General features: G+C 36.8%; 5 protein-coding genes, 1 long non-coding RNA gene and 1 pseudogene across 22 annotated transcripts; 2 read left to right on the top strand and 5 right to left on the bottom strand.

Moving 5' to 3' along the window:
• Positions 1-1,133: 1,133 nt before the first annotated feature.
• LOC113078599 (lysine-specific demethylase 2A-like) lies at positions 1,134-17,349 on the bottom strand (the record flags this gene model as incomplete). Its single annotated transcript, XM_026250920.1, has 9 exons — positions 16,507-17,349; positions 3,480-3,618; positions 3,320-3,398; positions 3,141-3,187; positions 2,874-3,052; positions 2,379-2,485; positions 2,067-2,160; positions 1,493-1,646; positions 1,134-1,291 (listed from the first exon to the last, which is right to left on the bottom strand). Coding segments are annotated over exons 1-9 (993 nt in total), but the record flags the coding sequence as incomplete, so codon positions are not given.
• A 1,358-nt stretch (positions 17,350-18,707) lies between these two features.
• LOC113078600 (syntaxin-3-like) lies at positions 18,708-23,567 on the bottom strand. 2 transcript variants are annotated; one of them, XM_026250922.1, is made up of 11 exons: positions 23,388-23,567; positions 22,598-22,672; positions 22,229-22,328; positions 22,049-22,123; positions 21,878-21,948; positions 21,683-21,791; positions 21,499-21,572; positions 19,505-19,639; positions 19,285-19,395; positions 18,881-18,966; positions 18,708-18,808 (listed from the first exon to the last, which is right to left on the bottom strand). In XM_026250922.1, the coding sequence occupies exons 1-10, from the start codon at positions 23,415-23,417 to the stop codon at positions 18,889-18,891; spliced, it is 858 nt and encodes a 285-aa protein (XP_026106707.1). In that variant the 5' UTR covers positions 23,418-23,567; the 3' UTR covers positions 18,708-18,808; positions 18,881-18,888. The 2 variants fall into 2 exon arrangements, with proteins under 2 accessions (XP_026106707.1, XP_026106706.1); XM_026250921.1 differs by lacking the exons at positions 18,708-18,808; positions 18,881-18,966 and having other exon boundaries at positions 18,986-19,395.
• Positions 23,568-24,092: 525 nt separating this feature from the next.
• On the bottom strand, positions 24,093-28,285 carry LOC113078601 (NADH dehydrogenase [ubiquinone] iron-sulfur protein 8, mitochondrial-like). The gene is made up of 7 exons (XM_026250923.1): positions 28,202-28,285; positions 27,385-27,441; positions 27,177-27,242; positions 27,008-27,097; positions 26,751-26,923; positions 26,142-26,270; positions 24,093-24,926 (listed from the first exon to the last, which is right to left on the bottom strand). Exons 2-7 carry the CDS (start codon positions 27,425-27,427, stop codon positions 24,795-24,797), a joined length of 633 nt encoding a protein of 210 aa, XP_026106708.1. The 5' UTR covers positions 27,428-27,441; positions 28,202-28,285; the 3' UTR covers positions 24,093-24,794.
• Positions 28,286-30,957: 2,672 nt separating this feature from the next.
• On the top strand, positions 30,958-34,633 carry LOC113078610 (C-C chemokine receptor type 8-like; annotated as a pseudogene).
• A 639-nt stretch (positions 34,634-35,272) lies between these two features.
• Positions 35,273-36,421, bottom strand: LOC113078608 (transmembrane protein 187-like). Its single transcript, XM_026250928.1, has one exon. The coding sequence runs from the start codon at positions 36,314-36,316 to the stop codon at positions 35,546-35,548; it is 771 nt and encodes a 256-aa protein (XP_026106713.1). The 5' UTR covers positions 36,317-36,421; the 3' UTR covers positions 35,273-35,545.
• A 1,527-nt stretch (positions 36,422-37,948) lies between these two features.
• LOC113078609 (uncharacterized) lies at positions 37,949-45,145 on the top strand. The gene is made up of 5 exons (XM_026250931.1): positions 37,949-38,187; positions 38,624-39,631; positions 39,791-39,876; positions 43,218-43,731; positions 43,868-45,145. Exons 1-5 carry the CDS (start codon positions 38,167-38,169, stop codon positions 43,970-43,972), a joined length of 1,734 nt encoding a protein of 577 aa, XP_026106716.1. The 5' UTR covers positions 37,949-38,166; the 3' UTR covers positions 43,973-45,145.
• A 12,257-nt stretch (positions 45,146-57,402) lies between these two features.
• LOC113078604 (uncharacterized) lies at positions 57,403-64,209 on the bottom strand. Of its 16 annotated transcripts, XR_003281561.1 has the most exons (8): positions 64,095-64,203; positions 63,654-63,752; positions 63,344-63,400; positions 62,237-62,260; positions 61,849-61,872; positions 61,161-61,337; positions 58,856-60,891; positions 57,403-57,759 (listed from the first exon to the last, which is right to left on the bottom strand). It is a non-coding gene; the product is annotated as an uncharacterized LOC113078604 (long non-coding RNA). The 16 variants fall into 16 exon arrangements; XR_003281567.1 differs by having other exon boundaries at positions 58,856-60,227; positions 60,645-60,891; positions 61,161-61,872; positions 63,344-63,752; positions 64,095-64,209; XR_003281562.1 differs by having other exon boundaries at positions 58,856-60,227; positions 60,748-60,891; positions 61,161-61,872; positions 63,344-63,752; positions 64,095-64,209.
• Positions 64,210-72,089: the final 7,880 nt, after the last annotated feature.

Here is a 72,089-nt window from a genome sequence, read left to right as displayed (position 1 = left end):
ATTATTTACTGGGAAAAAGCTTTATAGCTTATGCTGTGAAATTGTAAACAATCCTTCGAAAAAAAGTGCCAATGGCATGAAACCTGAATGGAACTCACAATTTAAAGTAAAATCCATCAGAAGGGTTGTCCAGAAAAAAAAAAAATGGGACACACACAAAAAACCTGCTGTGTGAAAAAGAGCAGTGAAAAGAAGTGCATTTACCTCTCTCATTCAGTCATAATTAGGCTGCAAGTCTGAATTATGAAACTGGTAAACGACAAACTGATCACATAACATTTTTGTAAAGCTTTAAATGTTAACTGTTTAAAAGCAATGTTATCAGCTTTTTGAGACTAAACATTTGCAAACAACCTTGTACTGGAGAATCTGCACAAATAAAATTCTTATGGGCCGTTCACATATCGCACCTAAAAACGCGTGGAAAACAGCTAGTCGCGCCGCTTTCTCCTTCTTTCCAAAGCGCTCGGGCAGAAGCGCCCCCTGAGGCGTCTGCTTTGCTAAAGCAACCATGACGTGCTCTCTCCATGACGTGCCCTCTCCATGAAGACCCGGAAATTTCAGCAAAGGATAAATGGATGCGGTGTGGACGCGTCTGGAAAAACGGGCGCATCGCACCGCGTGCGTGTTGCGAATGCCTCGCTTCCATTATGAGAGTGCATACTGCGCGCCTACATAGGAAATAACGAACTTGAGCACGCAAAAGACACGATATGTGAACGGCCCCTTAAACAGTTCAGTAGTGCAGAGTTTACAGGTTACTCTTCATTTTAAAGGCTCAAAGTAAAGTACTCCCACTTCCCGCTGAATGCTGCAGAGACGCTGTTCGGGAAGCACGTGACATAAAACGAGGCCAGCTATTGGCTATTCGCTACTTCACCTGCTGTACTGGCTGAGTAAAACCTCCGGTGGCTCATTACTGCCACACTTTGGTCACCGCAGATTTGAAATATGCACGAAATGAGCCGCTTATGGCAAATACAAATTTATTTAGCGACGAATCGATTTACTAAATTAGTTGACAACTATTTTAATAATCGATGTTTAATCGATTAAATCGATTCGTTGTTTCAGCTCTACTCATATCAGACAATTATTCTTGGCAAACGATATATTGGTCAGGCTCTAGTTACGTTATACAAGAAAATGGTGGTTGCAGAAAATGCTGGACTTACCCGTGTCCTGTCCTCAATGCTGGAGATGTGCAGTTGCATGTGGATGTTGAAACTATGTAGAAAGTTCCCACCAAACACAAGTGTGTCTACTGGAGTATACACTGCATGGATCCAACCTAATATAAAAATAAAAAAAATAAAGTAATAATTAAAAAAGGTTTTAATAAGGATCATTTGAAACAAGCCATTTAAGAAAGTTCAAACTTATTCAAAACTAAAACCATTGAAAACGCATGGTAATCTAAGCCATACTAAATAAATATGCACAATATAACAGTCAAGTATTTATGTATACAAATGTGCCTGCATGTGCTCACCTGATGGAATAATGAATGTGTAACCCTGCTTGAGCTCAATCCTCTGGCAATCAGTGGCCTTGTCACCAAGGAAGATGTCGCCTTGTTTCCCTGACAAGACCCAGTTCTCATAAAGCTCCAGGTTTTGTGGCGTGGGTGGGATTAACCAAAACACCTGTAGCAGACACATCCAAATCAGGCACACCTAAGCCAAAAACCCTTTCTGGGTGTTTTGACAGCAAACTAGTTATACTAAAGACACATGGCATTATCAGTGAGTTCATGTCTATGCTAAATACGAGTAAGCATGATTTTATTATGTATACTACTGCTCAAAGGACTGGTGTTCAAAGAATTTTAAGAAATTATCAACACATTGATCAAAGGTGTCAAATACTTCCAAGTCTTGGGTGCTGTAAATTCAGCCTTGCCATCAAGAAATGACATTCTAAACATACCCAAATAGAAAACAGTATTTTACATCGTAATATATTTCACAATATTACTGTATTTATTTTATAAAATAAACAGCCTTGGTAAGCTTAAGACACTCTAAACTTTTGAACAGTAGTGTATCTATACAGTGTTCTCTGACCTTGCAGCCCCACAGTATGTGGTACCACACAGATGTGCCTCCAAAGTCTATGTGGAAATCTGTGTAACAGCCCTGCACACTCATTAGGCAGTACCTGGAAACAGAACAGGCCAATATAAAATAGGAGAAAATTACAGTTTTGTTGAATAACAAGAATGAACAAAGAGGGCTGTGTGAGAAATGGGACATGAACATAAAGCAGCAGACTTACTTCCCGTTGAACAAATCCTTTGTTTTACAGCCTTCAAGATGTAAAATAAGACCAAGCTTTCATTAATGCAAACTATATTTAAGGATCTAATATATGCTCACTTCTGCACTTTGGGGTATTGCATCTCCGTGATAGTGTTTGTAGAATCTCTTTGTCTTTCTTTTAAGTGTCGTGGCCACATGTTGTCCACCCAGTCAATCATGTCCACCTGTAATGACATGGAAAAAAATTCAATCACAGAGTGATCTAAATAGAAGTATTTTTTTGGTGTGTTTTAAAGGGATAGTTTGATCAAAAATGAAAGTTCTGTCATTAATTACTCCCCTCATGTTGTTCCAAACCTGTAAGACCTACATTGACTGACACAGAAGTAATCTCGTAGCTTCATAAAATTGAAGTTGAACCATCGATTTCACATGGATTATTTGACAACCTTTCTGGGCCTTTATTGTATCAATTGTATTTCTGTCTATGCAGGGTCAGAAAGCTGTCAGATTTCATCAAAAATATCTTAAATCGTGTTCCGAATATGAATGAAGGTCTTAAAGGTCTTTAATTTCTGGGTGAACTATCCCTTTAAGCATTAAGGTACCTACCGTGGCAGGTCTTTTGACAAGGCTCTCTAGTTTAGTGTGGCTAAATTCAAGGCTGATAACATTATAAAGTTTCTCTCTCTGAGAGGGAGGAGTCTCATAGTAGCGTCTCCATTGCGCCATTGACATCTCCGTCCCCTTCTGAGTAGCCACATCCATCACGTCAATCATACGCCGACTTCCTGTAAACAGAAAGACGACATACTGAAGCACCACTGATGCTAGTCAACATGAAATTCATCATAATATCCGACAGCAAAAAACACTTACCTACAAACAACTTCACATCATTTACACTGAAGTCTGGATCTGGCATTCTAAAAAGGAAATATTTCAATATTAGATTAAATTTAAATGTTAAACTTTCTAAACATTCTGAAATGTGTAAAGAAAAAAAAATTATATATATATATATATATATATATATATAAAAAAGGACAATCTCTTACTTCATGCCAAGTCCATCAGGTCTCTCAAAAATGATGGGGTCCCGGAGTCCACATCTCTGAATGTACTCATATGTGAGGTCTAAAAAAAACAAGTAGTGTTAAAATGACACTCTACATTAAGATCATTGAGGAGTTCCATAATGAGCTGCATCTCTCTCACCTTTGCCCTCCATGCGTTTGATTCTGTCCGAGTTGAAGCGGCTGTTGTGAAGCTTCTCCTCCAGATCGAAAGTCCTCTTTCCATCGATTTCGTCGTCGGAAATGCCATCGTCTTGGTAACGCCGCCGTGTGCCAGACCGCTGTAGGATGAGAGGGTGAGAGAATGAGACCATGAAAAACAGATGCCAAAGCAAGACTATTTTTCTGCATACACTCCTCATCGTCTCCTTAATGCTGAACAAATGTTTGTATAACTACCACAGCTTCAACTTGTTGGGTTATTTGAACATACACCTACACTCTCACACATACAGTAAAAACTCCCCCATCATGATCACTAGCCCACACATACCAACTATTAATAAGACATCCAAATCCAGCTAATGTACAAGGATTCACTGTTAAGAGCCTTGGAGAAGAACTGCTCATAGGGTTCCAGCAGAAAACTACTAATGGTGATATTCTTTTTTCAGTTTAACATCAAAACACAGAGGAGTTGCTGGTAATGATGATGGTATGATAAGACAAATGTATATGAGAAATGTTATATTTTATATAATGACAAGAAGTGATACTTTCAAAAATGCCACTGCAGTATAGATGATTAATGATGACTTCTGCAACACATACAGTACTGTTCTGTTTCCTTTCTTTTTGAAGTGTGACGAGCTCTTGGTGCATGTTTTTTTGTTTTTGTCTTGTCGCGCCGGGACACACGGCATCACCGTATGGGGCGTAACATTTCCGTCACACGCTTGAGGAATTCAGCCAATCACAATGCACTGGATAGCTGGCCAATCAGAGCACACCTCACTTTTCAGAACGATGAGCTTTATTTAAAAAAAAATCTACGCATTTCAGAAAAGCAGGGCATAGAGGAGAAACAATAAATGTACATTAAATAATAACATTAAATAATAACGTGTTTTTTTTTTTTTAGCTTAAACTACATAAACTCATTGCATTAAAACAAATACACAAAATGATATTTTTAGCAACGTCATATGACCCCTTTAATAGCTAATAGTTAAGATGTAGTCCTATTGTGATTTTTTTCTAAAATACATATTTATCAGAGCTAAATGTTTGATCATGCACTGGAATTTTTTTTTTTTTACACAACCGTGTAATTGTTGCACAATAGCTTACACAGCACAAGCCTGATTTTGTGAGCTGCATGTGAGGGTCCCACTCTTGTTTGCAGTGAGTATGTAGGAGGGTCCCACTCTTGTTTGTAGTGAGTATGTAGTCCATGTATGGTACAGGAGCAGCACAGCCTGTACTTTTACACAGGAGTCTGCTACTGATCTGTGGCCGTTTACCACAAACAACATTTATCTTTTTTTTTAATTCAAACATTGTAACTTAAAATGCTTTTTCAACATTGTGATTCTTTTTTACACAATACAGTAATACAACTGTTCAATCGTTTAAAGCTAAAGCAAAACATTTAACCTACTTTTCTTACATAAATCTCAAACATTCTAAATTAAAACTTACCAAAGACAACCAAACAACAAAAACAACAAAGACAAAAGTCAGCTCTACTTTCTTTTCTTTTGCACCTAAATCTTTATTACAAGCAAAAGGGAAGTCGTGGCCTAATGGTTAGAGGGTTGGACTCCCAATCGAAGGGTTGTGGGTTCTAGTCTCGGGCCGGACGGAATTGTGGGTGGGGGGAGTGCATGTACAGTTCTCTCTCCATCTTCAATACCACGACTTAGGTGCCCTTGAGCAAGGCACCGAACCCCCAACTGCTCCCCGACAGCCGCAGCATAAATGGCTGCCCACTGCTCCGGATGTGTGCTCACAGTGTGTGTGTGTGTGTGTGTTCACTGCTCTGTGTGTGTGCATTTCGGATGGGTTAAATGCAGAGCACAAATTCTGAGTAGGGGTCACCATACTTGGCTGAATGTCACTTCACTTTCACCAAACAGTCGTGGCCTAGTGGTTAGAGTGTGTGACTCCTAACCCTAGGGTTGTGGGTTCGAAACTCAGGCTAGCAATACCACGACTTAAGTGCCCTTAAGCACCGAACCCCCAGCTGCTCCCCGGGTGCCGCAGCATAAATGGCTGCCCACTGCTCGGGGTGTGTGTTCACAGTGTGTGTGTGTGTGTGTTCACTGCTCTGTGTGTGTGCACTTTGAGTATGAATTTTGAGTATGGGTCACCATACTTGGCTGAATGTCACATCACTTTGGTCACTAAAAGGGCCATTTTCCTTTAAACCTAACGCTTTAAGCTGGGCTACAGTACATTTTCTTTTATGACTGCCATATTCACAAGTATTTTCCAAATGAAGTGCAAGTTTCTCATGTGTAAAATTACTGATAATAAGGCGAATAAAAGCAGCCTTTCAAATTAAATTTTTTACACCAACAATATACTTTAGGAGTAGCCTACTACTTGTGCTGTTGTGTAGGCCAGCTTCAAATCGCATATTTGGCACACTGCCTTTGTCTTGTCCTCACTCAATTTAAAGTGCTCCCACACAGCTGAGGTCTTCTTTGTCATCTTTGTCTTCTCTTCCAGATGAACTGGATCATGACGTTCACTCATGTGCAATTCATATTCAAGAGCAAATGGGAACAGTTTTGCGGGGGATGCCAGGTGTTCGAAAAAAAAGAAAGAAAAGAATATTTGAATCTCATTTTAAAATCCAATCCCAACACACCGAACGAATGTTCAAATATTCTGGTCCAGCCCAATTAACTGTATGGACAGAATTTCTGCTACCAAAAAAAAAAAATTAATTCATTCCTATGCTTACCAATCTTGTTTGCAATGTTAATGATTCTGAGATGCAGCTCACTGAGAGCAGGTCAGTAACACACACACACACACACACAACAAAAAGACCCTCCTCTGCTCGCCCTTGCCTCTGCCCCCAATGTCTCCATGGAGACGTGGAACAGCCAATCACATGCTTCCTTAAAGCACTGCTGTTTCACCCTCTCAATGACAGAGCCAAAAAAAAAAAGAAAAAAAAGAAATGAATTGGGTATGACTGTGCAGTATCATAGAGAATTTACAACAAACCCATTAAAAAGATAACTGATCAAACTGTGCACACCTCTATGAGCATGCACACAAAAACCTTCACATTACCAGACAATAGCCCAAACACACCAAACGAATATTGGTCTCATAACTCTTTATTCAACAACTTAGAATTGCACTAGTTTAAAATGTGTTTCAGGACCTGTGTTCTGTTCCAATACATTAACTGTGTTTTGCCCAGTTGTTTCTGAATGCAAGAACATGCCTTTGTGTGTGCGTCGATCTAAAGCGATTGCGGTCACAAACTCAGTCACCATGTACACCATGTTCCTATTCTTAACCAATCAGACAACAAAGAAGCACCCAAAACGCAACTGTAAACACAATATTAAAAAGAGATATTTTTGAAGATACATTTATTATGAACTTAATCAGCATTTACATAGCTAAGTATTTAGGGGCTTGTGCCCATCCCTAGCTAACAACGCTGCAGTTTTTTTTTTTTACCTCCTCTGGGCCTGTGCGCAATCCCTGCATCTGATACGGCATCATTGCATCTTTCCAACTCTTTCACAAAAGGTGAAAGAGTTGGAAATTTGACACCAATAATGTAGCACAGTATGCGAACACAGGAGGGGGATGAATTAGGATGGAGTATTTATAAAAAAAAAAAAAAAAAAAAAAAAAAAAAAAAAAAAAAGGACAATACAACTGATGGCAGAATGAAAACCTTCCATGCACTCGTTATTCCCTAGCATTTGACAACCATCTCTCTCAGGGAGGCCCTAGACTGCAGTGCGCTAAGAGGAAGCCCTTGTGGAGGGCAATAAGACACTACACACCTCGCACCTTCAGTGTCACATCTTCATCCCTCTGCTGGTTTTTCCTTTTCCTGCCTCTGCGTCTCATCAACAACATTCCCCCGTCGACAAGTGTAAGGATATCCTGCCCGTTCTCCATCCCTGCATTTCTTTCAAAATGAGAAAATCTGCCGACTGTTCTCCTCTGTCATCCTTTCGCCTCTGCAGTGCCCCCTCCCACACCCCGTTTCCGCATGTCTGATCACATGGTCTGCTAAACCAATCTAATCATTCAGCCCCAGCCTCTACAAAAACAGTCTGCACACAACAATCTATCCAATCTTCCTTACTTTCAATCACTGTCCTGTTCTTCAGAAGACAATTGTTACAATCCAACAAACATTATGATTTCAAACCACCCTAACATCACGGATGAAAAATTCTTATCTATAGACAGCAAAACAAATCTTTTTAGGGCTGCAAAAGGATTAATTGCAAATAAATCACATTCAAAATGAAGGTTTATATTTATACTATATGTGGAGGGCAATTACAAGTTAAACAAAATGCACATTCAGTATTCGGGAGTGCTTTAAGTATCGAAAGTCATAGTTATGGGGTTTTCTTTTTTCTCAGCATTATTGCCATTTGATTATTACTGATGAGATCATAGACCCTGGAAGCTATAACAGACTGCATTCACACTAATGCACAGATCCATTTCCACTTATCAGATGTTTTGTCCTGTTCTGAAAACTGATTGTGTTTACATCAATTTCGTATCATAAAAATCATAAAAGCAGCTGCGAGCTTCAGGACAAACAAACTGAAGGCACACATGAAAGTCTGTCAGTACATGAGTTTAGAAATGAAAGCATTTCTAAAAGACTAAGATAACAGCAAAAGGAAGCACTGTCAGGCAATGCACACGTGTCTCACAGCGCATATTCTGTGCAATGAAGCATGCGGGAAAAAACCAAGCTCGGATTTAAAAATATGGAAAGCGCATTTTTAAAGGTGCAGTGTGTAAATTTTAGTGCCATCTAGCGGTGCAGTCCCCCACTCACCCCTACCCTTAGAGAAGCTATGGTGGCAAACAAAGGTAAAGATGTTGTCAGTAAAGACAGCAGAGAGCAATGAGATTTATTTGCAAAGGTAATTATAGGCAAGTAATTATATTTACTTAATTATTCAATGAATCTGTTATTCAGAATATTAATGTAGAAGTAGTGACGCTGTGGGATTTAGTTAAGAAAAATACGCTTGAACTTTTCAGTTTCGATGCTATTTTATTGAGAAATCACAGAACAGTGTTGACTACATTTCCTCGCTGAATGATTCTGTCCACGCGTGATCTGCGCATGAGCTACTGTCTGTAGTCTATGTGTGTGTGCATTACAGTGCAGCAGCGCATTCGATTAGAACGGTGATTAACTTACCTGTACAATAAGCTGTTTAGAATGTGCATTCTCCCATTTAATTTTGAGCATCCAGTAATAATAATAAAAAATAAATAAAAATCACACATGACTTGTGGAGCTTTCGGAGTATACATTTATCATCTACTGTTAGGAAACGGAGCATAAATGTGCAAGTCCTTCAAATATTTATTATCCTGTTGAGCCCTCTATAGGACCAGCAACTAGTCAACATCAAGCTTAAAGCATCATAGCAGAGCATTGAAGTTGACTAGTCGATTAGTCTGTGCTACCTCTAGCAGATAGATAGAAATCGCTCAAAGGTAATAAAATAACGGTTCATTAAGTAAGGTATTTTCTGATGCAGAATAGGCCACAATCGCATCATGATGCAACGATTAATTTCGACACCCCTACTGTGTATATTTATTATGTATATATAAATACACATTAAAAATATATATATTTATTATTATACAAATAAATATTTTGCATAAAATCTTAAATGTTTCCTTAATTTGGAGGAGGAACATTCAGAAGTTGTTGTATGTTCAATGACACATACAACCTTCCTTTCTCTCAAAAGAACTGCACTTTTCCAGAGTGAGCAAAGGGGCTGGCAAAATCCCTCTGGACCCTTCACATCAAGCACACTCCCTCTTTGAACAGTTACAGTTCAACGACGCTACAGAGCTCTGAGAACCAGAATGAGCAGACACAGAAGCAGTTTCAGGAATCCATGTCTTGAACACTTGACAATAACTCTGGAACACACAACACTATTTATACACCTAGTTATTTATCCAACACACACACGCCTCATCTACACTTAGTCTACACATAATATACCTGCACATACAATTGTAAATTGGTATATTGTTATTCCTTTTTTACTTGCTCTATTTTTTATTTTATTTTATTTTTTATCTGTGTTTTTGTTCTGTTGCTGTCATTCTGATGCACTGCAGAAGCTTCGGTCATGAAAAAATTCCTTGTTTGTAAACATGCCTGGCAATAAAGCCAATTCGGATTCTAATATTCACATTTTTTGTAAACTGCATTTGACAGTCTTTACACGTTTGACTTGTAAACGCAGTCTGCACTTCCAACTACATCACGTGACTTTTTTGGTGGCAACCGTGGCCTAAAGGTTAGTGAGTTGGACTTGTAACCCAAGGTCGCAGGCTTGAGTCTCAGGATGTGTGACTGTCTGCGAGCCCTTCTGATGCCAAAAAAGTTGTAATGCAGACGCTGCATGGACGTGAACTGCCAAAGTATACTTTGGCCTTTATTCCTCATCTATTATCGTGTAGAGGCTTTGAAGCTGCATGGTAACTGTAATTTTGACCTTCAACCGTTTGGTAGCCGTTGAGTTCACTCTAAGGAGAATAATCCTGGAATGCTTTCCATCAAAAATCTTTAAAGGTGTCATATGATGCAATTTCAAATTTTCCTTACTCTTTGGAGTGTTACAAGCTGTTCGTGCATAGGGGAAATTCCCTAGTTACAAAGACAAAAGTCTCAAACCCAAACAGACATTAAATCATCAAAGTTAAGACTTGAATACGCCCTCCAAAAATGCATCACCACCGCCATGTGTGACAGTGTGTTTAGTTGTGAAAGTGAAGCTACTTTGTTTGGCTATCCAAAAGAGGACACAACAACAAAAACAAAAAAAGTAAATCAGTGGTTAAGTTGTATTTACAATGTTCCAGAACATTTAAATCCAAATATTCAGATGTGTGCAGCGCATTTTATGGAGGACTGTTTCCTTAACCTGGAAAAGTAGCCTACAATGCCATCTACACACAAAGGCTGTATCTATAAAGTGGGGCAGTTCCAACTTTGCAAGAACAGTCTGGCGCTTCTGACTCACAGCCTGCAAGAACATTATTTTTTTTTAATAGGCTAATTAATAGGGATGCACGATCATGATTTTTCATGGCCAATTCTGATAGATTTTTATTACAAGCAAACTGGCCGATTCCAATACCGATTACTTTTCTCTTTTTTATCTTTACGCAACAATCAAGAAAGAAGGAAAGTGTACATAAACAAGATGTTTATTTTGTATTCAATAGGTCAAACTGGCTTTTGGCTATTAAAAACAACAGTCACCATCTGAAATTAACAGCAGTAACTGCACAGTAAGTAACCTACATTCAACACAAACATAGATGGTACAGACATCAGCATTTAGCTTTTTTTTTTAATTGGGTTGAAAATACATAGAACTGGCCTTAAATTAAAAGATTAACTGTAATCATGTGAAATTAAAAGGCAACAACTTCATAGTTCTACAGTCCAAACAACACAATCAACACACATTCAATAAGAGGTTTCTTAATCAGCATTCAGTATTTGTTTAAGTTTTTAAATTTGGTTTTAAATTTAAAAAAGGGTCTAAAAGTATGTTATATAAATACATTATTCCAAAATTTTAAAATCAAATAATGTTGGTGTGAATAAAACAAAGATGCAAAGTGTTTAATTCATGCAATTAAAAAAAATTGGGTAATGATTCACATCTATATTTTTTTACTTGAGCCAATGAAAAATAAATAACCAAGTAAAAAAAAATATATAGATGTGAATCATTACCCTAAATTTTTTTAATTGGATGAATGAAACTTTTTTCAGTGTGCTACAGCAGGTGATTTTTAAATCAAATTAAGTCAATGTAATTTTAAGGTAAGATAAAAAAAATCATCCTAATGCAGAACTGACATTTACTTGCTTTTCAAACGTGTATGCAAGTTCTAAAAAAAAAAAAAAAAAATTCTGTTTTGTTTAGTCCGTTTCGTTTCTCATCCAACATGTGAGAAGTTGAGCTGAACATCTCTTCACTGTCTACGTGTGTGCAGGGCGTGGAGAGGTAAGCTCAAGCAGCTTCAGTGAGCGCAGGAAAGGGGCTCTCTTATTTGTGGGCTAGTACAACAACGGCTGTTTGCTCCCTGCTATCTGTGCCTCAGACGTGTATCTCTGCACTCCCAGTGCTGAACGGCTGCCCATGTCCTGTGCACAGATTTCGAAATACTTCCACACAATTGACATAGCGAATGATAACAATGTAGTCTGTGCACATGGGCGCACTTCCGGAAAAACCAGCCGATTGGCGATCGTGTATTTAAAGCCAAAACCATCCGGTTCCGATTTATGGCCGGTCAACCGGTGCATCCCTACTATTTAAAGAATTTGCCACTGACGATTCAAACTAGAGTTTTGAGCAGTGTAGAGTAGCACTTTTGTTTGTAATTTCTCCAATGACAAATGCAGACATGGTTTTATGTTTACGCGGCGCGATACAAAAAAAAAAAAAAAAAAAAAAACACACACACAGTACAAGTCATTATAATCAGTAATTATGTCTCGACTGGATGCAACAAATGCCTAGTTTCTAATGGATTTTATTGGTATTGTCTCGTCGTGCCGGCAGCGGCCAGGACACAGCATCACAGTATGGCAAGGGGCATAACATTTTCGTCACACGCATTCTTGCTTTTCAGAATGATGAGCTTTGTAAAAATTTACGCATTTCGTAAAGATGGGGCAAAAAGGAGCAACAATAATGGATATTATGTGGAAAATAATGTGTTTTTGGAGACTTAATCCACATAAACGCATTGCATTACACCAAATACACAATTTTCTTTTTAGAAACGTCATATGAACCATTTAATTTATTTTCGACTGAAGAATGTAAACATATTGGATGACATGGGGGTGAGTAAATTATCAGGAAATTTTCATTCGGAAGTGAACTAATTCTTAAATGTGTGTGTATTTATATATAGGCTCCATAATAAATATACACAATACATACACATATAGTATGTAATCCCTTCAAAATAATAGGTTAATCACAATAGTTTTGCATCCCTCGATCTTCTAACTACCTGCTACTAATTCTCTAAAAGCAACTTTAAACATCAGAGCCACTCTTAAAACAATCACACATGAATTATTTTACTGCATGCACAAGTAAACTTGTCAGCAATTAATATTCAGCATTTTTTTTTTTACACATCAAGTTGTCAATTAATAATGTTTTTTTGGGATTTAAGAGTGAAAAAAAAATGCAAGTGTTTTAAAATGCAACTTGACAAGACTCATATGTAATTATAGTATTATTTAAGCACATGTATAAATATTACATTTGACTAAATATGAATTTAACATTATGATTAGAGCCCGACCGATATATCGGCCGGCCGATATTATCGGCCGATATGAGCTAATTGCATTTAAATCGGCATCGGCGTTTATAACGGCCGATGAAACATGAGAAACAGTCTCATATTCTTCACTCATGTTATGAGTGTTGCATAGTTTGCCCACCAGAGGGCGGTCTGCAGCTCCAGAGTTGCAACAGCGCCAGAAATCCACAAAGAAGAAAGCGATCAGCCAAGCCACCCAGGTGAGTCTGTCGTTCGTCATGTGAAATGATTGTAGATTTAGTTCATACACTGTATATAAAAACGGTGTGGTAGTTCTAGTTAACGGTCCTATCATTATCACTTCTAAATATTCTGTAACATCACTTACAGCCGCTAATGCATTGCTATATTAGATTAGCCACAAAGCTAATACCATGTTTATCAGTGGAAGAGCGCGAACGTTAATAAGAGGTCGAACTATAAAGTTAGCGTTTAGTGCTTATTCTATTGCGGTGTGTTTCCCACATAATGACCGCGTAATGGGCCTTTCACACAGGACGCGGTATGCACAGCGCTTGGCCGCTGGGTTTAGCGTTGCCCTTCAGATACAACGCGATTTGCCCTGCTCTGCGCTATGCCGTAGGCGGAGTTTTAAAAACTTTTAGCGGGAGCTCTTTCATAGTCTGTTGTTCCTCTTTTCGGTCAGCAGCAAACATGTATCTGTCCCGTTGTAAGAAGCGAGCGATAGCGCTAGTCCTGCTGACGAGAATTAAGAGAGAAGCAAGGAAGAAGAGGCTACCCTCAGGCCCAGGGAACAATTTGGTGAATTCAGGCTGGTTACGTTACTCTAACGCTAATATAGCTTCCTTTTTAGCAGGCCCCTTAAATGCTTGCTATTAACTTGTTTGAAGGTGGTTCTTCTCAAAATTGACAGCGGTGTGTTCATGGCACTAACGTTAACCATTTTGATTCAGACTGCACGAAGAGAAGAGGAGAAGATATACGGGTCCGTTGTGAATGTGTCTGTGAGAGCAAATACAGTGTAGTTACAGTAACTACAGTAGGTGCGTCAGAAATGATTAAATCAGAGGGGACATGTAAATAAATGTGAGCTGAACAAGCGCTTTTTTCTTTTCTTTTTTTTTCTTACATATTGTTTCAAAGCAGCTTTACAGACATAACAGGAAAATGTTGAAATAATATTGTTAAATATAAGGAGGTTAATACCTATTGCTTGACAAATAAAAAAATATATATATATTTCTCATTTTTGCCTATGTAGGAGATCCCTGTTTATTATTATTATAATTCTAATGATGACATGAGTAATGATACATGGTGATATTATTAATACACATGCTTATTCTTTCTATGTCTCTCTTTCTGCCCTACAGATGGCTGAAAAAGGTGAATGATGTAGCAGCAAAAGTGTGGGACTACTTCTGCAAATACTTTAACTTTAACTTTAGTATTATAATTTATTTACAGTACACACACAGACTGTTAAAATCAGCTTCAACTGGAAGAAAGTAAAAGTGTTAAATGTTTAAAATCAGACTGTTTTTTGATCGTTAAAAAATATATACTTTTGATGTGCAATTGTTTAGTGATTGAGACCGTAATCTAAGGCTTTTTTTACATAAATCCCTTCTGGAAAATGGTTTATACAGCCCACATACATAGAACAGGCAGATATTTTGCCATTGAATGTTATGTAAGTGCAGCTTATAGGAAATGGGTCTAATATCCAGTTTATTTTCAAAATCAAAATATCGGCTTATAAATCGGCTCTTTTCGAGTTAATATCGGCATCGGCCCCCAAAAATCCATATCGGTCGGGCTCTAATTATGATATTGGTGGCTTTTTGACAGTCTCATATGTGAGGTAAATGCTGTTGATTGCGCTTTCCACTGGGTTAAAGGGGGGGTGAAATGCTATTTCATGCATACTGAGTTTTTTGACACTGTTAAAGAGTTGGATTCCCATGCTAAACATGGACAAAGTTTAAAAAATTAAGTTGTACGTTTGAAGGAGTATTTCTTTTCCAAAAATACTCCTTCCGGTTTGTCACAAGTTTCGGAAAGTTTTTTTTGAGTATGGCTCTGTGTGACGTTAGATGGAGCGGAATTTCCTTATATGGGTGCTAAGGGCGCGTCTGCCGGAAGAGCGCGCGCTCCCGTATAGCAGAGCAATGAGAGCACAACAGACTTCACTGATCAGAGCGAGAGCGTCGCGAAATGTCACAAAAGGAGTGTTTTTGGTTGCCAGGGCAAGACAACCCTGCAAAGATTACCAAAGAAAAAACAGCATTAAGGGACCAGTGGATGGAGTTTATTTTTACAGAGCATCAACGGAGTTGTGCAAGTGTTTGTGTTTGTTCCCTGCATTTCGAAGATGCTTGTTTTACAAACAAGGCCCAGTTTGACGACGGATTTGCGTATCATTTATTTCTTAAGGATGATGCAATCCCAACGAAAAAGGGTCACGATCGTGTGTTGGAACCGCAGGCGGGGAGTAAAACTGCTTAAAATATCTCTGCCTCCTTGTTAGTGCGTCCGCCTCCCATCGGAGACCCGGGTTCGAGCCCCGCTCGGAGCGAGTCGTTGCTGCTGCTGCTCTCGTTCAGTTTCAGCCTCGGGATCTGATTCTGGATCATAAATAAACAGCTGAATCTGACTGTTAGCCATGGTTTATTTTGGATGATGGTTTTTTCCTCAAGGTAATGTCAGAACCGTTAAATATGTTTTTCAACGGCTCTGGGTAATGTCACAGCTTCCAAACGCTCTCAACGCAAAAGCCTACTGGCGCTCGTGATTCTTTAGCTCCGCCCACACATCACACCTCCAGTCGGCCGTGTTTTTCCAGGAAAAATCGGTACAGACTATCTTTCTCTTATGAATATAATAAAACTAAAGACTTTTTGGAGTTATGAAGGATGCAGTACTACTCTATAGGTACTCAAGATTAACAGGATATTGAGTGAAAACGAGCATTTCACCCCCCCTTTAATGTTGAGGTTAATACAAAAATATATGGATGTTCATAGAGCAAACCTAACAGTTTAGATCAAGAAAATACGACCATTTTAAAAATCACAGAAAAAAAAACAAAACATTAAACCATTTTTAAAAAATCATTTGGTGGTTTGGCTGATAGATGGTTGCAAGACAAAGTTATTCGCGTCAACCAGTTTCTCTCTCTCTCACCACCGTTTATTGCAAGAACGCTTAGTGGAATTATGTGACAATGGAGATGTTTCTTGACCATAAAATTGTCACGGCAGGTGGTTTCTGGCACTTGCTGGTCACGTGGTTCTTCTGCGAGTCAGCCAAATAAAAATATATATAATTGAATATTTAGCTTTACTGTAGCCAGCCTCTCAACGAGAGTGCCAGACTTGCCATAGTTTTTAAGAAACCTTTAACTGACATAGACATCTGTTGAAAATATTAAACCTGAGCGCAAACCGATACAGAATAAATAAAACGTTAAAGTAATTTTAGTGACGCCTTGCAGATTATTTTTCCCACTCAAATGACAGCGTAGTGAACACTGCCAACATTTCAACAGCTAAAGCTAAATATAATGTAAAAATGCAATATATAGTACACTGCATTTATTTTTTCTCAAGTGTCCACTGTGCTGCACTTACCAGTCTCTTGCTGTAACGCGGCTTGAGATCGTCCATTGTCAGGATGAAGAGTCGCGCGCAGCCCGCCTGTGCAAGCGGCGAGCCAAGAAACGCGCTTCTGTCAGTTTATCGCGTTAGAAACAACCGCCCCAACTGTGTTGGTCTCTTTATAACGGTGTCCGTTTAATCAAAGTAACGCTACGTTACATGAAAACTTGCTGCATATTAAAAAAGATCACCGTTTTCAAATAGTTACGAACTCGTCAGCAGGTTCGTTCGCACATAAGCGTGTTTAACGATTTCAACGTGCTTTTAAATACTACAAAACTATTGTATAATAATCTCACACTAACATGAAAAAAACAGCAGGTTATTAAACCCACAATGAAAGCTATGTTGTCGAGCTAAGCGCTGCTGAGGATAACGTTCGTGAACGAGCACCAGCTAACTAGACCAGAAACACGGTCGTCGTAAAAATATTAAAAATTACAAAGCTATATGGGATATTACTGATACATACGGCTTATATGTACAACGTCTAATATTTCAGTCAACCATACAGAGTGAGGCGAGAAATTAGCGTATATTTATCGAGTAACATACGCTAATCCTGATTCAAGTTTCAAATAAAACCATATTTCCACAAGACTTAAACTCGGGTTCACAGTGGGGAAAATCCAACGGTTAAAACAGTCCTCGTGTATTTTTACCATTAAAATGTGCACTCCGACTAGACTCGTATAGTAACTTTACTATTCTAAGTGAACGTAAGCATTATTTAGAGAGCTCCACTGTGTGAATTCACGACAAAGTTAATGTAGTAGATCATTCGCCGCCATTTTCAGATCGTCATAAAAACGCCACGAAACAAGCCCCGCCCATTACTGGTTCAGCATCCAATCACAGACACATGCGACGGCATCGCCTTTGCTCTAATTGGTTAGTGTCGCTGTCACTTTGCTGGGAGGCAGTACTAAGTGACAAATAATAGTATACGTGACCAGAGGAGACACGCTCTCATTGGCTGGAGACGCATGCCGATCAATACAACTACACAAAGATTGGTTTTTATGTGCTAAAAATGTCGCGTTGCCAACCAATCAAACATGAAATAGTACCACATTCACTCAGTTTAAGCTAAAATTCAGCAACAAAATTGCTTTAATCTTTATGAGCAATATTATTAAAATATATATTTGAAATACCTTCGATCTTCCGTGGCTTGACGTCCCATCGCCTGCCGACGTCCACTCCATGACTGCATATAAAGTTCTCGCTTTGGTCGTCTGCTCAAAGAAATCTACATTTCTTTCGAATTAGCGCATTGACAAAGAACGAAGTTCACACAAGGTCTTCATTAAATCCTCGACATTTCTTTGGCTCCAGTAAACTGTCTGGAAGAAGTGTACACTTCGAATTGTCGGTAAACCAACACAGGTAACTCCGCATGGTAAAACTTTTCATTTAACCCTGTCGAAGTGATAAGGAAGTAGTTGCTGATTGGTCAGCCTTCAGTTTAACGTGCAGCCACTCATTGGACCAAACAGCTGTCGATGAAAAGTGCACCGTCAAAACCAAACGCAGAAGAGGTTCTCTCATAAATAAAAATAACAATGATTTACTGTTTTTAAGCCTGGACGAAAGAACGAATGACACAGATTTTATACAACCCTGGTCTTTTAATCACAACTTCTCAGTCTAGACAACTCAATTCAGACTAATGTAGAATTACTTTATAGTGTCTACAAATATAGCCTACAGTTCCAATATTATCACTTACATAAAAGAAAAATAGCACCTCAACCTAAGAAATAAGAACTAAGTGCTACTCATCTAAACTAAATAAGCAAATAGTCAGTAAAGACAGAACCACGTTTACCCTAATTGAATTTTAAAAGAATTTTGACTAATCCTAAAATAAAAGATAAAACAACGTAAATGTTAAAGAATTAATCTGTTTTTTTTTCAAACTATTTAACACTGCTAATGTAAATTGTTTCAATTGTCAGTTACAAAAAATGAGGCCTCAAGAAACAAAACTTAGCCTCTTATGTATTTTTAATAATCACATATGGGCTATATCATAAGTTCACAAAAACAATTAAATAAATAAAAGCAATATTTCATACCACAACCCTAAAATAAACAGACAATGCCTCTAACAATACAAGGCCAGTTAATAAGATAGAAAGAACATAAAAGACAAAAAACAAGATGGGAAAATTAGATGAACAAGCACTGGAAAATATATTGTGTGTACGGATGCTTTCTTATCTTGATTCTTGATAGAGACACGACTTGAAAAAGTAGACAACCTCTTTGCCTGGAAAAGACAGGATGTCACTCACAAATGGTCAATATGCAGTTTTATGAATTTAGCTTTATGAATGCTTACTTTGAAGTCTATGTCAGCCAGCTATACAGCAGAGAACCACAGATGACCGCAAGAATTGTGCAACATATCATGATCATCATTTGCTTCTACAAAGGTGTGAGTGGGCAGCCAGTGACAGCATGATAACGATATAATGATAGTGGAGGAAAGCAAGGGGAAAGGATGATTGGGAAGAAGAGATTTAGAAGGTGTAGAGAACAGACACACAGAGATGAGGTTAAAATTATGAGGAAGAAAAAGAGGACATCAATGCATGAAGAAAAATAGAAGATGGAAAATCAAAATAAAGAAAAATGCTACAAGAAAAATTCAATTTAAGAATCTCAGCACTGGTAGTCTACATGTAGTACAAAATATACTAAGTAAAGGTGTAATTTATTATATGACACAATTGTTGTACTCACCCTGCGTGCTTCTTGTTGGAACTTTGCAGCCTTTTTAGTGTCAGCCACGGCTCTTTCAACAAAACCCACAGACTGGTCCATGTTGCTCTCAATCCTGTCAATCATGCCTCCCTATTGACAAATAAGAACAAAATGGTGTCTAAGAGCAGTTTTAATCCTAAAGTCTTCAAAACAGGGCTATAGCTTTGCTTTATTCTCCTGAAAAGACAAACACTTGTACCTGATTTTCCACCAGTACTGCAATGTCCACAAACATGTCGTGCAACTCTTTTATGCTGCTCTCCAGTCGCATAATATCTTTGTGTCGTGCCTCAATCTCACTTAGTGCCTGTTTTGATATCCCAGAGTCCATAATCTACAGAGAAAAAGTTTTTTTTTTTAAAGAAAGCAGCATTTACATAATCAAAATACAGTACAAACAGTAATATTGTGAAATATTATTATTACAATTCAGATTTCCTTTTTTAAATATATTTTAAAATGTAATTTTTTACTTGTGATACAAAGTAAAATTTTCATTTCAGTCTTTAGTGTCACATGATCCTTCAGAGATCATTCTTATATACTGATTGGCAGCTTAAGAAACATTTTATATTTTTATCAAAATTGGAAAATACTGTGAAGCTTACATTTTTGTACACCAGGATAATTATTTACAGGATTCTTTTCAATTCTTTTCAGAATTGAAAATACCCCCCAAAAAGTGATTATTAGAAATATAATTTTATTTAACAATTTTACTGTCACTTTAGATTTTTTTTTTTTATGTGTCCTTAAATAAACTGCATCTTTTTTTGACTCATAAAAAAAAATAACGTTCATATAGTCTAGAAGTAAAGCATTTTTAAAGTTTTTGTTTACATTTTGATGATTATATCTTTGAAACTACAATAACGGGGAAGACTGCTGACTTGGCAATGGTCCACAAGACGATCACTGACACCCTCCACAAGGAGTGTGAATCACAGTAGGTCATTAATGAAAGGGCTGGGTGTTTACAGAGTGCTGTATCAAAGCATATTAAATGCAAAGTTGACTGGAAAGAAGAAATTGGTGCACAAGCAACAGGGATGACCACTAGCTTGAGAATACTGTCAAACAAAGCCAATTAAAACACTTGGGAGAGCTTCACAACACATTGGCTTGGCAACACACTCAGACGTCTTCAGGAAAAGGGCTACCAAGCCACTTCTGAAACAGAAACAATGTCAGAAGCATCTTACCTGGGCTAAGGAGAAAAATAACTGGACTGCTGCTCAATAGTCCAAAGTCCTCTTTTCAGATAAAAGTAAAATTTGCATTTCATTTGGAAAACAAGGTCTGGAGTCTAGAGTAAGTCTGGAGAGGCACTGAATCCAAGCCTCTTGAAGTCCAGTGTGAAGTTTCTTAAATCAGAGATGATTTGGGTGCTGTGGAATCTGCTGGTGTTGGTCCATTGTGTTTTATCAAGTCCAAAGACAATGCAGACATCTACCATGAGATTTTGGAGCACTTTATGCTTCCATCTTCTGAAAAGTTTTATAGAGATGCTGATTTCTTTTTCCAGCAGGACTTAGCACCTGCCCACAGTGCAAAACCACTTCCAAGTGCTTTGCTGACCATGATATTACTGTTCTTGATTTGCCAGTCAACGTGCCTGACCTGAACCCCATATGGAATCTATGGGATATTTTCAAGAGAAAGATGAGAAGCCAATCGATCCAACAATACAGATGAGCTGAAGACTCAATAGTGCCTCAGCAGTGCCACAGGCTGATCGCTTCCAGGTCACACCTCTAAGTATTGAGTGCATAAATGAACATACTTTAAAGAACTTAAACTCTTTTGTTTTGCAAATCCTTTTTTTTGACTGATCTTAGGAAATATTCTTATATTCTGAGATATTAGATTTTTTTACTTTCATGAGCTGTAGCTCTAATCATCAAAATTAAAACAAAAACAAAAAAACTTTGAAATGATTTACTTTACATGTAATGAATTTACAAAATATGAAAGTTTCACTTTTTGAAAAGTTGAAAAGTTACAAAAAATGATTTTTTTTCTCAATATTCTATTTTTTGAGATACACTTGTATATTCCTTTAAAAAGAATCTTATTGACTCCCAACTTATGAACATCAGTCTAAGTAAAATATCTTACACCCCATACAAATTACAGAAAAGCAATGTTCTCACAACAAAACATCACACATTGAAGTTATAGAATAGTACCCACTCCTGCTGTGAATACTGCAGCATTTCCGCCATCCAGCATTTCCTCCAGCTCTTCATCAGTTGTGGCTTTGCCAGCTGTAAGACAGGATTCAACATTTGCCTTCAAAATGTATATAACATTGTGATCACTGACTTTCTATTTAATCCAGCCCTAAAGAAGGTCTGCGTATGTGTTTGTCACTCACTGATCTCCAGCTGTCTTTGGATGCGCCCTTTGCTCTTCTCTCTAAACTCCAATTGGGCTTCATTGTATTTGGTCATCACTTCTACAAATCTCTTAGCAAGAATAGCATGCTAAAAAAAAGGAGATAAAAACTATATCTTTAAAAACATACTACTTGTGGAAATCCCTGTGGTTTATTCAAAGGGCTAGTGGTTACCTGAGATTTCTTTATCCGGATATCTGCTGAAACCCTCTCTTCAGTGTTAGATGCCAAACTCTGCTCAATGCCTGTTTTCAAGGTTGACCAAATAATTCAACTCAGAATTTTAGATAATAGTGATTTTTATTTTATTTTCATCAACAAACAAAAGAAGAACAGAAAGCTGACTTTTGAGTTTGTTACGAGCATTGTTGGCCAGTTTCTTTATCTCATTGGTAACTGCTTCCAATTCATCCTGTGTCTCTGGTTGAGAAATGAGATGAGATATTTAAAGCATGAATGGGATTGGGAAGTGATAGAGAAAAGTGATAAATGTATAAAATTCAGGTAAAATGTAATTAGACTAACTCTGTTCTGATGTAGGTGCAGAGAGGATGACAGAATACAGTCGCTTTATCTCGCCTACATTTTCATCAATCTTGTCAATACTGGTGCGGATTTCTTCAATCTGTACAACATATAGAGAAGAATTTCCATTTAACTGCACATTTAAAAATAAAGGTTCTTTATTGGCATTGCTGGTTCTATAAATAATAATATCCATGGAAACTTTCCATTGCACTGAAGGTTCTTTAATTGTATTGGGAAAGGGTTCTTTCGACTTTTAAAACTTTGGCTTCGCTGTTAAAACCCTCTTTTAGAACCTTTACTTTTAAGAGTTTGTTACATTCAAACGTGCAAATTCATTTGAATACAGTGTAGCTGATTCACATATACCTGAGCGAAGAACTCATCCATAAATTCTTTATTATCCACCGGAATTTCCACATCATCAGGAGTTTGATCCGACTTCTGTTTTGACATATAGCAAACAGCAGAAAGTTTAATAACTTGGCAGAAATAGTGTTTTCTCTGCCTTAAAATAAGCTTTTTGGAAAGCTTCTTAGCTGGTTTAAGCTGGTCTTCCAGACTGGTGAAACTGGTGTTTACCTCAACGACCAGCTGGTCTCCAAAGCCTGGCCAGCCAACAGACCAGCTTAACCAGACTGAGAGACCTACCAAGACCAGCAATCGACATTAAGCTGGTTAAGAGTTTTTTTCAACAATCTGTAATTGTTTTTGTCAGTAAGTTTAAAATACAATATATTGCAGCTTATCTTCACTATTTCAACAGAAATGTAATATTACAGAAAGGCAACACTTTTTATATCAAATACGCAGAATTATATTTTAAATACACAGAATTGGCCCCGTGACAAAGCAGCAGGACACGGTTGCTCTGGATGCGCGCGTCTCGCTTGCATCACAACTATCAGTCACACGCGTTTCTACGTGCCTAATGCCAGTTCTGATAATGTTTACTCGTTTAACACGTTTGTTCTATAATCATGAGTGTAATCTCCGGATAATGACCTATTGCTAACATTTACCTAACCATAATAGACAATAACTGACAAAAATGACCTCAGTTAGTCAATATTGGGCTCAGGACCTCCCAGGTAACGTAAAGGTCAAACAGTAGCAAATCAGTTCTAGAACCGCTGTGTGTGTCATAATCAAATCTTACCGCTTTTAGTTGTTCCAGTCGGTCCTTCATCGTCAGTTCAATGTGATATGAGACTTAAGATTTCAAAGACTGTAGGTTAGTGGTCAGTGTAGGAGATAAACAGCAGCGAGGTAGTTTTCACTCTGGATAGTTAGCTAGAAAACATGTTAATTACCGCATACACCGAGGTCTTCTGGATTCTTTCTTTAAACACTCTCAAAATAGAAAATAAAATAGAAACAAAAAAGTATGGAAAAAATAAAATAAAACAATATGTCAGTGTCGCTCTTGTCTTGTAGTTGTGCTAAGCCTATCCTCTCAGAGCGGATTAGAGCAACAGTTGTATACTGGGTCGCTAATCTTCATCTACCGAGGTGCTCCTTTTTCTCCACTAGCACACGGGACTACCTCAAACTGTTTGACTAGTACCGAGACTTAAAATGAATACAATGAAGAAATCATGTTATGTGGACAAAAATGGAGCAGTCTGCATATTTCTTTTCCATCAGCAAAAACAATTAAAGAAGTCAAAACACCAAGCACTATGTTTCACAAATCAGCTCAAATCATTGACTTAGTCAGTCTGACACAGCTCTATATAAGACAAAAATGACAAAGATTTCCCATTCCATTAAAAAGATATTTAAAGAAACAAAAAATACATATGAAGAAAATCTTCATCTTTAGCATGCATTGGTTGTATGAAGAAACTTCAAAAAGATTGTGAAAGATTTGGACAGGGGATGTATTTATTAAATACGGTCCACAAGTATTTAGTCTTTGTACAGTACTCGCAAGGACAAATAAAATGTCTTTGCCTGTAAGGATAAAATGTGAGATATAGTCAACACAACTGTCAAAGTGGTTTTGTTTCTTACAACTCTTCATTTAAATCCAATGGATGTTCACAATATGAAAGGAAGAAGGGTGAAAATGGGAAGGATGGATCTCCTGCCTCAAAATTTCAACGTAACATTAGCCTCAAAGTAGTGCATCATCCTTATGGTGGTTTTCAAGAATAACTTCAGTTATACTGCCATTAGACACTGTTTATTGAACAACACACTTCAACATTTGCCGTGTGATGGTCATGCTGTGTTGAATGGTGAGTCCAAAGCACAGTTTTAGATGAACACAGAAATGTTTCAATCTGAGGCACCACTGTAAGGCTGCTGTAGTTTACAGACATGAATGTGTGAACGTAATTTTAGGCCTGAGCATCTACATTATGCTCACACAGAAAGAAATTGAAAATGATGTGCATCTTCACAAAAAGTCAGTCCCTGGGCTTTGAAAATATGTACTCAGCACAACAGTAACTCTTAAAGCAAATCTTTCATGTGTAATTGAAATTGTGATTACTGGTAAGAGAGCATGGTGAAGAGTATATAGTCACTATGTTGAAATGAGACAGTCCATGACATTTATTTATCTGTAGAGATAGTCAGCTTGGATGTTGGCAGCGATCTCAGCCTCCCACTTGTCTCCATTGTTGAGGAGTTTCTCCTTGTTATAAAGCAGTTCCTCATGAGTCTCTGTGGAGAACTCAAAGTTGGGACCCTAAGAAAAAGACAGACAGGAAAAGGTGGACATTAACTCCACTAGATCTGGTTATTTAGAATGTTTTCATCCTTATGGAGATTTTAATTCGACACTTTTAAACACCTGCTTATTTTGTACATTTGACTTCTCATGCTGCGCAATATCGCAATAATTCTGCTAATAATTTAATGCACATTATATAATATGTGAACCTGGAGCACAAAACCAGTTTTAAGTTGCTGGGGTATATTTGTAGCAATAGCCAACATATATATTGTATGGGACAAAATTACAGATTTTTCTTTTATGCCAAAAATCATTAGGATATTAAGTAAAGATCATGTTCCATGAAGACATTTTGTAAATTTCCTACCATAAATATCAAAACTTAATTTTTGATTAGTAACATTCATGCATAGCTACAAACTTATTTTAGACAACTTTAAAGGCAATTTTCTCAGTCTATTGATTTTATCTTTTTTTTTTGCACCCTCAGATTCCAGATTTTCAAATAGTTGTATTTTGGTCAAATATTGTTCTATCCTAACAAACCATGCATCAATAAAAAGCTTACTTGTTCAGCTTTTAGATCTCAAATGATTGGTTTTGTGGTCCTGGGTCACATATATACATTAACATTTAAAAATTAGGGTTCAGCAAGATTTCATTAAATAAATCAATGCTATTATTCAGCAATGAAGCATAAATGTAATTAAAAAAAACAGTAAAGACATTTATAATGTTACAACAAATTTCTTTTCAAAAATGCTGTTCTTTTAAACCTTCTGTTCATCAATGAATCTAGAAAAAAGTGAAATTTTTTCCACAATTAAACTTTTTTTATATATAAGATAATACAGTTGATAATAATGACCATCAAAATCACCAAATCAGCATATTAAAATGATTACTGTAATGACTGCTAAAAATTCACATTATATTTTAGAAAATAAAACGGTTATTTTTTTTAATTGTGATAATATTTCACAATATTACTCTTTAATTGAATTTGATCAAATAAATGCAGCCTTGGTGAACATAAAAGGCTTCTTTCAAATAAAAATTTAAAAACTCTTACTGGCCCCACATTGTAGTGTTTATTTATTTATTTGTTTCCTCTATTGCGCTGTATTAACTTTGATGGCTTTTTCCTCAAAATTTCCACAGCTTTGAAAGCATTCAGGCTGTTAAAAGACATGATGAGTAGTTGAAACCTGTGCTGGAGATGCTCACCTCTACAATAGCATCCACAGGGCAGGCCTCCTGGCAAAAGCCACAATAGATGCATTTGGTCATGTCTATGTCATAACGCGTTGTTCTCCTGCTGCCATCGGCACGAGGTTCTGCCTCAATTGTGATCGCCTGAGAGAGAGAGAGACACATGGGGGTCACTTTGGAAATTTAAACTATTACTGTGCAAATAATTAAACCTGCATGCAATTACTGCTTGTCATTAAGCCCCGTTCACACCAAGTTCACACCAATAATGATAATATATAATAGCTATAAAGATAAAGATATTAGCATTCACACCAGCGGATTATATTGTCGGTTTATTTTAAGCGCACACTCTTCTGCTGCTTTAGATTCTCGAGCTAGTTATAGCAAGATTGATTTTGATCTTGATTGTCAATGTTTGCATTGCTCATCAGCTGGAAAAAAAAGTGATTCCAACGATATAGTTTCTCAGTTTCTTTATCATAACTGTGGTATGAGCTATTCTTTAATATCGAGAATGATTTTTAGAACAATATCTTTATAGTTATCCTCCTTGGTGTGAACGGGCGTTTACACTGTCAAGTTATATTAGAATGAACAAGGCCAATCAGAAAGAAAGTATACCTGGGCTGGACAAATGGCTTCACAAAGTTTACATGCAATGCACCGCTCCTCTCCAGAGGGGTACCTGCGCAGCGCATGTTCCCCACGGAAACGGGGCGACAGAGGGCCCTTCTCGAAGGGGTAGTTGATTGTGGCAGGTTCACGGAAAAGGTAGCTCATGGTCATTCCCAAACCTACATCAAGACAAACATCAGCTGGTACCTACTTATAGAGTCATTTTTGTGATGTCTTTAAGGAAGTCTCATGTTGTTCCTGACCTCTGAACAGCTCGGTCCACAGAAGAGTCTGAGCTGCACGGTCCGTGATGGACTTCATATCTGTGGCGTCCTCCTGATCATTCACATACTCTGCATATAGAAAAATAGTGATGATGATATAGGAAATAGTTTAATACCAAGACCATATTTTATACCACACGATACTTACTAATCCCTGCTCTGTGTGCAGACAGGCTGAGAGGACGTGCAAGATTTCGACTGGCCAGAAATGACCCTAAGAAGTAAGCAAATGATCAGTCATCTGAGAAACAAGACTTTTATTTGATTTCATATACAGTCAAACTAAAATTTCATTGTATTTGCTGCTTTTTAAAAAACTCTTATATTGCTTCTGTTGTAATCATTTTTAGACTCACCTGGCCTGGATATGGTGTAGACCAAACGTAATGCCGCAGACATCTCAGTGAAGTGCACTGTGATTGAAACAGACAAAGATAAGGGATGGAAATTAGGGTTTGTTATATATATTTTCTCAGATTACAACACTAAACGTACTTGAGGACATATACTGACAACCTTAAAACATCTAATTTTGAAATAATGGTAAGAAACAGGCTCATTCAAGACATTCAATATTGTATTGCACTTTAATTGGGAGAAACAGTTACACAAAACAGTGTTCCACTGTTGTAACTTCCCCTTACAGAACGTAAACAAGACCCCAAACATTGGTTCCGTTCACATCGCGAGACAGCAGACACATAAAGGTCGTTAATTTAAAGCACCACATATAAATTTCCCCATTTAATCAACAGAAAACATGTACCACGTCCAAAATAATAAAGCAACTGTTAGACTGGGGAACCCAGATGTTGCAGGAATGCAGCAAGTGGCTGAGGACAGGAGCTCAAGCATGTCCGTTTTAGCAGGCTAACTTACTTAGCTTGCTTTCTCCAATGTGAATTTACATATTTTATATTTGCCTAAATATCTATAACTCTGTGTTTGTATTCAAAGTTAAATGCTGTCCGTGATGTGTTTGCAGTAGCTTAGCCACCGGCTGATTTTCTCAAGGACTTTCAATGACTAAACTGTCATTATTGGTAGAACATTTATAGCAATGTTTGGGTTTCTAATATTGTATTGATTATATCGGTTCCACAAAAAACGGTGCATATTCATCCAAAAGATAGATTGCGAATGCAGAGAGTTTAAAAACCAGTTCGCACTCACCGGACACTCGCTATTTGGCCTTCTCAACCAGAACAGCGGACGATTGAGGAAATGCACACGCAGAACGCCGGAAGTGAGGTATTAAAAAAAAAAAAAAAAAAAATATATATATATATATATATATATATATATATATATATATTAGTGCTGTCAAAATTAGCGCGTTAACGCATTCGATTAATTTGAAATATTTAACGCGTTAAAATAAAATAACGCAATTAACGCGGTTGTAGTTTTTTTTATTTCCAGTTGTGGCCTATGTGTGTTCAACGTGCAAAGAAATATGGATAAGACCAAGGAAGGACATTTAGACGGAAAGTTTCAGTATAAAACTCTGCCGGATTACTCTTCAGTCTGCCACAAGAAACATTACTCTTCATTCAGTCTGCCACAAGAAACAGCAACATTAAAATCATGAACTCAAATGTCATTGTTTAAAAAAAAAACAAAAAACAATGACTGTAACAGTGCGTAAATCAGACCTTTCTGTAACGCTAACGTTAATAAGCTTAAACGAAATAATTGTGTAGCGGAGTATTTTTTGTACACAGTGCCGCGAACTGTCAATCACTCCTGTGCGCGTGCATCACTGTCCTCCTCGCAGCTGCAGCAACTTGCGCTCTCTCTCTTCATCAAGCTTTAAAACAAAAAAGGGGACAAAAAGATCATATTGTCTTTGTGCATAGGCTATAGATTAATTAGATAAATGAATATCTAAATTTGTGCCTTGCCGTCTACGGTATTTTTTTAGAACTTAGAAAAAAGATGCTGCAGCCAATGAACAGCCAGCGGGGGCTGCAGGAAGACTCAACCTCCGCAGACAGTTTTTAATGTTTATCAGACAATAAATACTCAAGATTTTGCTTTAGTATAACTCACAACGAGTTTCACACACCTTCTCCGGCCACGTTGAGTTGTTGACACTTAACAGTGGGAAAAGCGACACATGCGCTATTCACTTGTATAACTTAAGGGTGAATGGGTAATGTAGTTTCTGCCCTGGGTGGGATGAATTAGGAAGCTTGCATTGTGAAGGGCGCTCTGAAAATCGGCAGTGCAGGTAAAAGATTAAAACCTCTATTAAAACAGATGTCCAAATGAGCGTACCGGTACGCTACAAGCACGTTCTGGGCGCACGGAGAGGTGGCGGTACGCTCAAGAGCTATATTTGGAAGTGGCGGTACTGAGTAGGCTACTGGTGCGTACTGGCCCACTTAAAGCACTGGCAATGACTATACTTTGGAATTTTTTTGCAGTCCACTTAGAATTCAACATGGAAATCATTTTTGTTTTTCATTGGCATTGATTGTTTTGAAATTCAAATGGTACTTACATGCCTGTGTTTTTATTTCTGTAATAAATATGGCTTTCAAGCCAACAGTTAATTTGGAGGATATTGATGGTTTATTGCAGGTATGTTGTTTACATGAGAAAATCTGTGTTACAAGTTAAACAAAAATTCCAATAAACAATCATATTTTGAATTTAAATATTTTGAATTTAAATTTAAATGTCTTGAGTTTACATTAATTATTTACATTTTACATTTACATATCCAAAAAGTTTCAGTCTTTTAATTGCGATTAATCGCGATTAATCGCGATTAATTTTTAAAAATTGTGCGATTAATTAGTTAATTTTTTTTAATCGATTGACAGCACTAATATATATATATATATATATATATATATATATATATATATATATATATATATATATATATATATATATAAATAAAAAAAAACAAAACATAAACAATAATTTAAAAAAATAATACAGTTAATAAAACCTCCTTTATTATCAAAGTTATAATTTTCTAACCTTCTGACGTTTTGAAAATAGTTTTGGACTTGAGTGAGATAGGAGTTGATGAAATAAGATTTGCAGCTGTTTATATACTGCTAAAATTACATTTCAGAGGGATTATTTTTCTTATACTATGAAATATGCTTCGAAGCCATTAGTGCTGTCACTGTGGAGAAAGCTGAATAAGTATTTGATGGTTAAAGCTTAATGAAGCAGCATCAGTTTAATTACAAAAAGCGGTGACATACGTCTCCACGTAATCACTGTGTTCAGTGCTCTCTGTATCAAATATCCACAAAACAAAGTGTGAAGCTTTCTTTCTTCTAATTGTTTGGATTATCTGTAGGTCTCTGCTTGAGTGACAAAGTAAGTCGATCACCTTTACACACAATTCTCCCTGTCATGTTCTGTGATGAAGATAAATCTGTGCTGTTTCATTGACTGACCTGCTCAAGTCACAAAGTGAAGGCTGATGTATATACATATATATTTTTTATATATTATAAATGCTAAATTGAATCCTGGGCCCGTATCCCTAAAGATTCTGAGAATCCTCTCAGAGAGCTCCTAACTTAACCTAAAAATTCCTTGCCAGGAGTTTTAGCTTAGAAGTGATTCCAGAACATTTTCAGTGAACTCTGAGCAAGGAATGGAAGGAAAATCCTATTTTAGTGAGGAGGTGTGGTTGACCCCGTTGCTAGGTATGAGTCATCATTTCAAAAGCCTTGATTGGTTGATCCTACAAGTTTGATGAAAATTAACTTTTGGTGATAATGAGCAAAGGATGAACCCTCAAATCAATAAACATAATTATACACTCTAATCTTATGCAGACTGTAATTGTAAGTAATATTTCACATTCAAGAAAATGACTGTGATTATTAATGTCTGTGATTGCTGGCTGGTCTATTTATGAAGGCTTGTTAACAAATATCCTACAAACACAGAAAATGGAGAAAAAAAGGAATCGCAAGCCGAACTGGACTGAGGAGCAAGGTTTGTTGCTGGCCCAGTTGGTGAAGTAATTGCATCTCTAAGGAGATCCACCACAAACATGATTCCTGCACGATCCAATCTGTAGCGTCTCAATAATTCCCTGTCATCCAGTGTTTGCAGGACATCTCTCCTGCCTCCTCTGTTGGCCATTTTGTGCAGCTGCTTAGGGGAACTCCTAAGCCACTAAAAGTCCTCTTCCCTGCTCTTAGCAGATCTCGCCTTAGGAGCCCTTATAAACGCTAGGAATCTTGAGGAATAGCTTTTATATTAACTGAGATTTTCGTGTCACTTTTAGGGTAAATTCTAAGAAAACGTCATGACTCTGAGAATTTTCTTAGAATTTGGCCGCTAGGAACCACTTTTTGCACAAAAATTCTTTAGGGATACGGGCCCTGATTTCTGAATAATATTCTGATTCATTTCAGTGAACACTTCAGATAATATAACAGAATCAGAGGAGAATTATTGGTCCAGAACTGAGAAGTCTCTGCTCGCTCCTATCCTCACCACTGAGATGGTACTGGGTGTTTTGGGAAATGGATTGGTTTTGATAGTCATAGTTGTGGTAAGAATAATATACAATTTTATAAAAAAAATATATCATTTTATTTAAAAAAGAAAACAAATGAAAAAATAAGGGATTGCAATCAGTTTTAAAATTTAATGCCTCATGCCTTTATTTTATTAAAAAAAATTTTTTTTTTGCTCTCTCACAGTGTAAAGACCATTTTCAATGCCTTTACTGGCTGCCCCTTTTCAGTCTCACACTCTCAGATTTCCTCTGCTCCATCCTCATAATCTGTGGCTCCCTCTTTGCTGTGCTGAGTGAAGGTCAGATTTCTCCGTGGTGTGAGATGGTGAGCCTGCTCAAGTTCACCTTCATCACCTCTTCCATTGGAAGCATATGGCTGTAACAAGGCACAATTTACCTCTGTGGGATATCTCTTATACTGATTTCATTTTAATTAACTATAAAGAACCATAAATAAACACAATACACCTGAATGGTTGCAGGAGGGTGCATTGGATCCTGTACTCTGTCGTAGCTTACATTTGAATATTTGAATATTTTTGAAGAAAAAAAAAGTTAAGAAATGTATACAACTGGATGTTTTTATATTTCTAAAAGCAATGTTATGATTAGTTATACAATTTTATGGTAAGTGTTTTTTAGTTAATATTGCACTTTAATTATGATACATTAGAAAAATTAAAAATTGGATCTTTGAACTTAAATCTTTATTTCCTGAGGGTATGAATGAAGAACTTGAATTTTCTTGTTTTCTGTAAAACATATTCATTCCTTTTGTGTGTCTGTAATGCTAAACTATCATTGGAAGTTGTTCATTTGAAATGTGCATATATATACTTGTTTGTAATTCCACTTGAGACAATTGAGATTGAGATAACTGCATTCAGCTGATTGTCCTTAATTGCTGACTTGCTTAAAAAGGGTGAAGGTTGTTTGCTAAATAGACTGAAGATAGCAATCCGCTGAAATGTTTGCTGGTGTCCATTCTGTTTTTAACTCACATGCACTTTGCACTTTTTTTTGCACAATGCAAATTGAAAAATAAATAATTTTTGTAGACTTTCAGTCTTGAGTGGATCAGCGTGCGGTTAGCCATTCCTCCTGTTCATTCTAATGCCATTGGCTCTACGCACTTGCAGTACTAAGAACTTTTTTTCTGTTTGGAGTGCTACATCTTTTTTCTAGTTTCACATCTTTTTTAGTTTCATTATTAAAATAAAATGTTTGTTATTATTATTATTATTTGGTTACAAATGGTTATATTTATAATATATTATTAAATATATTTTTTAGAACTTCCACAATAACATAATTTATTTGAAATCGAAAATTTTCGTAACATTATATGTGTCTTTTACTGTAACTTTTAATCAATTGAATGTGCCTTGCTGAATAAAAGTATATTCCATATTTTTCTGACTATAAGTCGCACCTGAGTATAAGTTACATCAGTCCAAAAATACGTCATGACTAGGAAAAAACATATATAAATCGCACTGGACAATAAGTCGCATTTATTTAGAACCAATAACCAAGAGGAAACATTACCGTCTCCAGCCGCGAGAGGGCGCTCTAATGTTTTCAGTGTGGTCTTTAGGAGCACTGAGCAGCATAGAGCGCCCTCTCGCGACTGTAGACGGTAATGTGAACTCCTGGTTCATTTCTCTAGGTTCATGTCAAATTAATTTTGATAAATAATTCACACCTGACTATAAGTCGCAGGACCAGCCAAACTATGAAAAAAGTGCGTCTTATAGATTTATAGTATAGACTTATAGTATATATTTCAGTTATTTCACAATAATACCATTATTTTCTTCTTTGTCCTCAGAAATTCTCTGTGTTCAGAGATACATGGGAATCCTTCCAAAGACAAAAAGCTGTCTGTTCTCATGGCGGTGGCATGTGCATCAATGGAGCACTGGAGCTATATTTGGAGCAGTACCAGTTGTCTATGAATGGATAAAGTGAATGAAGATGCTTAGAAATGCTCACAATTTAGACATCAACATGACTTCTCACTATACTCTGCATGCCATTTTCAGGTATGATCCAGCAGAAATGCTGTGTGCAGTTTTCTGGGAAAGCAGTTACTCTGACATGCTGGTTTACATCCTCTGTGCCTTCTCCATCTCCATCCCATTTCTCCTCATACTCTCCTGCTCCATCCTGACTTGTGCTGACTATGGGAAAGGCTGTTACAGGTTTGTATAGTTGAAAGTAGTGAACATGGAATGCTGTAAGATTTCATAAGGATTTTCAAAGGAATATTTCATTCAAAAATGAAAATGTGCTAAAAATGTACTCAACCTCTGTCCATTCAAGAGTTTGTTTCATCATTAAAATAGATTTGGATAAATTTATCATTACATCACTTACTCACCAGTGGTCCATCTGCAATTAATGGGTGCCGTCAGAATGAGAGGCAAGCAGCTGATAAAAACATCACAATAATCCAAAGAAACATGAAGCTTTTTGCTCCACAAGGCATTAAATGATGGACTGGAGTTGTGTGAATTATTGTGATGTTTTTATCATCTGTTTGTCCTTTCATTCTGATGGCACCCATTCACTGCATTGGTGATTAGATCCATTGGTGAGCAGGTGATATACCGGTAATGCAAAATTTCTCCCATTTCTCAATTTTTCTTTCAGATTAAATATCCAAATTTTATCTAGCCAGGGTGACCTGTCCACTATCACACCACTGCTAGTGATCTTGTATCTGCTCTGCTATGCTCCATTTGCTGCATCCGAGGTGAGAAAAATCTGTTAGTGTGGAATCATTTTCTTTTTTGTTAATTTTTTAGGAGTCAAAGGATTGATTTTAATGCGATTTTCCATGTTAACAATTCCGTTTTATTCTTGTTTTGTCAGTTGGTTCTCCTTCGGAGGCTTGATTTGTCCCCATCCCCTGAATGGCTGCAATCACTATCTTCAGTAATGGCATTTCTGGACTGTGGTTTAAACCCCTTAAATCTACTGCACAAATAAAGGCTTCCGAAAAGCAGTACTTATACTGTTCTTGAACACAAGGAGATCAACTTTTCCCAAACCAGTGCTGACCGGCATTACTACAAGGCTTGAAATATGATATATGATTATATATATGATATATGTGATTTACAAGCAATAAGATTTTTTTTCTTCCCTTTTGTCAACACATTTCATAATGCATCTCATCATTACTTTCACAAGGAGAAATGACACTCTGTCTCATGGCTAGATGCGTGCAGAGATTTCAGTAAAGGCAGACATGTAGCTAATAAAAAATTATGAAAATGTTTTGCTTTAATGTGTCAAGTTAAGGCACATATGCCAGGCTGTCCATAACTATACATTCATTTTGTATTCATCTTTAAATTGAAAAACCTGAGAATGAAGCTTAGGATATGACATCATAAAGTCCATACACTCACATTAAATTTGTAACTAAATTTGTAACTAAACACACACACATCTTACTCTCCATAGGCATAATGGCTTTTATACAAACTGTATTTACCATCACCCTACACCTAAATCTACCCCGTCTACTGGCAATTTTTGAATTTCATAAAACACCATTTTGTACCCATGTCATTATACACATTTGTGTCCTCTTAAACCATACCATTACACATACAGTACACGAACACACACACACACACACGCACACAATTAAATGCCTGAAATAGTGAGTTTGCATACACACACACACACACACACACACACACACACACACACACACACACACACACAGTAGGCCTATATTGATTTGATAATACTGTATTCTAAGAGATGAAATCCAAGTATTTCACATATTCGGCATTTTTCCTTAATCTATTAATTACAAAGTTATGACACTGTTATGAACATAAAACTGAACAGAGAAGAGCATCAAATTAATTTTCGATTTTTCAAATCTTTGATCACATTAATTGTTAGAATGAGAACATGTCAGTGACATAATTTTATCTTCGTACATGTTATGTTCATTGCCTTATTCAACTGAATGAATGTATGTGCATTTATGAGGAGCGCTTGTGTGTATTTTCACTAAGGCGAGTGAGAAAACAAAAGCTGTAATGAAACTGGAGAATGTCGCAAACTTTGGACCAGAAATGTCCAGTTAGATTTTGAAACACCCAGTACTGTGCAAGAGAATGATCCAGAAGCTTGAGAGCCACGAAACCAGCGCAGGACAGCAGGGCCAAGCAGAGGTAGCGCATGGACGCAGTGTCTCCGAGCTTCACCTGCGCTCGGGCGCCTTTGAACACGGCGAAGGCGATGTGACCACCCAGGGCTACTTCAAACCCCCGGTCGTGAAAGAGCGCCAGTCCGTAGCTGAGGACAGAGCACGATTCCACCATCAAGGCGTAACGGGACGACCAGCCTTTGTCAACGACACGACACCACACCAGCACCCACGCAAAAATAGGTAAAGTGAACCACTGGTCCAAAACAGAGGGCGCGCGCCGCAATGTGGCCAAGCGGACCCACTGCACCGGTCCATAGGCCACTGCCATGAGCGCGAACACGTCTTTGGTGTAGACGGCTGCACAGGTGTCTCTATTGTCTGACATCGGTTGAAAGATCCAGTAGATACCTAATAATATGTATCCCAAGTTTATCAGACAGTTAAACGGCATGGACAAGAAAGCAGGAAGGCTGTCGACTTTCTTTTCCGCATAGTGATCATACGTGACATCCACCAAAACTTTGTCGAAAATGTGAGTGTTTGCAAGCGCAATGCAAAGCAGGAAGGGTATGAGAACGTGGACGAGCGCTGACATTGCCATTTCCTAATAAAAAAAATAGACAGTCCGGTTCAAACGGACAGTAGCAAATCGCGTGGAATGTTGTGTACAGAGTACAAAACAGTGGTTGTTTTCCGGATTCTAGATCACGTGACGACCACTGTAGTCTTTCATTGGTTATGACGAAGCTGGGAATTCTGTTCAACCATTCTGCTCATGCTAGTTTTTTTATAATGCAGTATGTATAAAGGCTATATGTGTACAGTGAGCATATTTCCCGTATATGGAATAGCCCAGAGTTGCAAAACTCAGTTCCTGTTAAGCATCTAAAACACCCAGTCCTTTAGGTTTACTGGAAAACTACAAAAAGTCCTACTACAATCAGGTCTTTCAGGCTTACTGGAAAACTTCATGGCTCGTTTGTTGGAGCAGGTTTGGAACTGGAATATACATTTGGAATAATTTTTAATTTTTAATAAAAAAAAAAAAAAAAAAACAACAACTGAGATTTATACATCATATGAAAGCTGAATAAACAAACATGAATGGATTTGGATGCGATATAACTATTTAAAAATCTGGCATCTGAAGTTGCACAAAAATAAATAAATAAAATAAGTTCTTAGCAATGCATATTACTTTAAAAATTATGTTTTTATATATTTACGGTAGGAAATATACAAAATATTGTCATGGAACATGAGCTTTATTTCATATCCTAAAGATTTTTTATTAAAAAAAGTAAATAATTTTGACCCATACAATGTATTGTTGGCTATTGCTACAAATATACTTGTGCTATTATGACTGGTTGAAATCGACAGGATACTATTTACAGCACAGTATACAGTAAGCAGTGTAAACATGTTTTCACTGTGGATGAGTGGATGTGTATATGAACACATATCTATCTGTGAATGTGTGCTGAGATATGTGTTTATATATAAAAGCATACACATGAGTCATTAGAGTTAATTTACGATCAAGATTGTAGTCCAAAGATTAAATGTAAATTCCCAGAAGGAATTCTGCAGACATTCTTGTTTGTCAAGTTTGTCTTGACCAATACACTTTCTTCTAGCTGGCCAGTCCTCCTGCAATGACAACAGGTTTCTTTGGCATTCCTTGTCTTGAATTCTCTATGTTTTTTTTTCTCAAAGAGATGTTTCCTGGTTTTCTGTTTATGGTACAAACTGGAATCTACTGAGTGGAATTTCTGAGTGTTCATTTTAATTCTCGTTTTATTTTAATTTTAGTTTAAGTTTGAGTCGTTTTGTGCTCATGTCATTTTTCTTAAACATATTTATGGAATGTTACAGTCCTGTTCCAAATGTACACCCTAGGTTTATTAGTACATTTTTAGTACAGGCATTATTACATAGGCATATAACTGGATTATTAGTACATAGGCATTTAACTGGGTAAAATTAGGTACTGACCCAGAATGCTTGAATCTATGAAAAATAATAGTGTTATGACACATTCCCATTGTGTTTAAACTATGGGCAGGTTTTATTGAGTTAATATTTGACAGTTTCCTTGCAGCTGCATATTTTAATATAAACACTTTAATGCTAATCTATTTAATGATATAAGCACCAAGCTATTTAATGTAGACTTAATATTTAATGCTGTGTATATTCAAGGTTAAAAGAAGGTGTAACGTGAGATACAATTTAGAAAACAGGTTAAGGCAGTACAGAAATGCTAGACTATAAAAGGAAGAAGGCAGTGACTGAGAGACAAAAGCACAAGCTGCTTCACACAGATTGCACAATTGCTTTGTGTGTGCTATTGATTGGTTTGAAGAAAAGAGACCATAAGGTTTAATACACTTCAGACTGATGAAGCAATGCTGGATATAACTTGAAGGATGAATGAAATGAGAGACTATGGAGGAACAAACAGCAAAGGTATGAAAAATAAATGCATGATGTAATAGATAAGATTCATTTGCAAAAAAAAACATTTAAGTTTTTAAATAGCACAAAAGGATCAAATATGATAAGATTTGTATGATATATAATATATATGGGATGTAAATATGGGATGTCACAAATATTGAAAAAAATAAATAATACAAGGTAGTACTACAAGTACTAAAACTCTCTTAAAAGTAAAGGTTTGTTTGGCATCAATGGAACCTTTAACACTCATGGAATCTTTCTGTTGCACATAAAGTTTGTTATAGTAGAAAATGTTTCTTTAGATTATCAAAATGTTAATAAAAAAGGTATATTTATAAGAACTGTTCAGTGAAAGTGCTTAATGCCATAAACTATGTCATAAATGCCATAATAATGCCATAACGTAATATTATAAGAACATAACATGTCTCTTTTCATGCAGAGCGATGTGAGAAACGGTCTGCGGAATGATATTCCACGACTGCAGTCTATGTTGGCAAAACTTAATCTAAAACACAAACATCCCAAAACAGACAATGTTAAATTAAACCCAGATACCGCCTGTAAAAGTATGTTTTACCATTATCTGGAGACTGAAGAAGGAATACAAAATGAAGAAGACAGGAAAGATAGCACGGTCGGGTCTGATGAAGATGAGGAGCAACCAACTAGGAGTTCTGAAACAGAAGATGGAAATGAAGCTGTTGAAAAGGTCAAAGAGCTTCCAGATGCGTTTCCTAAATGGGAGAGGAAGAGTTTATTCCCTGTCTCTTTGTCCATAGAAACTCAGGTGGCAAAATTAAGTCATCAGCGAAAAGAAAGTGAGCTTTTGGAGGACAAAAAGAGCAAAGAGATGGAAAAGCATGTGGATGGAGCTTCATTATTGCCTAACAATCAATCTCAAGAAACATCTGAAGACACATCTTACCTCTCTGTGTCCTCAGATAAAGTGGACTCTGCACAGGTGCGGTTGAAGCAAGAACCACTAGATGAACCTTGTTGTGGTTCTTCAAAACAGTATGTCAGTATGGATACGAGCAGGGTTCTAACCCATCAAACAGCTGTGAATGTTACAAGCAAGACAACAAGGTCCACTTCAGATCCAGTAACCCAGGAATCCAGTAAATCCTTTAATCCAGTAAAGGAAGAGAGACCCCTCTCAGCTCCAAGTATTTCAAACCTATGGGAATATGAAAAGTATGAAGATTTTGCAAACGCAATGCCAGCCGAAAGCTTCAGCAAAGCTGCTAAGATTTTGGGACAGGTTCATTCAGGCATGAGCATCGGAAATGTGGAACATGACAACTCGCTCACCAAAACGCAAAAGAAAGGAGTGAAAAACAAAATGAAGATTCTTACTAAAAAACTGATGGAAAAGCTTAAAGATAAAAATTATTGTGAGCACAATGGCAGAGGGAGCACCCAAGACAGTATGGAAGAAGGACAAAACGTATGTTTACTTCCTCATACTTCTATGACAGATCTCTTACACTAAGAATGAACGTAAATCAATGTTGTGACTTATAATTAACTTTTTTAGTTCATATTTAACTATTGCACTTTTCATTGGGAAGTTTTTCAAACCTAATCCCAATAATTGACCTTGCAGCTGAATTCCTTGGAGGTGGAAGTCGAGGCTCAAGATATTCCACCACCACTTCCACCGAAAATGGGGAAATATGTTTTCTTAGAAAGGTGGGACATGCTTAACACAACCATTAGTGTTATGTCAGTATTATTTCTATACTGTTATGGTATTTGTTCATTTTAATTCTCGTTTTATTTTAATTTTGTTTAAGTTTGAGTCATTTTGTGCTCTTGTCATTTTTCTTAAAAACATTTATGGAATGTTACAGTTCTGTTCCAAATGTACACCCTAGGATTATTAGTACATTTTTAGTACATAGGCATTATTACATAGGCATATAACTGGATTATTAGTACATAGCCATATAACTGGGTAATATTGGGTACTAACCCAGAACCTATCCTAGACCTAACCTTAATCTTATATGTAGTATTTTCTTAGACATTTCTTACATTGCAAGTACACGTACTGTAAAATAAAGTGCAACCAAAATATTTGTAAATAGCTTTACTTTTATTTAGTATTTAATTTCATATTCATTTCAATTAACTAAAACGATGCTGAATAGATTTAGGTTTAGTTTATGACAACAAAACTGCAAACCACATTTTTAGATTATGGAGAAATACTTTTGATAGAACAATTATACATTTCAGAAGAGAAACAGCAAAATTATATAGACTATATAGACATTTCTTTTTGGCATATGCATATTACCTTTTACGTGTTTCCACTTGAAACTTGGTTTTACAAAATCTACAACACTTCCTTGATTGTAGCATTGCCTAGTCAACCTAGTTATGAATCAGAGCCCTTATTTCTAGTTCTGTGACATTCCTTTTATCTGAAGTGACAGAACAAATCAAACACAAACATGCACATTGTAATAGAAAGCTGGGTTAAACTTCATTTTAAGGTGTACTTGTTACAGTGTAAGTAATTATACATTTAAGTACTGAGTAAAGGGTTATTAATTAACTACATATACTACATCGTTAGGGTAAGGGTTTGACTTTTGGTTACTTGCATACAATTATGCATAATTTATTGTTATTGTAATAGTATGTAACTTGTAACAAGGACTCTTAAAATAAAGTGTTACTGAAATCTGTTTCTCCTGCTCTTTAAAGCTGCAATATGTGATTTTTGTAATTGACCACAAGAGGGCGCATTTCCAACAATAACAAAGGCAAAGCTTGATGACGCTATGAAGCAGGTGACGATGGGAGATGTCGTTTTTAATGCGTTTTCACCATAGCAATGTATCTAAATTGGATAAACGAATCATGATCACAGATGAGGAAATTTATACGTTTTTGTATTACCTGTATATCTGATCGTATTATTTTATGTAATACCCCTCTCTCCCGGGTCCTCTCTGACGCTCCTCACACTCGCTCCATGTGGGGCTCAAACCTGGGTTTTCGGCATGGGAGGCGGACGCACTAACAAGGAGGCACAACACTACTCACTGGCCTCCATTACATATATTATCCCGTTACAACTTACAGCTATTTGTTAAATTATTTGTTGGGTTAATGTTGTGCAGTGTTACGTGTTTATGGTTAATACCGTGTTGTTTAATGTGCTCAAACCAATCGTTCTAAAAGTAAATTTGAACGAATATTTGCAAACAAATGACTAAATATATTTTTAACAACACATATCCGATTGTATTTAATTGTACTGCCATAATCTCGGTCACCGCACTTGATAAAAATCCTTACCTTAGTACAAAGAGCAATATAACTTTGTTTATAAGTGCTATTATTGAAACTGAAACAGTCCATTTGCCACGTTATGTTATTTTCTCACAGGTAACGTTATTGATAAAAAAATGCTACAGTGACAGAATGTACAGGCATGTGGTGTATTTCATATCTATTAAAAATCATCTTTACTGTTACTATTACGTTACTTGTACAATAACAAAATAAATGATTGATTTGCTTACCTGTCTATCAATACACTCGCGAGAGCAGAGTCTCTGTCAAGTCCAAGATTTTCGCGCAGCTCTCTCCATCTCGTAAACGCCTGCCCGATATTTATCCTGGTTTTATTCCTCCGTTTGTCACACAGTCTGCGTGTATCCGAATATGGACGCTTACGTTTTACTGGCACTTCAATACTCGCCAAAGAGTAATCATGATGCATAACAACGAAAACCAAACCATACGCGCGGCTATAACATAACCACCACTTCCGCATTTGACCATGTGATTTTCCGGTGTGGTGGAACATCACATGGTCTACACCAGAAACAAAGTATAGAGCGGACATTGCGTCACTGAGAGGCGACATTTCTTTTCCGGGACGGCCAGTTATTTAAAATCGGAATTTCTCTGAAATAAAAAAATCTTTGGAGACTTTTGAGATATTGTAAGTACACAACTGAGGAAATATATCACACTGTGCAAGTTATTTTCAGGAAATTTTATTACAAAATTCCTCAATATTAACGAACGGCAATGATCTTTCAGGGGATTAACGAGGGAAATATGTAGGCCCTGTCCACACGGAGACGCGTTTCTGTGTATACGCACAATTTTTTTATTGGATAGGCATTTCGTCCACACGGATCCAGCGTTTTCATCAGATGAAACCGCTATTTTTTGAAACCGGGTCCCAGAGTGGATAAATTTGAAAACGCCGTCTTTGCGTTTTCGTTTGGACGGCTAATCCGTATATTTTCTGAAACGATGACGTCATCAGCCCATGTCTCCCCCCTATTCAGACACCTCTTTGTAACAATACAGGAACAAAAGCATGAACAAACACTGAACGATTGTCTTTTTATTAACTAACATTAACACTGATTAATAAATGTATTGTTCCATGTTCGTTTGTGTTCCACGCGCAAGGTTTATGAGCATAGTCCAAGTCTTCTTCTCTGTTTTTAGTGTATCTCTGTGGCAGAATTACAGCGCCACATACTGGTCTGGCATGTATACTACATCATTATGCGGATATTTCTTGAGACGAGGAAAAAAAAGATCGGATTGGGGTAAGCTCCGTCTCCGTGTGGACGGGGCCGTAGCCTCTGGTGATTTCTCAGGTTGCACACTAAGTGCATTGTTAAAGGGATACTCCACCCCAAAATGAAAATTTTGTCATAAACCACTTACTCTCATGTCGTTCCAAACCCATAAAAGCTTTGTTCGTCTTCGGAACACAATTTTAGATATTCTGGATGAAAATGCTCTTTTGTGTCAGCCGCGCCATGGAACAACATGAGATGACATGATTAATGACAACATTTTCATTTTGGGGTGGAGTATCCCTTTGATTAAAATAAATGTATCATACTTTGAGGGAAAAAAAGTTTGAATTTACAAATAATACATTTAGGAAATAATTTTTTTTTTTTTTACGGTAAAACCATAAAAACTGTGCTTCAGATTCAGTTGACTTATTATATTGATCTAATATTTCTTGTCTTTCCGAGCAGAAGATTTACCCTAAAAGACTTCAAACTCAATCTTGAACCGATCAACTTAATGGAAGAAATATTCACAGGCAGCGAATGGCTCAGTTACTTGCCCATCAAAGAAAGTCCAATTGAGAAAGACACTAGTGATCAGTCACAAATGATCATGACAAATGATGTTCTCCAACCAGAAAAGGACATTCAGCTCGATGTTCCTCCTCCAATAGCAGAGCAGGACCAGTCAGAGGACATGAAGACACGAGAGGTGGACCAGTCAGAGGACATGAAGGTCAATCAAGAGAACAGTGTAGCAAAATTGAACAGTGACTTTGATGTAAAACAAGTGGAATTGGATGCAAACATATTTGCTATACCTAAGGCACTGCTAACAAACAATGCAAGAAAAAAAATTACTTGTGAGTCAAACAAATCAGATGACGTCAATAACAGTGTGAATATGTATATTATTCCCAAAAATGACTTACCGTTAATGAAAAGAAAGGCATCAGATCCGCTGGACTTATCAACAGTCAAGGTGGGGAACACTTTTGTACATTTTCTGTAGTGAAAGTAACTGGAATTTTATGTTAATATATGAGAGACTGTTTTTGTTTTAGCTTTATTTTATCTTAATAAGTGGAATAAATGGCAAAAAAAATTCTCTCTCTCAGTCATTTGAGTTGCTGGACAATTCTGCCCTTAAGAGTCGAATTCGTCTTAGCAAAAAGAGACACCACCGACCACCTAAAAAGCAAAAAAAAAAAAAAAAAAGGTAAGAAGAAGCTGAGGAGAGTTGGTATGAATTTAATGCATGAAAGCAATAAGCATGATATTTTTTTTCACTCGTTTTCTAGTAAAAACAGAAAAGTTGAGTGGCATATTCTACAAGATTCCCCAGGTAATACTGAATGAATGTCCTGTCAGCGCATCTTCAACACGTAACAGCATTCCCTTTTCCACATATCCTCCTCTGCATTTACCATCACGTCCATACCACTCCTGATCATACCACATCTATCCTCTGCATTTGTCAGGTCAGTAAAGTCATTAGTCTATGAAACCCAAAGCAATCTACAAACCGAGAAAGACCATATTACATAAAATCTATTACATCTGTTCATGTGATCATTGTATTAATAGTGTGCCTAGTTTTATACTTCCTTGTTAGATTAAAAGATACCTCGACTGTAAAGACTGGAAAATTACTGGTGTGCAAAAGATGGGGGACATTACAGTGGATAATTCATTTGCTAGAAAGAACTAACCTTTTTCACATAATTCAGTCATTAATGTAATGATTTGCTGTCAATATACCACTGCTGATGAACTGTACAGCACAGTAAATATTTTTATAGTCGTTATTATTATGCAATTATGCAAAATCCCATGTCATATTATTATGTTATATCATGTGTGTATCTTTTGCTGTCTTTAGATTCCACCAATGAATTGTATTGAATTGTAAATCACCAACATGTATCAAAATGTGTTTTCGCTTGAGTTCTTCCCTGAATTCAGTTTTGTGCTTATGAGAATTCTATCTAATGAAATATTGTATTCAAGTATTATGACTATCCAAGCTGTTTCAACTAATCATTTAGTTCCACAGAAATGTTAGCCTATGTTCAGTAACAGACTTAAAAGTGTTATCTGAATTGTTATTTTTTAGTTGGCTCAACCTTTACTGAACTATATTTATAGTCCACACAGCTAAAATGTTTTAATTGTCAAACATTTAGAGAACTACAGCAAGTTATCTCAGTTAAAATATAACCATTTACTCCATGTGTTTTATATGATTCAATTGTTAAACATGATTAACTGGTGTTTATCAATCACTACCCTTGTGAAAAAGAAGTGCACCTAAGTATACTTTTATAAAGTGTACTTATTGTGGAAATAATATACTTTAAAATAACACACATAAATGCTAATTAAGTATTTTATTTTCGCCGCTTAAGTACATTGTATTTGTAATTAATTTCAAATGTATCACATTTTAAAGTAATATTAAATGCAATAAGTTTAACTTTTGAGTGATTTTTTTCAACAACTCAAGCGGGACTTATGTGGCACTTTTTAGTACATCTTTGTATGTACAATTATATGTTCCTAATTGCTTCTAGTGTCTTTAAAATATGCTTAAAGTGTACTATTTATGTATTGACATGCAATTAATGTGAACTAAAATACACTTTAATGTCAGTTAACAATACACTCAAGTGTGAATTAAATGTAATGTTTTGACCACATAAATGCATATTATTTGTAATTAATATATATCAATATTACAATATAATATATTAATATATATAACATACATTACAATTTAAAGTTGCATTTAGTTTAACTTTTGAACCACTTAAGTGGGAATTTAGTATATTTTATATGTGATTTGAACTTCTGAATAAGCAATTAATGTGAACTAAAATATACTTCAATGTCATATATCTCTGGCAAAAAAGTTTACATTTAGTATATTAAATAATAATAATAACCTCTTAATAACCTTGTTACAATCAAAGCAAAAACACAAAATAGTAAACCCTCTAAATTTATTGACAAATCAATCTCTAAAACAAATACACAAAAATGCTTTTTGCTGATGCACAAGAAAAATCCAACACTATACAGTTACAATATTTCAACTCACTTATTAGAAACAATGCTAATTTCACCATCATGGAAAACATAATTCTGTAAGATGTGTAAACCTGTTTCCTCTTCGGGGACCTAAAAATGTCCACAAGGTCAAAATTTACTGGTATCACTATATTTGTGGAGTCAATTGGTTGCCATAACATATAGGATTACTTACATTTAATGAAAAAAAAAAGAATTATCTATTGTGGTGGGGTGTAGAAGGACACGACTCGAGGATGCAGGTAACCGCCTAACACCAACGCCTTTTCACCACCCTTCCCCTAATAAAATTTACCCTTCGGGGAACGGCCAACGCCAATGCCGATGGACTCTCCCGGATTTGGGCAGCTTTCACAGGTCTGTCAGGGTCCACTCCCCGCCCTCCCCCAATCTCCCCGCTTCTCCATAGGAACAGTACGATGCTTGGGGGGTGGGGGGTGGGGGTGACACATGTCCTGACGACAGCTCAGGACACCGTGGAATACCGTTGTTCCGGAGGAGGTAATACCTGAGCTCCAGGATTGCCCACTTGACGGCCAATACTTCCCTCTCCACCATGGAATACAGTTCTTCCGCGGGGGTCAGCTTTCGGCTTATGTAGATCACCGGGTGTTCCTCACCGTTGTGGCCCTGCGACAGGACAGCTCCCAACCCGGTGTCGGATGCGTCCGTCTGCAGCAAAAAGGGGCGGTTGAAGTCGGGGCCCTGTCGTAAGGGCTGACTTTATCCGGTGTAACGCCGCTTCTGTCTCGGGGGTCCACGGGACCTTCTCCGGCTGCCCCTTTCTGGTCAGGTCTGTCAGGGGAGACGCTAAGGAGTAGAAGTTAGGGATAAAGCAGCAGTAGTACCCCGCCAACCCCAAAAAGGCCCATACCTGCATCTTGGAGGTGGGCCGCGGCGCAGAAAGAATAGCTGCCACCTTCTTCTCTTGCGGTCTAATGAGGCAGCGACCCACCTGGTACCCCAGGTACTTAGCTTCGGCAAGGGCCATATGACACTTCCGAGGGTTGGCGTTCAGGCCGGCCCGGCGTGGTTCCAACAGCACCCTCTGCAGCCGCTCGAGATGGTCCTCCCAAGTCCCCGAATTTATGACATCATCAAGGTAGGCTGCCGCATATGCTTAGTGCTGCCATAGGAGGACGTCCATCAGTCGTTGGAAGGTGGCCAGGGCCACGTGTAGGCCGAAGGGAAGGACTCGGTACTGCCAGTGGTCATTAGGGGTAGAGAAGGCCGTATTCGGTTTGGCCTGTTCCGTCAAGGTGACCTGCCAGTAGCCCTTGGTGAGGTCGAGGGTCCAGATGAACCGGCAACGTCCAACAACTCATCGACACGGGGCATTGGGTAGCAGTCAAATTCGGAGATTTTGTTAAGGCGGAGGAAGTCGTTACAGAAGCAGAGGGTGCCGTCGGGCTTTGGAACCCTGACGATGGGGCTGGACCATGGGCTGTTTCAATTACCCCTAAGCTCAGCATCTCCTGTACCTCTTCCTCGATGGCGTGTCGCAAAGCCTCTGGTGGTGTGCGGACGTTGTACTCCAAGATGTTGGCGGCGCTGATTGGTGATAGCCCCATCCGGCCCAGGATCTCCTTCCATAACTCCACGTAGGAAGCGCTTTGTTCCGGGGGAAGCGCAAAATATGCTCGTTGAGCCTCTCCCGTTAGCAGTGGGGCCACAATTCGTGCCCATTCCTCCTGGGACATGCCTCTTGTGTGGCCCCGGTCTCGAACATCTGGAGATACGTCATTACGTCATCATGCACTGTCATCTTGGGTAGCAACTGCATTGCCTGGACACTGGGGTTTAGTAGCGGATTTCGCGGGGCAGTGGCGAGACGGAGCATGGCAATCTCACGTTCGTTTTCCCCTTGCTGGGAGGCCATGTGCTCCATGATTTGCTGCTGGCCGATGCTCACCGCGGTGAGGTGCTTCAGCAGTTCTTCCATCGTCGGGGGAGGAGCGCCACCTGGGAAACCAGAGAAGATGCGTGAGTCAAGGAGTGAGAAAAAAACAAACAAACAAACAAACAAACAAGTCCAACAGTGGAAACGCTGTGTGGAGAGGGGTCGTCGGTGTCTTCTTCACTGTCCTGCCTGCATTCTCCACCAGTGTAGCGGGGTGAAGAAGGACACGACTCAAGGATGAAAGTAAATTCCTAGATTTTATTAAGGGAAGGGTGGTTAAAAGGCATTTGTGTGAGGCAAAGTCTCCAAATTGCTGCCGTAGGAGGACGTCCATCAGTCCTTGGAAGGTGGCCGGGGCCACGTGTAGGCCGAAAAGAAGGACTCGGTACTGCCAGTGGCCACTTGGGGTAGAGAAGACTGTCTTCGGTTTGGCCTGTTCCGTTAAGGGGACCTGCCAGTAGCCCTTGGTGAGGTCGAGGGTCAAGATGAACCAGCAACGTCCAGCAACTCGTCGACACTGGGCATTGGGTAGCAGACAAATTCGGAGACTTTGTTAAGGCGGTGGTCGTCGGTGTCTTCTTCACTGTCCTGCCTGCATTCTCCACCAGTGTGGCGGGGTGAAGAAGGACACGACTCGAGGATGCAAGTAAATTCCCCGAAGGATGGATTTTATTAAGGGAAGGGTGGTTAAAAGGCATTTGTGTGAGGCAGTTTGGTGCTCGGTGCTCAGCTTCCTCTCCAATTGGTGCGCTGGTGTAGTGTAGGTCCGTGCTGTCCCATGTGTGGTGGGGCTGGCGGTCACACACTGCTCTCTGCAGAAACAATAGAGTACAGGGGTATAAATAACCAGAGCTTGATGGGGCGCAGGTGTGGCCACTCAGCCCGTGACGAGCAGGTGCAGTTGTGACTACTTGGTTTCCAGGGCGACGCTGACGAGAGCTCGGGACATGTGTCACACTATCCATGTACAACAAACAAGACCTTATCGTAAAACATTACCAAAGTGGGTTACTTGTACCCCTGGTTTCACAGACTAGGCTTAAGACCAGCCCCAGACTAAAATGTAAGCTGTTTCAACTGAAAACTTGCACTGACTGAAAAATACCAGTGCCTTTGTTTTGTCTCAAGGTGCACACCATTAATGTTTTTTCTAAGGCATGTCAAGGAAAATGACTTAAATGTCCTTATTGAACTATGATCCTGGCTTAGTCTAGGCCCCATCTGTGAAACCAGGCCATTAGTTCTCAAACCTTTTCTAGCCCCAACATTAAAAAGGACTGAAAATTTTCTTCTAAAATCTTAATCCAGCATTAGTGAATGAAAGTTTGACTAAATAAATTAATAAAAAAAAAGGAACTCCAAATGAACTTGCTGGGACGTGCTGTCTGTCAATGTCCGAGAAGCTCTCCATCGGAAGTAAACTTCATGTGTCATGAAGCTGCACACCATCTCTCCACAGTTTGTATGAATGGAAAAACTATCCAAAGAGGCAGAAAAGTTAAAAAAATTCCTTGAGGAAAGAAAGAAGAACAATTGTTATGAAACATATACAGCTATTATAAATGGTTCAGTTGAGGGAAAGCAACAGACAAAGTTGCAGTCCAAAGTTTATATACACCTTGCAGTATCGACAAAATGTTAATAATTTAAGCAGTAAGAGGGTAGAGGTAGAATAATTAAAAAAATACAATTACTACCCTGAGGAAGCAGTATATTCAGCAAGGTGTGTGTAAACTTTTGACCACATCTGCATCACCTAAGAGCTGAATTAATGTTACCTTAATCATCAGGGCAACATGGTGGTAGAATACTGGGAGATGTTCCTTCAGATTTCCCATAAACAGCAGAATTCCACTGACCACACCATCTTCATTGACACTGGGCTTTAAAAATAGATTACATTTTTACAAACATTCATTATTCCTACTTTACGGGGAATAAAACCGAACTCTTCCAATTGCCAAAAATATATAAATATCCCTTTTTTATTATTATATACAAAAAAAATTTATCTTGCCTGGCAAGCTTCTCTCACACATCTTTATGAAGGATGTTCCTGTATGTACCACGGATGGCAGAGAAAAGCTACAGTCCTCATCCTTTGGTTTGTTACCTGTAAAATATATGTTGATTAGAAGGGGGTCTGTAAATGCACAGAATGGAATTTATTACTTGCAAATGGAAAGATTCAAAGCAGTTCAAATCCATAGGGATACTGACTTAATATAGCACTTTTAGCTTGTCATGTGTGAGCTGACTGGTCAACAAATCATGAAAAACTTCTAACATCACCTTTTGAGTACTGGTCTGTGTCTCCACATTGTATCTCCAGTAACAAAACTGTACTGATCCTGCAAAAATTAATAACTCCAGATAAGTAGAAACATATCACATTGCAAACACAGGCAGTAACGGAACATCTCGTTCTTCAAATGCAAAAAGAAAAAAAGAAAAAACAGCATTATTTCTAGAGGTAGCTGATATATTGAATATTACTGGTGGTCATTGTATCGATTATGTATATTAAATATTACAAGATCAGATCTCTGAATTTTGTTCAGTAGCGCCAATTGTTTTTAGTCCACGCACGCGATCACATTTCGATATCAGAATGCAGTCAGAGATAAATTATGTGATTAATTCAACCTCCTGAGTTCATATAGCAGGAACTGCCACGTTCTGGTGAAAGCCACACGAATGGCAAGACTAAATTAAGGATAAAGAAAACGTATATGAAGATATACTTGATTTGTCATCTGCATAATGTCTCATCTGTACTCATCCAAACGTGATGCTCCGTTGTCCTCTTCTTGTTTGTTTCTTCTCTCACACATCACAGTTAATACAAACATGGCGCACAGCACATTTGTCAAAATCTGCTGAAGTAGTGCGCCATCATGACGTAATATTTTGGAGCATTTTCCATTTCTACTCAAGTTCAAGTTGTTCTAATTCGTTGGTTAGACTCATCACCTAACTAAAAGTAATTTTTACCGTGCAGTTTAGCCTATATTAGAAACCAAATGTAGTCTATTTGAATCCAAATTCATTTGGTTTAGATTCGTTAAACTTTTGCTTGCAATTAATGCACTTAAATGTGTGTTTAAGTGACTTAGAACAACATAATGATATTGAAAGTATTCTGTACACAGATGCAAATTATGGTACTATTACATACAAATACAGTACTTTCAGAGAATATTATGTAGCAAATGTAATTCATAGAGCAGGAGCTGGTGATGAAAATTTCAACAAGTTTTATTGGAGTATGCTGTATAAGAAAGTGTATTAATTTGGTGCCACTGGAAACAAGGCACATAGATATATGGTGCATTCCAATCAACAAAGAGTGTCCTACAGTGGACTCAACATATGGAAAGACACTGTAACATATAAGCCATATTACTATCTATTTTCTTGGTACTAGTTTTTATTTTTTAGATACTAGTATATTTTCTATTAAGTACTAGTACTTATTCATTAGGTACTAGTACTTATTCTTTAGGTGTTAGTGTTTATTCTTTAGGTACTAGTGTCTTTTTTAAATTACTAGTAGCCTACTTATTCATTATATATTAGTACTTAACCATAAGATACTATTTATTCCAATAGTGACTTGGACTAGTACTTATCTTTTAGTAACTTTTTAGACCAGAGATATCCTGAACTTAACAGGTACGAGTAGAACTGTTTACTAATGCTGAAATTCCCTCATGTGAAATGTATTTAAATGGGTCATTATTTAAATATAAAAAATGTAACGTTAGTTAGAAACGCCAAACTGTCCTTGCAAAGATCAAACTGCATCACTTCATGGAAACAGCCTTTGTGCCACAGATGCATTGTAGGCTACTGGTTCAGGAAACAGTTAAGGAACATGTGCAGCAAACTGTTCTGGAACTGACTCATAGTTGTGTCTTCTTTTGGCCAAAAAAAGAAGTTTCGCTTTCACAACGAAACACACAGTATCTCCTCCACAACATGGAGTCTACAACAGCTAATAAAGGTTACACCATCTTTCTTTGCGTAAACATCTGGGCGTTGTTATGCAAATCTTCCAACGTCTGACGTACAAGTGGAGGCATGTTAGAATGAGCCCTTTTAGGAGGGTGTGGTTAACTCTTAACTTTTATCAAGAATATCTCTTTGGATTTGAGACTTTAGTCTTTGCAATTTTACAGTTCTTCTTTGTGCACCAAGAGCTTGTAACACTCACAACAAAGAGAATGGAAAATTTGAAATCGCAACATATGACTTCTTTAAGGAGTACATTTGCCAATAAAGCAAAATCCCTCCTGGTGAGTTACTGACTTACTGTCATAAAAATTCTTCAGTAAATGCAATGGTAAAACAAGCGTCTTATCTTTTTAATTCATCTTATATTTTGGGGATTGAAAAACACAAATCTTGATACAGTCTTTTGATTATTAAACTTAAAATGATTTTATTAACTAAAAGAGAGAGAGAGAGAGAGAACTGTACGTTGCAGTGTCACAAGGCGGCGCTGTTGCTCGTTCAACAGGCCAAACAGCGCTTAGATCAGATTGCCTCAAAGTGATTCTCAATCAATGAATAGTGCACATTTATGCCAGGCGATTGCTTATGAACTCGAGTTGATGAATTATGGCAATGTCTACTTTATGTCCTTTATATAATATGTTTTAGACGGTTGTAAAAATGCATATTTTCTCATCTGAAGGATCAGCACGCAATATAGACATTTCAAAATAATGTTTATAATTAAAAGTCATGCGTTTATGTATTTTGGTTAAACAATTAATTTTATTTAATTTAATTTCCATTTCATTCATAGTAAGTTATTGTAGTTTCTGGCTGTTAATCTTTCCCAAAATAAGAAAAGACTAAAAACATTTTTTGACATATATTATTCAGTAGGCTATATATATATATATATATATATATATATATATATATATATATATATATATATATATATATATATATATATATATATTTTACTATAGTATCAGTAAAATCTGTGTCCCATCCACTGAGAGAGAGGCACTACATATATAACAAAGGAGAACTCTACCATTATATGCTGTAATTTTGCGTAATTTACAATCCTTATGATAATACATAATATTAGTATGCAATTAAATGTAATAGTGTAATTAAAATAAATGTCAATAAATTAAAATATTGTTAAAAATCAAACATTATTTGTTTTCTGTCACATAGTAGACCATTTTTGTGGCGTTGGTAATAGGAGGATTTTCCAGCCGGATACAAGCGCAAGTACATTTCAAACCTGTGGGAAGCACTGATGTAATTTTGTAAATATACAGGTCCATCTCAGTAAATTAGAATGTCATGGAAAAGTTCGTTTATTTCAGTAATTCAACTCAAATTGTGAAACTCGTGTTATAAATTAATTAATTGCACACAGAATGAAGTATTTTAAATCATTGGTTCTTTTAATTGTGATGATTTTGGCTCAGATTTAACAAATTAGATTATGGTGACATGCCAATCAGCAAATCAACTCAAAACACCTGCCAATGGTTCCTGAGCCTTCAAAATGGTCTCTCAGTTTGGTTCACTAGGGTACACAATCATGTGGAAGACTGCTGATCTGACAGTTGTCCAAAAGACAATCATAGACACCCTTCACAAGAAGGATAAGGCACAAACATTCATTGCCAAAGAAGCTGGCAGTTCACAGAGTGCTGTATCCAAGCATTTTAACAGAAAGTTTAGTCGAAGGGAAAAGTGTGGAAGAAAAAGATGCACAACCAACCAAGAGAACTGCAGCCTTGAGGATTGTCAAGCAAAATTAATTCAAGAATGACTGTGTGGTCTTCATTGCTAGGAAAGTTTTTGGTTTAAATTGTGTGTGTCTTACCCTGGTAATTACGTGCTGAAAGTGGCCCGGAACTGCCCAGTTTCGATCGGCTAAATAGTGAGGCGTGGCCAGCTGACTTCAATTACAGGTAATCAAGGCAAGGAAAGGCAAGTTTATTTATATAGCACATTTCGTACACAATGGTAATTCAAAGTGCTTTACATAAAATAATCATGAAGAAAAATAATAACAAAAATCAAGGGTGTAACTTTGGTTTGAGAAGTGGGGGGGACACAAAATGTGGAAAAATGTTTTCGATTTGAATCCCATTTCCTCCATTTACATACAGTTAGGGACTATGGTGATACAAAATCCAGGAAATAATTACGTTGTTTATAATGATAAATTCTGCCAAAAAGAATAATAGGCTACTATGTACAAGAAAAAGATGTCTTACTTTATTTATTGTTGAATACCCAAGACTTGAGAAAATAATTTTATAAAGGCAAAAACGTTCACTAAAAAATTTCCGTCTCACCTATGAAATATGAAAATGTGCTAGCCTGTTTCTGACATGACATAATTAAAATTAATTACCTGACCCTTTACAAAGCACATACCTGCAACTCTGAGCTACTTGTCCCTGTCTCACCCTCCCTGTCTTTAAACCGCTTCACCTTTTAATCATCAGTTAAGCTTCACAGACCACATTGCTACAACGACCCGGTCCTGCAGGTTTGCCTTATACAACATTAGGAAGATTAGACCCTTCCTGTCAGAGCAAGCAACCCAACTTCTTGTCCAAGCTCTTGTTCTCTCCAGACTGGACTATTGTAATGCTCTCCTGGCGGGCCTTCCTGCATGTACTGTCAAGCCTCTGCAAATGATCCAGAATGCAGCAGCGAGGGTTGTCTTCAATGAGCCAAAAAAAGCTCACGTTACTCCTCTCCTCATCAGGTTACACTGGCTACCAGTAGCTGCTCGCATCAAATTCAAGGTACTGATGCTTGCCTACAAGACGACCACTGGCATGGCACCAACTTACCTAAACTCACTGGTTAAATCTTATGTGCCCTCCAGAAGTTTGCTCTCTCCAAGTGAACGACGCCTTGTGGTGCCATCCCAAAGAAGTTCAAAATCACTCTCACGGACCTTTTCCTGGACTGTGCCCAGCTGGTTGAATGACCTCCCAATCTCAATTCGTCGAGTCTTTACTCATTTTCAAGAAACATCTAAAGACTCATCTTTTTCGCCTGCACTTAACCAACTAACACTAGCACTTTTCCTTTTCTTGTCTTTTCATTTAATTAATAATAAATAAAAAAAACCTGGCTATGTGTTCTATACTAGACTAACTGAGACTTGTCATGACACGTGTATACTGTTGTTGTTCTCTTGTTGACCTGACTGCTTCTATTGTTCTCATTTGTAAGTCGCTTTGGATAAAAGCGTCTGCTAAATGATTAAATGTAATGTGAGTGAACTTCACAAGGAATGGACTGAGGCTGGGGTCAAGGCATACAGACGTGTCAAGGAATTTCCTGAACCACAGACAATGTCAGAGGCATCTTACCTGGGCTAAGGAGAAGAAGAACTGGACTTTTGCCATTGGCAAAAGCACCAAAAGCTGGTTGAATGACCATGGTGTTGGTGTGCTTGACTGGAACTCGATAGATTCTCTTGAACTCATAGAGAATCTATGGGGTATTTTCAAGAGGAAAATGAGAAGCAAGAGACCAAAAAGTTGAAGGCCACTGTCAAAGAAATCTGGGCTTTCATGCCACCTTAGCAGTGCCACAAACTGATCACCTCCATGCCATGCAGAATTGAGGCAGTAGTTAAGGCAAAAGGAGCCCCTACCAAGTACATTTACAGTAAAAGGCTAACAGTTTTCTGTATTTATTTAATTGGTTTTATGAAGTAATTTGTGGAGATAGTGATTTGGTGGGTTTTTGTTAAATGTGAGCCAAAATCATCACAATTAGAAGAACCAAAGACTTAAACTACTTCTGTTTGCATTGAATTTATTTAATACACGAGTTTCACAATTTGAATTGAATTACTGAAATAAATGAACTTCTCCTTGACGTTCTAATTTATTTAGATGCGCCTGTAGTGGCCTAATGTATTTGTTGGTCATCGAGTGACCTCTGGTGGCAGGATGGAGAAGACACCAATTTTATTATTTTATTTCAAGGAGGGGTAGCTGCAGCCTTATGGAGCTTTTATTATGACAAAATGATTTGAATTTGAATTGGGTAAATATGAATTATTTGCAAGTGAAATCTAAAAAAATTGAATTTTAGGTGGTAGTTTAAATAGTTCTGAATTTGATTTTTTTTAAACGAATATTGAACATTTGAAATTTAACAAACTGAAATGTTTTAATGGCTTTATTTTATAGACATGTATTTTCAAACAGCTAGTTTTTTTGTTCTGAATACTTATACTGCAAATATTCATTTAAAAAAAATTCAGATTCAAGTTTTCAAGATGAAGAAATTCGGAAAATTTTTCTAAAATTCAATGTCAAGAATTCAAACTCAAAAATTCAGATCTTACAGAAAGTAGGTCACAGGTCATCCACAGGGAAGAGTAGATGATCTCAGAAAAGTCGAACAGTGCATTTTGGTCAATTGGGGACTACGGAAGTTTTCCAGCGCGAACGTGGTGGTGGTTCAAGTTCAAGAGGTTGCCACTCTCTGACTCTGATCATGAATCACCCGGTGTTGTGTTATATTCGGTTCCGTGAAAAAATGTTCCTGTGGCCGGAGTTAACAGGAATATTCATTAGTTCCCTTATTGTGGGCGTGTCCTTGAAACAACGTGCAAACGAATGGAACTGAAAATGTGCACGCTCGTCAAATCTCTATTTGATTTAATGGATTATTTTGAACAGGTAAGGAAGAGTCAATGTTAAGTGTTAATTAGCATTAACTGCAACAGTGCCAAAACAATGGATAGTTTGTGTAATATGATAAATTGTCTTTCACGTTTTGCTTGATTGATTACAGGCACACAGAAAAACAATCAATAAATTTTTTTTTTAATTTAACCTATTTTACCTAATTTTTACTTGTTGGTGTATTTCGCTTTTTATGCATTTCATTTGTGGGGCTTTTTTTTTAATAATAGTTTGCTTTGATTAGACTACCTAGTTGTTATTGGAGAAAAACTAGTACAATTTGTATACAAAACCTGAAATAAACCACTACAAATGTATCTGTGTCTTAATAAAATCGGTGTGAGCATCCTGTGTCATGCTTTCTTTAATCTTTGTTTTTTTATAACCAGTTTTTACCAGCCTTCACAGCCCCATAAGTGTATTTATTATTATAAATGCAAATTTACTCCTGTCACATATTTTATCCTATCACTAAGATTTTAAAGTCATGCAACACTGAAACAACATGTGAGTTAATTTTTATATTTAAATGAACAGTTTTTAAAATGGACACATTTTTCTTTATTGCATTGAGTTAACAGTCAAATACAGAGCTTAACGGTTTAGACAATCTGAGAAAGAACTACTAATAATACATATAATAATAATAAATATCATAAGAATACATTGTATATGTATGCCTAAACATACAATGTGTCTGTTCTTTGACCATAGGCACTGAACAACAACCTCATCATGTCATGTCTAAGAATAGTGAATAGTGATCCATTGTGTAAATAATATTTAACATTTGAAAATCTTATTCAAAATTGTTTTTCACATTTTACAACTATTACATACAATGAAACCCAAATGTTTCTTTGTCAGCCAAACTCTGTTCTCCTGTCGCTTACCGAAATTAATATCCTCTGAGATATATTAAAGTTAATATTTCAATAATTAAACAACACTCTTTAATGTTGACAGTTCTCTGATGTGTATTAATAGTAACATGGCATGCAGGTTAACAAACAACATGCTATCTTTAAGTATGTTTACGGTTAATTATACTCAAAAAACAATATTGTAGATCACAAATATAACATTCATTAAATGTTACTATGACAAGTACAGAAGTAATTGCTTTATGAATTTAACACAAATAAAAAAGACAAGGAAAGTTGTGTTAAAGTATGCATGGAATGAAGCAATGCAAAATGAGGTGAGTGTCTGAGATATTTATGGTCTCTGGATGAGAACAGCCTCCATGTATGTCCAGTTCATACAATGATCAGCTACTGTACCAGTGACTTCAGCTCTCTCATCAAGTCTGAAACAGAGAGTGACTTTACATGATGATCAATATATGTGGAAACATCACAAAAGCAAATCAAAGCATATTATAACATTGGTGATGATGAGACACATGATTTCTTATCCAAATGTAAAAATAATATTCTTGGAGTAGCTGCTGACCTATGTCCAAGAAGACTGCATCAGAACAATACTTTAAGGTTTATGCACCGTTTTATATATAACCAATTAGAAGTTAGAGTGATTACAATAGACATTTTCACTGCAAGAAAATTGTTTTCAGTAGTCTATGTATGTGACTTATTTAGGTAACAGAAACACTGGCTACATACAAACTAAACTTTTTATAAATGACACAGGATAGCTAGCCTATAGCTATGTTTATTAGGCGGCATATATATTTGTTTCAAGCATCGTCATGAATACATTGCAGTAATAGTCACCAGTAGCCTATCTTAGCTAATCATACTATTCAAACAGCAATTAATGCCCCACAAATGAAATATATAAAAAGCTTAACAAAAAAAAAAAAAAAAAAAGATTAAGAAACTATATATCCCAAGGTTAGCATGTGTTATTCGCATGTGCCTTCAATCAAGCAAGCAAATCAGCTTACAGACGATTAATATTACACAAACTGCATTGTTTTGACACTGTTACAATGATTCAGTGCTTAAGATAGACACTTCGTTACCTGTTCAAAATAATCCAAGTATCGTTTTGAGGAGCGTGCACTGATCAGGGAACCAATGCATGTTCATGTAAACTCCACCCACGGGAACAGTTTTTCACGGGAACCGAATATTACACAACACCGGACGCGAACGGTGCGACGCGACCCGTGAAATCCCCGACAGCACACGGATTACCCATCTTATTTCTGACCTAGTCCCAGATCTTTGCAACAGTCGCTTCAAGCACTGGGTTGCGTCACGCCGCTCGCGTCCTGTCTGTGTAACTTAGGCCTAGTAGACACGGTGGCGTTCTAATCAATTTTACACTAAATAAACTTTAAAACAAACATCAGAGATCGCTTAGACAAATGTCTCAAGTGCTGAGAACGCTAACCTAACATATAAACACAAAATCATTTATGTTTAAGAATCACTTACCCCCGGGCGATTCATGATCAGAGTCAGAGAGTGGCAACCTCTTGAACCACCACCACGTTCGCGCTGGAAAACTTTTCTGAGATCATCTACTCTTCCCTGTGGACTTAAACTTGAATCTGATTTTTTTTAAACTGAATATTTGCAGTATAAGAATTCAGAACAAAAAAACTAGCTGTTTGAAAATACATGTCTATAAAATTCAGCCATGAAAACATTTCAGTTTGTTAAATTTCAAATGTTCAATATTCGTTTAACTAATTAAACTACCACCTAAAATTCAATTTTATTAGATTACAATTGCAAGTAATTCAAATTTACACAATTCAAATTCAAATCATTTTGTCATAATAAAAGCTCCATACAGCCTGGAGCAATGGGCGTGCCAAAAGGTGGGGGGTATGCCAAAAGGTTTCTCGTTGGTGAAACGAAAGGTAGGGGGCATGCCAAAAGGTAATGGAAAGCTGGCTGTTAAAAAAAAAAAAAAAAAAAAAAAAGGATAGCGAGCCATATACTCTTAATCGCAGATTAAAAGGAAGCCATAAATTCAACATAATAGTATAAAATCAAATGTAATTCTTCCAAGGTAAAAACGGCGTTAATGATATTAAAAATATTATTTTACATTACTTTTGAAAGTACCTTCAAAACTTCATGGCGCGTGTTACTGACGTCATCACCTCCACAAGTTTAGTCTTGATTTATGAATAATCACATTTTAATTATATATTTAAAAAAAATTACACGTATTTTTCGAGAATACATCTCTTAAAACGGTTAGTCGCACTAGCTGTTCTTAAGTTAAAGTCAAAAGTTGTATTTGTTAACATTAGTTAATGCACTGTGAAGTGAACTAACAAGAACAAACGAACAGCTGTATTTTTATTAACTAGCAAAGTTTAATAAATACTGTATCGAATGTATTACTCATAGTTAAATGTTAGTTAATACATCAATGTCAGCAAATGAAACCTTATTGTAAAGTGTTACACTAGAAAACTAGGTTTTGCCTGATAGAGAAAAATAAATATGACAAAAACACTAAATCATCAAATGTAAAAATTTGTTAGAAGAATTTAGTAACCTTTAGTAACTAAGCAAACAGACACAGCTTTATCCACTAAAACATTTATTTAGCTTTCAGTTTTACTCACCAATTAGATAGATAGATAGATAGATATACCACTCATTCATTCATTCATTCTGTAGTAGCAGTCCATAGAACAGAATCAAACTTTTTGTCTGAATAGAAAGCTGTGAAGACGCCCTTCTTTCAAAGACCACAGTATCTACAGCATCATACATCTGCTGAGCTCCAACTCCACTCTGTACGTCTTCCTTACATCTGCACTGACAGACTTCCAGTCAACCATACCTACACAAGAGAATAAACTCATGTTGAGAGAATCAAACAAAAAGTAACCAATAAGTAGAATAAAAATCAAATAAAAAAAGACTGCAAGTGTTGTCACTAGTGGAAGCGCAAGAGTCTGAGAGTGCAAGTCTGCAGCCAGATCTTTCTCCATTATATTATAATACAACTGTACTACTGACTCTTCACTGAGTACCAAATGTGCATATGCTTCCTGTGCATGGTTTCTAAAAGAATGGAATCCCAATAAAGTTGACTGGCACTCATCTATACCACGGGTTATACTAATATTTGGTACATGTGCATGTACAACTACAACTTGTTGGATTAACTGTCCTTGTGAGTGCACTTTGGGCAATGATAGAGTTGAGGCATGAGGAGCTAATAAAAAGGCTAATCATTCCGAGTAAAGTTACTGACAGTGCTTGTCTCCATCTTCTAATGTTGAGAATGTCCCTCTGAAGGAAAGTCAGTGTCTTTCTCAGGTGTGTTGGATATGCAATGTTGAAAGCAGAATACATACAGAAGGCTGTTGATGGCTTAATCAAGGCTGGTGCACTGACACATGTCTATTCCATCTTCTGTCACCACACCCTCCTCCTGTGATTGCCATTTTACAGTCAGTATCCATCAGGTGTATGGTAGCAAAGGGTTTAACAGGGTCCCCCTACATAAAAATAAATACATTAATAATAATAATAATAATAATGAGGAAAAAAATAAAAACACTTTTCAAATTCATCAAATTCTGTTCCATCCTCAGACAATTAGAACACAATTATACACTGATAAATCTGACACTGTTTTCTAAAACTATTGTTTAAAAAAATTTAACAGATGGGCTAAAAGGGTACAGAAGATAAAAAATATTACACGAAAAGATTTTAAACAAGATATTTTACAGTTAATGATTTTTTTTTTTTTTACTATACTCACTCCAGCAGGTGTCCTGAAGTATGAGTATTTTTTGAGTACATCCTCCACAGACATTCCTTCCGTGGTTCTCAGCGTCTCCAGGAGAATATTTGTGACGTGTGGTCTTTGACAGTCGAGGGGTCTGGATGTGTTTCTGAAACTCACTTCGTAGCACATTCAGATGGGCCTCAACAGACACTGAATCCACCCCAACACAAGTTTATTTATATAAATGTTCTTAATTAGTTGTTTATTAGCATACAATAATAAAATTAAATATAAAAATATTAATAAAATATTACATTAAATGTCTAATACTAGGGGAGAGTGGGGTAAGATTAGCCATTTTAAGATAAGTTCAAATGATGCAGAAGTACAATGAAAGTATCTATCCTATCCTAATGAAAATATATAAGTACTAGTATCTAATAATAAGAACTAGTATCTTATGAATGAAGTACTAGCAACTTTACAAAAAACACTAGTACTTAAAGAAAAAACACTAGTAACTAAAAAAAAGCACTAGTACCCAAAGAAAAAGCTCTAGTACCTAAAAAATAAACACTAGTAGTTAATGAATAAGTACTATTACTTAATGGAAAATATACTAGTATCTAAAAAAGTACTAGTAAGGTTAAATTAGATACTGGTGCATTTTATAGATTAAATGTTAAAACGACTTGACATACTAAACATGGAATTCACTCACCAGTCAGTGCACATCACACCAGTACTGCAAAAAGATGCACTAAATTAGCACATTGAAAAAGAAGCTGAGGTTCTGGAATTTTTATTGAATTTACCTGTGATTGGTTGCAACAATCAAAAGGAAACCATCATGTTTACAGGTTAAGCATTAAACAAATAAATTTCGTATACAGACTAAATAAATTAAATGTCATGTAAAAAATAGCTACAGGCATTTATTATTCAGTTTAAGTCTTATATATTGTATATGACTTTATGTTAAGGTCATAGGTCATGTCAAAATATTTGTCAACTGGAAATATATTTCAATGTGTTGTTGACTTAATCAACAGTACTGTTGGTTTCTTTTTCTGTTTGAGTCAATGTCCTTTCTAAGCACATCTACTGACCTCTGTGCAGCTGTCATGAACCATCTATAATACAAAGACGGGCCAAAATTAGCTTGTAATGACCAACAAATACATTTCTAAATGTCTTTTTAGCACATTTTTTACCATCCTATACCTAAATACATTATTATACATTTAAGCCTCTAAAAGGGATGTAAACAAGACAAAGTTTATATCAAATATACTACTTTTAGCAGTTTTGTCATGTTGCAGCAATAGTGAAAAAAGAAATTAGATGAACTAATGCTTTTTGCAGCATAATGCTGGTTAATCACACACAGCTTATGAAATCAGGAGGTGACATTTTTAAGGATGCTTCATGTGTTAGAAGTAACTCTGATATTAAGATGTGACAGTAAAATGTGAGAAAAAATGTGAGAGAAAGAGGAAGATTGTGAAAATCAAAGGGATATTGTATGGCTGGATTAAAAATTATCAAGAAAAATTATCTTGTTAAATACTGAAGTTAACAGAAAACCTTTACACTTATCATGTGTCACATCATGTGTTCACATCTTTTTATGTCAAGAGTCAAGAGGCATTTATTTGTCATTTGCATAGTTAACGCTGGGGAAACTGGGCATTGAAATGCTTGTGATGAGGCTCAGACTAGAGCTGTAATCGGGCCTTAAAAGTTTGGCCCGACAGGACCCGAGCCCGACAAGTAAATTTTGATTGACAGCTTTTTAAAAGCCCGACCCAGTTTACAGCCGACATTATTCAAATGTGCGCACACACACAACTCTTTTGCCTTTTGTCAAGAATGAGTAATTTATACATGTTTTAACATAATTTATTAATAACTAACATAGACTAGGCCACTTGAAACTTGGAATAAAGAAATAAAATAAGTCCTCTGTAACATCTTATATCTCTGCACTCTTTATGTCTTTTTTAAAAAATTAAATTAAATTAAGATACATTTTAAATTAAGATGGGTATTTGGCAGTAACGAAATTAAGATAAAGTCTCCGCTGGATTTGCTTCGCCACCAGCAGCTGACATTTAATAAAAGAATAATGCCAACATTAGTGTAAATACTCTGTCCACATAATGCATTTAAGACTCAATTAATATTTAGTTATCATTTGAAAAACCTTTACTCACAGAGATTAGGCTAAGCCTACATGCTTAAGTGGTAGCAAAGGGTTTAACAGGGTCCCCCTACATAAAAATTGAAAATAAATACATTAATAATAATAATAATAATAAAGAGGAAAAAAATGAAAACACTTTTCAAATTCATCAAATTCTGTTCCATCCTCAGACAATTACAACAATTATACACTGATAAATCTGACACTGTTTTCTAAAACTATTGTTTAAAAAATTTTAACAGATGGGCTAAAAGGGTACAGAAGATAAAAATATTACATGAAAAGATTTTAAACAAGATTGTTCTGCCACCCCAATGCACCTTGCATATGTTGACAGACAGATAACTCCTCTGCCAATCACCACACTGAAGCAGATACCCAGTTCACTTCGTTTAATGGATGACTGGAAGTAGTTAAAACTGAAAGGAAAATATGATACAATAAACGTATTAATTTAAGTATACAGACTAAGGAATTTAACACAAATTGCTAGTATACAATGGCACATATGAAATAACAGTGAATAGGACTGCATACATGGATGTGAAATAAACTTACATCTCAAACTGTATACTACCTCACTTCCAATTATATCAAAATGAGTGATTAATAATAAGTAAACATAGCAGCATAGATAACATGTGTGTGTCTGATAGTTAACGCATGGTAAATGCACAGTACACATATGTATAAGGATCAGAATGAAATTTTAACATACAATCAAACATAGTTGAATCATTCCTTAACATAAATGTACATACCAACGATAACTCCCAAAAGACAAGAAATGTAACAGATTGCTAAGGATGAGAGCACACTAAAGGACAGCTATCTTCCACAGGGCAGGCTGAAGCTGGTCTAACATTGATGATGTCATCAAGTCACTGCTCTTAAAGGAGCCAGCACTTATCCAACTTAACATCACATAAAGACAACACAAAGATATTTTACAGTTAATTATTATTATTTTTTTTTTACTATACTCACTCCAGCAGGTGTCCTGAAGTATGAGTATTTTTTGAGTACATCCTCCACAGACATTCCTTCCGTGGTTCTCAGCGTCTCCAGGAGAATATTTGTGACGTGTGGTCTTTGACAGTCGAGGGGTCTGGATATGTTTCTGAAACTCACTTCGCAGCACATTCACATGGGCCTCAACAGACACTGAATCCTCCCCAACACAAGTTTATTTATATAATTGTTCTAAATGAGTTGTTTATTAGCATACAGTAATGAAATTAAATATAAAAATATTAATAAAATATTACATTAAATGTCTAATACTAGGGGAGAGTGGGGTAAGATTAGCCATTTTAAGATAAGTTCAAATGATGCAGAAGTACAATGAAAGTATCCTATCCTAATGAAAATATATAAGTACTAGTATCTAATAATAAGAACTAGTATCTTATGAATGAAGTACTAGCAACTTTACAAAAAACACTAGTACTTAAAGAAAAAACACTAGTACCCAAAGAAAAATTGAATTTACCTGTGAATGGTTACAACAATCAAAAGGCAACCATCATGTTTACAGGTTAAGCATTAAACAAATACATTTCTTATACAGACTAAATAAATTAAATGTAATGTAAAAAATAGCTACAGACATTTATTATTCAGTTTAAGTCTTATATATTGTATATGACTTTATGTTAAGGTCATAGGTCATGTCAAAATATTTGTCAACTGGAAATATATTTTAATGTGTTGTTGACTTAATCAGCAGTACTGTTGGTTTCTGTTTGAGTCAATGTCCTTTCTAAAAAACATCCACTGACATCTGTGCAGCTGTCATGAACCATCTATAATACAAAGACGGGCCAAAATTAGCTTGTAATGACCAACAAATACATTTCTAAATGTCTTTTTAGCACATTTTTTACCATCCTATACCTAAATACATTATTATACATTTAAGCCTCTAAAAGGGATGTAAACAAGACAAAGTTTATATCAAATATACTACTTTTGGCAGTTTTGTCATGTTGCAGCAATAGTGAAAAAAGAAATTAGATGAACTAATGCTTTTTGCAGCATAATGCTGGTTAATAACACACAGCTTATGAAATCAGGAGGTGACATTTTTAAGGATGCTTCATGTGTTAGAAGTAACTCTGATATTAAGATGTGACAGTAAAATGTGAGAAAAAATGTGAGAGAAAGAGGAAGATTGTGAAAATCAAAGGGATATTGTATGGCTGGATTAAAAATTATCAAGAAAAATTATCTTGTTAAATACTGAAGTTAACAGAAAACCTTTACACTTATCATGTGTCACATCATGTGTTCACATTTTTTTTTATGTCAAGAGTCAAGAGGCATTTATTTGTCATTTGCATAGTTAACGCTGGGGAAACAGGGCATTGAAATGCTTGTGACGAGGCTCAGACATACAGTGACAATAACAAGACATAAGACATAGTACGTGGAGAGCACTGAGGTTATTGAGTGACTACAGTGCCCATAGACAGAAAGACATGGACAGAGCATTATATGCCCATAAGTGGAAGTAACTGGTACAATAAAGGTAATCAGTGTTAAGAGTTATAGTGTTCATAAGTAGTCCTGAGGTAATATTACGAATACTGGGGTAGAACGGTGTCTAAAATGTAATTGTAGAGTGATGTAGAGCTACATGGAGGAAAATTAAAGTGGCAGTGCAGATGCAATAAATAAACTTAAGAGCAGCACATATTTAGATGTATTCCTGAGTAGAGCATTGACCAAAAAGTCATTATGGAGTGTCACAGAGTAACATGAAGGAATATAAAAAAAAGTGGCAGTGCAAGTACAATGAAAGTAAACATAAGGGCAGCATGTATTCCGTTTTTTTAGATGGAGGACAGCTGATTGTTAAGTAGTCTGATGGCTCGAAGATAGGAGTTGTTCTCCAGTCTGGTTGTCCGTGATTGAATGGATCGAACCTCTTCAGTCTCCGCAGGAAGTAGAGACGCTGACTGGCTGTTTTCACTATGGACTCCAGGAAAGATTCTCAGAGATGTGAATGCCAAGGAACTTGTAGCTCTTAACTGTCTCTACTATCTGTCCGTTGATGTGAATGGGAACGTGACCCTCTCTCTGTGACTTCCTGTAGTCCACAATCATCTCCTTGGTCTTGCTGATGTTTAGAGAGAGATTGTTTTTAGCACACCATCCTGTGAGTGCATTAACCTCATCTCTGTAGGATGTCTCATCACCATTAGTGATGATGAGTCCTGGGATAGTAGTATCGTCAGCAAATTTGATGATGATGTTGGAGCTATGCTTAGCAGAGCAGTCATATGTGAACAGGGAGTACAAGAGAGGACTGAGTGAACATCCCTGTGGGGCACCAGTGCTGAGTGTAAGTGAGGAGGATGTGTGATTGCCGATTCTAACCACCTGGGGTCTGCCGGTCAGGAAGTCCAGGACCCAGTTACATAAGTGACTGTTAAGACCCAGATTTTTCAGTTTGGCTTTAAGTTTGGTAGGGATGATGGTGTTAAAGGCAGAGCTGTAATTAATGAACAGCATCTGCATAGATGTCTCTTCCCTGCAAGTGTTCTAGTGCAGAGTGTATGGCCTTTGCAATGGCATCATCAGTGGATCTGTTAGAACGGTAAGCAAATTGTAATGGGTCCAATGTGTCATGCAGAGAAGAGCAGATGTGGGATTTGACTAGCCATTCGAAGCACTTCGTGATGACTGATGCCAGTTATACAGGACCGTAGTCATTCAGGCAGGAGGCAGTTATTTTTTGGGGGGAACAGGGGTGATGGTGGTTTGCTTGAAGCATGTGGGGATCACTGTAAGTCTCAAGGAGAGGTTGAAGATGTTGTTGAAGACATTTGCTAACTGGACAGCGCAGGCCCACACGACACGTCCGCGTATGCCATCTGGACCTGGAGCTTTGTGGCCGTTGACTTTCTTGAAGGCCTTACTCACTTCGTGTGTGGTTAGAACCAAGGGGCAGGTGTCAGTGTCAGTGTCAGCAGGAATTTTCACAGCAGGAAATGTATTGTCTGCCTCAAAGCGAGCATAGAATGTATTGAGCTCATCTGGTAAAGAAGCAGACAAAGACACACCACTTCTTTTCCTTCCTTTGTAGTCTGCAATGTAGCGTAGACTGCTCCACATGCGTTGGGGGTCAGAGCCATGATATTTTGACTCCACTCTGTCCCTAAAGTCAATTTTGGCTGATTTGATGGGTCTTTGAAAGTCATACCTGGACTTCTTATAAGCAGTTAAATCACCAGAGTTGAAGGCAGCAGTCCATGCTCTTAATTTGGCCCGCACTTCACCGTTGACCCATGGTTTCTGGTTTGCAAATGATTTAACATTAATGGATAGAACAACATCCTCTGTGCAATTGTTAATGTAGCCTATCACAGAGTCTGTGTATTCCTGTATGTTGTCTCCTGCTGCATCTTGAAACATCTGCCAGTCTGTTGATTCAAAGCAGTCCTGCGGTGAGGAGATGGCCTCTTCACTCCATTTTTAAACTGTTTTAGAAACCATTTTTTCCTGTTTCAGGCCTCTTTCTGAGCCACCTGCAAACTAATGTCTACAAAAATAGTCCCCAGAGTGACACTTAAACACTCCCATAAATGCTGCATGAATCTGAAATGGAAACTTCTACAAATGCATATATGTCGGCTGCAAAAATAATTGCAGGGGGCAGGGTTTCATATTTTATTCAAGCATCCCTGGGCGCCGCCATTGGCTAGCGGACCCCGACCTCCTGAAACATTCCATTGACTCCCATTCATCTTGGCGTCACTTTGACAGCGAATAAGTTTACATCTGAGGCATTTAAAGATATAATTTGTGCATTCATTATTTCTAAAGAAACACGAAAATGTATAAAAGGCTCCATTACCTTGTATGTTATGTTATGGCCCCGTAGAAGCAGTTTTTGTAAAAATAGGCTAACAATTGCTTCATAACCTGCGACTCTCTGTCGCACAGTAGAGAAATTACCGTATGGACAGGAGGAGAAGGCAAACGTTTACTGTCTATGAGGCTATCGGGGGGAGATGGAGGCATAAAGTCAAGGGAGATAATTAATCAGAATCCTTACCAAAATTTGCTCCTGTTCACACTCGCCTTCTCTGCAAGATTCGGTGGGTGATTCAGATTTCTCTTGGCACAGCTATTAGAAGACTTACAATTGTCAGGCAGGTTGCTCATGTGACATCTACGTCATCAAGCTCAGTTTGAGTCTGCGCAGTATGCCCAACCCCCAGGAAGTGCGTGCTTCTAATTGACTTCACTTGTCTCCGTTGAATTCAATGGGGACGCTGTTTCCATTTCTTTTACTGTCTATGCTCATCATAGTCAAGTCTCAATGGCAATGCACCGCCTTCAGGGCCGGATTAAGACCAAACTGGGCCTGATGCTGCAGCTAAAAAAGGGCCTATTTTTTTCTCGCCGTTGGTGAATGTGCATTCGACACTCAAGCGCCAGCATGCTTAGCCTTTCCTGCCCAACTGAGGACCGCAGCTCTCCTTTGATTATACCCAACTTTGAGAAGCTCCGCCCACCGGAGTCATTGGAAACCATTATGCACAGATAGCTGGGCAACCCAATTTCGACATTTGAAAATGTCTAAGAAAGATTCAGCGATGACAAAAGCTCATTCAAGCTCTGCTGATTCGTTCATAGTCACCGGTTTCTGAATGCGCATGAATGCAGCAAACTATATCAGCTAATTTTGACTGATTAATAATCATTTACTTGTATATACGTTTTTTAGAGAAAAAAATATTATTTCATTCAGAAATAGACATGCAGACACAAAATGTTTACAAACATTAGGCTATAATAAACACTAGGCTACTTTTTATAATCATTTGTTATTCAAAATTAGAATTCTGTCTACAGGGCGAATACAGAAACTTTGATTTTGTGTCGAATTAGGCCCAATGTTGGTTTCAGTTTCGTTTCAGCCTAAATTAATTGTTTTTGGTTTGTCATTATTATTGCTATAGCTTCTTATATTTGTAATTCTTGTTCTTTTTTTAAATACTGTTAATTGAAATAATTTTGTTGTGGAGTGAGGGAAAATACCTAGCGGAGCTTCTCAAAATTCCCGATAGATGAACAGTTTTCATTTGCCATATTAACCTCAAAATAATTCTTAGAAGGAAATTTGGAGTCCAACTTTCAGACGCATATACAGCGTTACTTATTATACATTTACTATTATTCTATATTCTTTATATTAAATAACATTTTAGCATCCAGATACGTTGGGAACATGGAAACATTTGGATTCTTGCCGAATGAGAGAGGTAGGCATTCAGCTTCATCTTAGATTAATTTGTTTTTGGATTGACGATTTTATAGCCTAAACTAATAACTGTTTTTATAATATTTTTAAACATTTTGCTTTAGACTACAGGCCTTCATTATTTTGGAAGTAACAGGGCTAATAAAATGCGACGTGAGACGTGACTCTTTTTTTTATTCTCAAAACGCAATCTTATACAAGTGTTTTTTTTTCTTCTTTTAACAATGCAGCAAACATTTTTAAATATCTTAAAAATAATTTGTCTTTAAGTGTTGATAGATTATTATTATTATTAAGTAGCTTAAATTTGGCCAAAATCTAGTGAAGATTTGCTGTGACTAAGCGTTATCTCTATTTCCTTTTCTTTTTGAGTAAGGAAAACGCTATACTTTATTATTTTATTATTATTATTAGACAACTTATACGCAAATAATATTGTTTTTTAAAAATAACGTTATTAACTGGTATTTCTTCTACCCGAACCGTTTTCGGAACAGTAATAATATCAGAGCAATGCAGAACAGAAATGTTAAAATATCGATTCTGCTCGGAGTGAACCGATTTAATTTTTTTTTTTTTCAAGCCGTGCAAGAGTCCCACTTTTATCACATTTACACAGTTAAATTAATTCTGAAGTAAATTAACGACTAATAACTAATGTGTTTGAAAAATATGTTGAACTGCAGTCACTGATAAAAATGAATTGCAATGTTGAAAATTCCAATTTCAACCAATACATATGTATAAGCTATTTTGTAAAGCAAAATAAAATGACATTATTATATTTTAGGTGGTATTTTTAAACAGAAATGTTAATGAGTCCAAAAGGTTAACACTGATTAATTATTTTTTTATGTGAATGTGAAAATAATGTTGTTGTTGTTGTTTAAATGTGTGAATTGTTTTGTCAAATTAAATATTTACAGCTTAAATATACAATTATGCTTAATTTCAGCCATCCAAGCCTTTAAAATACAGTGTATTAAAATGCAAGCACTGTTAATGCAATCCTTTTTTTTCTTTTTTTTATCAGTTACTGCAATTAGGGGCAGCTGTGGCCTAATGGTTAGAGAGTTGGACTTGTAACCTGAAGGTTGCAGGTTTCATTCTTGGTGCTGGCAGGTGTTGTATGGGTGGGTGAGTGAATGAACAGCACCCTAAATACCCATGACTGAAGTTACCTTGAGCAAGGCACTGAATCCCCAGTTGCTCCCTCAATGGATACTGCTCACTGCTCCGGGTGTGTGTTCATGGTGTATTCATTACTCAATGCTGTGTGTGTGCACTTGGGTGGGTAAAATGCAGAGTGCCAATTCTGAGTATGGGTTACCATACTTTTCAAATGTCACGACTTCACTTTCACTAACTTCTTTTTCAATTCAACACACATTTTGTTGTGCTGAAAAAAAAAAAACTTGTTTATGTTTGCATTAAGATTATTTTTTCTTACCCCATGGCATATAATTTTACTTATTTTAAGTAAAATGCACTTAAATGAACTTGTTTGCACCGAAACAAGTATAAACACATTTTTATCATATAGAAAATACATCATCATTTAAGAATTTTTAGATATTTGTACTTGAAATAAGAAATAAATACTCAGTAAGAAAATAATTTTTGTAACGTGAATGAATGAATGAGGTATATAAACATAGCTTACACTTTAAAAAGGGGAAGGAGACCGCAAGGAACTCTGGGTTTAACAAAGAAAACCTGCTCTCAACCAGGTTAGGTTCACAGGATAAGTTACCACGGTATAAGTTGCTGCCTTGGCCTACCCTGCTTTCTTGGGTTTGATACACCTCCTTTTGGGAACAGGCCCCTGGAAGACAAAATGGAAAACAACTTTTTGTAATAGCCTAAATAATCATATATAAATAACGTAATAAAAAATATTGTTATATCCATCTTCTAAAATATATTTATGTTTCCCAAATACACTGTGATAATTTTTTTAATAATGATTTAGATTTCAGATAATAATTTTTTATATTTCGGAAGTGTCAGGATGGATTTCAAGGGAAATTCCTTATGCTATGTCATTAACCCGTAGGTGTCAAGCCATATAAACTACTGTGGCTGACCTATTACTCAGTAATGGTGTTTGCCAGTATTTTTGCACAGAGGGTAAAAAAAAAAATGCTTAGAACAAATTATAGATGATTGCCAAACAGGATTTATGTAAATATTAAATATTATTAATTTGGTCCTAGGTTCAGTTGATTAGTGTGACGGTTTGGTTTTAGGAAAAACACAAGGAGAGGGTAGGATCCAATTGCAAGGTATGTGTTTAATTAACAAAAAGGGTAAATACAAAATAAACAGTCCAGGAAGACAAACGAAACAAAACAAAAGAAGACAACCGGATGAAACGGAATGGAACTCGGAGGAACGAGAAGGTAAGGGTCAGTCTCGGGAGACGAGAACATATGACACATAGGGTAAGGACTCCATACAAACAACAGAGAAGGACAGCTAT

Source organism: Carassius auratus, unplaced genomic scaffold (genome assembly GCF_003368295.1).
Source record: "Carassius auratus strain Wakin unplaced genomic scaffold, ASM336829v1 scaf_tig00026096, whole genome shotgun sequence".
Classification (NCBI taxonomy): Eukaryota; Metazoa; Chordata; class Actinopteri; order Cypriniformes; family Cyprinidae; genus Carassius; species Carassius auratus.
Note: the sequence above shows the minus strand (reverse complement) of the source record. Positions and strands in the feature narration are given on the sequence as shown.

Bases quoted from the DNA above. Each gene is read 5' to 3' on its own strand.
- LOC113078609 (XM_026250931.1), top strand. From the start codon at position 38,167: ATGGAGGAACAAACAGCAAAG. The intron at 38,188-38,623 runs GTATGAAAAATA...CTTTTCATGCAG, and splicing joins TGGAGGAACAAACAGCAAAG to AGCGATGTGAGAAACGGTCT. The intron at 43,732-43,867 runs GTGGGGAACACT...TCTCTCTCTCAG, and splicing joins TGGACTTATCAACAGTCAAG to TCATTTGAGTTGCTGGACAA.
- LOC113078601 (XM_026250923.1), bottom strand. From the start codon at position 27,427: ATGTCTGCGGCATTACGTTTGGTCTACACCATATCCAGGCCAG. The intron at 26,924-27,007 runs GTCAGGAACAAC...GTCTTGATGTAG, and splicing joins GTGGACCGAGCTGTTCAGAG to GTTTGGGAATGACCATGAGC. The intron at 24,927-26,141 runs GTGAGCATCTCC...TCTTTTTCTTAG, and splicing joins CTGTGGATGCTATTGTAGAG to GGTCCCAACTTTGAGTTCTC.
- LOC113078608 (XM_026250928.1), bottom strand. From the start codon at position 36,316: ATGGCAATGTCAGCGCTCGTCCACGTTCTCATACCCTTCCTGCTTTGC.
- LOC113078600 (XM_026250921.1), bottom strand. From the start codon at position 23,417: ATGAAGGACCGACTGGAACAACTAAAAGCG. The intron at 22,329-22,597 runs GTATATGTGAAT...TATGTTGTACAG, and splicing joins TGGATGAGTTCTTCGCTCAG to ATTGAAGAAATCCGCACCAG. The intron at 19,396-19,504 runs GTACAAGTGTTT...ATTTGTCAATAG, and splicing joins CAGTACTGGTGGAAAATCAG to GGAGGCATGATTGACAGGAT.